The sequence below is a fragment of the Hetaerina americana genome, unplaced genomic scaffold (genome assembly GCF_022747635.1).
Source record: "Hetaerina americana unplaced genomic scaffold, ioHetAmer1.1.p SCAF_4, whole genome shotgun sequence".
NCBI classification, from domain to species: Eukaryota; Metazoa; Arthropoda; class Insecta; order Odonata; family Calopterygidae; genus Hetaerina; species Hetaerina americana.
The window spans coordinates 65,467,590-65,539,678 of record NW_027286985.1 but is presented as its reverse complement, the minus strand read 5'-3'; the positions used below and the strand labels follow the sequence as shown (position 1 = coordinate 65,539,678).

Sequence of the window (72,089 nt, the reverse complement as noted above, 5' to 3'; positions counted from 1 at the left end):
GTTAAGAGGAGGGGTTATGAGAAGGGACATTTCTTGGAGGGGTAACTAGATATTGATTATAAATAAAAACAAGAAAGATGTGATTCGCTGCTGTGAATATCCACAAGTTGTCCTTCTAATTTTAGTATGGCAATTTTTTTATGAAAATTTAGTGATGGCCTGGTACATGTCTTGAACATTGAAGGTCTTTAATATTTTCAATCCCAGCCTCATAAAAATATAAGGCAGCAGTTTTTCTCAAAATGACTACATCTAAATATATTCTCCGGATTCTTAATTATAAGTTCAGATATTATTATTATTATATAATCCACCAGCTAAGGTAGGTTTTTGATGGACATAAATACCAAATTAATATTTTGTGACTCCTAACTAAACAAAAACCAGCAACCTACTCTACATCAGGTCTCTCTTCATCTCTGTATACTTCCTTCATCCTGTCCAACATCCCTATCCTGTTCCAGCCCTTTCCTTGTTTGCCTAACATTCTCCCCAATATTACAGTCTTCAACATCCCACTGATGACAATACGCCCTTCATCCATTTTACCCGCCTTCTTAGCCATACCTAATACTTCCTAATTTGTTTTTCTTTCGGTCAATTTCACCTTCTCCTCTCTTCTCCACACCCACATTTCAAAAGCCGCCAATACACTTCCATTCTCCTGCTTCAGTGACCACGTTTCCGCACCATGCATAACTATGCTTCATATCAAAGTTTTAAGTCTTTTCTTAACATCCTTACTCAACGTACCTGCCATCAACTCTCTCCTCCTGCTGAAAGCCTCTTTTCCTAATGCAATTCTTCTCCTTATATCCCTACTACTTTGACCATGTTGGTCCAAAACCCTTCCAAGTTCAGATATTAATTGTCAAATTAAAGCTTTTGAGTTGGGGTTTTGTGCCTCTTGTATTAATGATATTGTTTTAAGTTCTTTTCACACATATGGTGGGTGGCAGCACTATACTTTTGTTTGGTGTGTTTGAAGGAAACAGACTAGTTTTCAAGTTTGCTCACTAGATAAACCTGCTATTTAAAATTCTGACTTGTCTTCAAGCTTGATTGTTGTGGCACAGGGATATAGAAGGCTCATGGTATTAATAATCAGAAGGCATCTCCCGCAGTTTCTTTGGAATCAGAATAAACTTGAGATGACTGATACAGTAAGATTGATAGCTGCTTAATGCAGATGTATTATATTTTAAAACAACATTTGGAACAATTTGCTCACACATTTGCTGAGCATATTCAGTTTATGCTTAAATTTTTTCTTTGTATAAGATAAGGGACCATTGCAATAAGAATTGTAGTATTTGCCTTCAGGTTGTGAGTAAAAATAGGTTGCAGTTGATTTCATTATGTTGGCAGATCAATAACAATAATCTTGCAAAATAACCAGGGAAAATTGGATTTGATGTCCTACATAAGTTATTGTAGGATGCGGTAGTTCAGGGGTAGAGCATTGGACTACTGACCAGAGGGACCAGGTTCGATTCCCGGGCAAGCCTCTCTGGGCACCATCAGCTGAACCCAAGCAGTGTGATGTTTTAAGTACCAGATCTTCTTGGGAAACCTTAACTGGCACAGGGAAAGGAACTGGACCCCCTACCCTGATACATGAATTTCAAATGCCGCTTGGCTTAGTCCTGGGTGAACTCTGCCATCACTTACCAAACTGACCTTTGGGTTGATTACTGTGTTCATGGTTTTAATAAAAGATATTACCATATAGTAATAAATTGAGAGTTGCCCGGCATATAAACCATCAAAAAAACTCACTAAAGATGCAGGTATATGCTCATTTAGAGATACAGTAAGCATTATGGGCTACATAAAAAATAAACCTCATAATTATGGCATAAAATTGTTCATATTACTAATGCAGGTAATGGGTGTGTCCAAACTAGGAAGTTTATGCAGGAAAATTTTAAGCTATCAGTAATGTATCTGCAGAAGTTCTGAGTGTACTACAAAATATTTACATGAAGATCACTGAATCTATCTGGATAGGTTTTCTTTGATTATGGATCTCTTTCACAAATTATCTATATGAACTACTGATGCAGTGGGAACTGTACATACAAATAATAATTTATCACCACATGTGTTCAGTTCTAAGCCAAAAACGGTGATATTAATTTTATACAACATGGAAATCTCATTTTCGTGTAATGACAGAACAAGAGAGATGTGCTCATTGGAAACACAACACAGCTGACAAAAAGCACATATAGCACTCACACACTAAAGAATGTAAAAGAAAACATAGAACCTGTAGTGCTGGATTACAATTTGCTTGAACCTGGCATCAATTTTAGCAATCAGTGAAGTAATAACCAGTTCAAAACCGGTAAATGAATTGGGAGGACAAACCTTTACTTCCATTTGCTTAGCTTGGATATACTTCATGCTGAACATATAATTTAGTTAACAGTAATGTAACTACAATTATTCCTTTCTTTGTGAACTTGCTCAGAGGGTTTCTCGACAATTCAATTGAGAGTAACAATATTTCCAAGGATTTAGGATGACTGACACAAAGGCACTGGTCACATACCATCCATCTGTGACAAGCATGTAAGTTAAGTATGCTATGTATGTCCCTCAAAATTCAAAAGAGCCAATTTAAATGAAGCAAAAAGAAAACACAAAGTACAAGTATCAAGGAGAATGTAGAATTGCTTTCAAGTTGAGAATCTTGTTTCAAAATTATTATTTCAACTGGTTTTCATTATAACATGATATTTGTATCGAAATATTACTGGGTCAATATTTTATATAATGCAATATTTAACTTTCAAATAAGTCGCGCATGGACACAGAAGCGACGATGGCTGCGAATTGTTAGTTGGGTAGACAAGAGCAAATTCCCTGGGTCCATGCAAATAATTTATTGCATTTGCAAGATGATTTCTCTATACAGAATCCAGCTAATCCGTATCTACAGCTTACAGCGATCCTCACGACTAGTCGATGCGTGTCTCATATTTCCTGGGAAGGGTTTTCTCAAGAATCCCTCGTGGTTCCTCGAGTATGGCGCGGTTGCCGCTTTGGCTCAACCGCTCCCCTCCTTTCCATTAACGCCCTCCCTCCTCCCACTCTCTCAAGGGATCCAGGGGCGATATATAATATGATTTCCATGGTAGCCTTCAATAGCTGCAGCTGCGTGCATAAATTTGACCCTTGGGAAGAAGATACAATTTTATCTACACCACGACCCCTCGGAACATTGTTTAAAAAGTGAAATATTTTCATAAATCTTAAACCACATATCAGCCAGCGCGAAAACTAAAAAGTGAACAAATTAAGGAAAAGGGACGAAAGCTTCAAACCATGCTCTTAAGATATTCTCCTCTCAAGTTTTTTTTCAACTGTCTGATGTCCGAGGTCCGATAACACTTCCCTGACGATCTGATGTCCGCGGTCAGATGACACTTCCCTGAAGAACACCTGAAGTAACTTCTACTGCATTTCAGCTAACTCCATCTATGACTACTATTAGAGCCCGGCCATTCAAAAAGTCCTTAATCCAACACCGGATAATTTATTTATGCCGTATGCTTCTAGCTTTGCGAGTAGTTAACTATGAGGTATTTTGTTGAAGGCTTTCTTAAAAATCTAGAAAAATCGCGTCTATTGGAACATTGCTTTATCCAGAAGTAAGAATATCATGAACAAAAAGAGCGATTTGTTTCTCGCAGGATCTACCTTTTCGGAAACCGTGCTGATTTTTTAGTAATTACTTCGGATTATCGAGGTGTCTCACGATCGAACTGACAACTATATGTTCCATTACCTTGCACGAAATGGATGTGAGGGAAATAGGTCTGTAATTACTCGGTTCCACCTTGTCTCCGTTGTTAAATATTGGTGTATTGTCGGCCATTTTCCTATCTCTGGAACCTGGTGATCTGCCTGCGACTTCTTAATTATTATTTCTGGATACGGCGCTATTTCCGAAGCCAGACGTTTAAATATACGAGCGGGTATTTCATCGGGCCCGGGGGAATTATTGGGCTTAATATTTTTCAGCAAACGTTCTATTCCATTATATGAGATTTCAATTTTGGGCATCGGTTGACCGGCACAATTGGATAAACTATCTGGAGTATTCTGTGAGGTATTGGTGGAAACCGCTTTGAAATAAGGAATTTAATTAGTTAGCCTTTCCCAAACTGCTGTTTACTCTTCCGCCTTATATCACTTTTGAGTGAATTAACAGTTGACTTATTCTTGAAATTCTCTGAAGTATATAACCAAAATGCTTTCGGACTCTTTATCAAAATTTCCGCTAACCTTTTCCTTTTCACTCACCTAACGCTTAACGAAATCCGTTCCTGGCATTCGCCCTCGATATTTAGCAACTGTAAGTGATCTCATTCTTTCTGCCGCTATAAATATCATCTCAATCATTTTTCAACTTGGCGTCGCATATAACCTTTGACTTTGTAATGTCATTCTAACATCCGCGTTGTACCATCTAGGTTCCGTGTTATCCCTTACATATTTACTGGGAATGAACTTGTTGACTGCTGAGCGCGTGATCTCAAAGAAGTGATTCCACGTATCCTCATCATTTCGGTGATTACTATCTTTCTCAAAAATAGCCAATTGATTCCGTAGCAAGCATTTATTAGGGCCATTGTAGTCACCTTCTATAAAAAAGTAAATTTTCCTATTAAACTTCGAATCTCGGACCCAGTGTAGCGAAAACTTGGCATTTACTGCCCTGTGGTCACTAATTCCTTTTTCAGTTTCTATAGATAAGACTTTTTCGAGAATATTTGTTGCCAACAAATCAAGATTATTAGCACCCTTAGTTAGTGAAGTGACAAGTTGATTCAACGAGTTCAACGTAAAAGAATTCAATATCGATTCGCTGATATCTTTGTCTTAACCACCCGTTTCAAAACTATATGTGCTCCATTCAATAAATGGGCCAATGAAATCTCCACCGATTATAATTATGAGTTGGAATAAGAAACGCTTGATTTGCTGATCTCATTCTAGCATTGAATAATTGCCTGTCGACTGGAGGTCTGTAAAACGCGTATACATACGAGGGTCATCCGGAAAGTAGTACCCGTTCGTGCCGCATGAAGTGCTGACGACGCGAGTAGCCGCTGGACGAGGTCAGATAGCTTCAGTGGCTTGTCTGCCTTCTCTGAGCCAAGTTGCGTGACGCTAGCATTGCCTGTGTTGTTTCTGTGATTGTTTACAATGTTTAAAAAAATTGAGAACGCCGCCAGTTGTGAAGTGAGGGCAGTGATTAAATTCCTCAATGCAAGAAACGTTCGCCCATGTGATATTCATCGCCAATTAAAGGAGGTGTATGGAGACAATGTAATGGACGAGTCGTCTGTTCGGCGGTGGTGTCGCAACTTCAACATGGGGAGGGGGAACACACACGACGATGAGCGTTCGGGCAGACCGTCTGTCATTACAGACCAACTGGTGAGCTCAGTTGACGAATTCGTGAGGAACGATCGGCGCGTCACAATTGATGACATCTGTGAGCATTTTCCCAATGTTTCTCGAACAATTGTTCATGAAATTGTTAAACACCATCTGCATTATGCAAAAATTTGTGCAAGATGGGTCCCTCGCGTATCTCAATGAGCTGGCGGCGAAGGACTATGCAGCAGGAATACAGAAACTTGTCACACGTTATGACAAATGCCTTAATTTGCTTGGAGATTATGTTGAGAAGTTGTTTAAAGTATTCTCTTTCAAATAAAATTTTTATGTTTGTTAATATTTACTTTTGTGTCTTTATTTCACGAACGGGTACTACTTTCCGGATGACCCTCGTATATTATTTTGGATCGAGGCCTTTCAACTGAGAACCATACGCTTTCCAAACCATTATCCGGAATTACCTCAGCCCTGCTGACGCAAGAATGTTTTACTGCAATACAGACACCGACTCAGATTCTATTTTTTTGTCATTTCTGCGAATGGAAAAGGATTTTGGGGAGAATTGACCGTCGGCAATATCAGCAGATTACCAGCTTTCTGTCCCAATAACATATCTGCGCCTGTGATTTGAATAAGGTGATTATATTCTGCGGCTATGTTTTTTCAACATCGGCAATTAACTACCAATACAGATATTTTTTTTAGGCATTAAGGTTTTTTGAATTATTAATGAGGATCTTCTCCTTATTAATATGGTATTCGTTATAACATTTTCCGTCCGATGCTACATGATTCATGTTGAATGTATTATTGCTAGCACTAAACCTCACTTCATTATAAGCTAAATAATTTGGCAAAAGAGACTTTCAAGACCCACTAATTGACCTACACGTTTGATAAGGTATGGGATAGCTGTCAGCCATCGTCCAAGAATTATTAGAAATTTAGAATGCTCCTAAAAGGGAAGACTTAATGCCTGTCAATGACAAGTATGAATATCCTATAAATTATTAAAATATTCTTGTTTATGTTTTATCTTCGTTTACAATTTTTAGTTCCGAAAATTCCAAAATCATTGTACATTAATACAATGTACGAAGTCTGTTCAAAATGCACCGCGAAATTTGAATTTCCGCGGGTTACGTATATTTGATTTTCGATTTTTTGTTATGTTGGTACTTACGTCTCTCACGTATGCCGAAAAGTTCGCCATTTAGAATGTTCAGTTAATTGTTCACAGCTGTTTGGCTTGGACGTGTTTTGGCTTGTCTTCGATTTTTGCCTGTTCCAAAAAATGGATCAGAGGTTCTGTGTCGAATTTTGCGTGAAAAAAAGAAATTAAGAGCGCGGAAGCATTCCGAATGTTAACTGTGGCATATGGAGGAGCTACCTGGGACCGAAGCAACGTTTATCGGTGGTACAAAATGTTCTCAGAGGGCCGGGAAGATGTGAACGACGAAGAGCGTGCCGGACGCCCGATTACATCAACAGACGAAAACATCGATGAAGTGAAGAAAATAGTATAGGCCAATCGTCGAATCACCGTTAGAGAAGTTACTGAAGACCTAAACATATCGATTGCCTCGTACCAATAGGTTTTTAACGATGACACAGGGCGCCGCGAAATTCGTGCCAAAATTGCTCAATTTCGACCAAAAACAGCAACGCATTAACATTGCTAATGACTCTGTGTGCGACGACCCAAATTTGCCCTTGGGCGTCATAACTGGCGATGAATCATGACTTCATGGTTACGACGTGGAAACTTAAGCTCAATCATCTCAATGGAAGCTGCAGCACGAGCCAAGACCGAAAAAAGCGCGCTAAGTTCGGTCGAATGTGAAAGTTTTGCTCAGAGTTTTCTTCGATTGCACGGTGCATGAGCTCTTGCCACAGGGTAGAACGGTAAATAAGGAATATTACCCGCAAGTTATGCGCAATTTGCGCGCAGCAATCCGCCACAAGCGCCCGGATTTGCGGAAGAACAAAAGTTGGCTTTTGAACCGTGAAAACACCCCTGCTCACACATCGTTACTTGTGCGCGAATTTTAAGTCAAAAACAACACCCTAATGATGCCGCAGCCACCGTATTCCCTAGACCTGGCCCCCAGTGACTTTTTCTTGTTCCCGAAACTGAAGAGGCCCATGAAAGGACGACGTCACGCTACGATTGACTACATAAAGACTGCATCGAAGGAAGAGCTGAACAAGATCACAAAAAATGATTTTTGAAGTGCTTCGAGGATTGGAAAAATCGTTGGCACAAGTGTATAATATCTTATGGAGATTACTTTGAAGGTGACGAAATACATATTCATGTTTAAATAATTAATTTTTGAAAAAACAACTAAGTCGCGATACTTTCAGAACAGACCTCGTATAGTATCAGTCTATTAGTGAAGGAACAGGAAATTCCAAGAATAGGCATAACCGTAGACAATGCAAAGGATATCATGCGATAACAAATTAGGGTACTTCTGTGTCATGAAGAATTTCTTCCTGCCCAAAGCATTGGAAAGTGTAATGCAGGCAGCGTGTAGCAGGGCACAAATTATGGGAATCTTTTATTGAAGCGACAAATTTTTATGTTCAAACGCAATTTCTAGAAAGCCCGATTTTAAATGGTGAATAATATGATATATCGTCCTTGAGTTGATATCTGCGGATCCACTGAATTTACTGCATATCTTATCAAGAATATGAAAGTCGTCGATAACATTTTCTTAGTAATTCTCGAGTGGACACCATTACCGATCGCCATCTTTGTGTGCTATTTTTTCATACGGTTAGTAAAATATTGTAATCGTATTCTCTATGGGTACGTTCAGGTTGATTGTAACGGATTTTGAATTTTTTCACATTGCTGCTGCTGCCGGGGACTACCGGGGTGAGAAATATTAGCGGCATACGGGCAACCAACCATTGACATAACAGTTATAACCACGGACAACCAACGCGACTACTTGTTAAGAAAATATCGTTATTAATTCCAAAAACAATAGTTATGCAACAAAATAACCATTTTGTATGGAATATTTCCCCATTTCGTAGATTTGTGCACATTTTCTCCTAGTTATTCGGCCAGATGTTTTCGTCTCGGTGCCGTGACTCGCATATGTCTTCCAATTGCTTTAAATTAGACAAAGCAAATTGGACGTATTTATTTGCTACGCATAAAAGTAATACATTTACTTCAGGAAAGTACTACGATATGGTATCCATTAATGCATTCGCCCGCGTGAATTCCGCTCAGAATTTAACAGATTTCACGCATTGTCGACACTGCTTCTGCATTCCTTCCCCCTCTCCGACATCTTCCATTCTCGTTATCAACTTTCTACCCCCTCAGCGAAACAGCGAGGCAACCAGCTAGAGACACGTCTGCTACTCACAGAATATATTTCTCAGAACTACCACGAGGTTCCTCACACTTACCCTAGTCTTATACGCAGTCAATAGTCGCCACAACGTTGCCATACCGCATGACACACTAGCAATGGTACGGCCGTCAAATGGAGTAGCGAAGAACCATGCCAGATCCAGAAGCTGTCTACAAAAAAAATGCCTTCAGATTCCCTCGTATAGTTGTCTCTCCGGTTTTTAGAATAGGAACTTCCTTGCACTTCTCAGGTTAAATCTTTCAGCCGAATTCATCACTCATAACTACTTCGAATTAGTCGATAAAAACTCCTCTTCCCACCTTTCCTTAAACCATGTAAGTAGCTCCGCGGGATTGATGTCAATCCCAACGACCTTATTTGATTTCAATTTCCTAAATGCCCTTCATATCTCGGAATTGAACTCCTCTTCCCACCTTTCCTTAAACCATGTAAGTAGCTCCGCGGGATTGATGTCAATCCCAACGACCTTATTTGATTTCAATTTCCTAAATGCCCTTCATATCTCGGAATTGATTAAGCCTGGAACTTGCTGGAAAGCTATCATAATTTTCTAAATCTAAACCTATCTAACTTTGCAGGCCTAATAACCTTACCGCACAGTTCTATATATTTCAACCATCCCTCTTGGATCTTTTCCGGCTCGAGTAATAGTTTTCCTTACCTTAGACTGCTATCACAGATTTTTCCCTCCTGACTTTCTCACCTACCTATATAGCGCGCCAATTTCACCCCTCCTCTACAAACTTTCCACATCCTCCCACTGCGTCTTCCCCACGCTTCTTTTGCTGAATTTTATAATCGTCTCAATTTATTATTTAACTCTTTAGTCTTCCTTCTACCTAACTCGATGTTTTTTGGACTCCAATTTCCTCCTCTCCTCTATATATTAAATCGTCTCATCCATAATCCATGGTTTCCTTGTCCTCTTCCTATCAACTGTTCCTGTAGTGTCTTTAGCGGCTTTCGATATCCCTTAATTGATATATATTCCCATTTCTCCTAGATAGTACTCAGCTTCCTTCCCTCACTCATGAATTCCTCTACAGCCTCCTGATACTCCCGTGACAATCCAGTTAAAACTTCTGCATTCCATTTCCAAAACCACCTCACCTACCTTATCTTTTTGAATCGGACGCTACACTTCTATGACTACTAAATTGTGAAGGGTCTGAATCCGCTCCCGGGAAACTGAGAATTTATCAGGTTATTCCGAAATCTTCGCCAACCCACAGTATAATCTAAATGATACCTATCTGAGGAACCTGGCATTTTCCATGTATACCTACGCTTTTTGCGATGTCTAAACCAAGTGTTGGTGAAATTTGTTGGCTCCGGCGTAAATTTAGGGAATTTACACGACGTAAAATGAAATAAATAGAATCGCTGATTACGTCCTACGTCGAAACCTTGGTCGTATTTTAATGAAGTGTGAATGCAATTATCAAGTTACTCCTTTCACTTAAATGTGTTGATCATAGTTCACCACTGTCTCTTGCAGAACTCGATCGCTTTCTCTCCGTGGTCATTCTTTATTCTCGAGTTGTAGTCCCCAACCCCGCGATCATCTCTTCCTTCACCATCGCGTTTCGATCCGCAAAAACTATCAAACGCTTCCCTCCAGGAACACCCTCGATTATATCCTCCACCTGATCAAAAACCTTATCGACTTCTTCCTCCCTACGATTACTTGGTGTCATGCGTACCTGAACAATGACTAATTTCGTTGGTTCTGCTTTCACTTCCACTAAGAGTATTTTATCATTCGCTGGCTCTGTTTTTACTATACTTTTTCCCTATTTTTACTAAGTATTATCTGTGTCCACCTCTCGCTGGCTTTCTTCCCCTCCGCTGTATATTGTTCTACAACTATCACTCCAGTAATCGCGGCTCTTCTTTTTGCCAAATTAATTTTGCACCGTGCATTGTAATAGTAGAAAAGACAATTTTACAAATGTGATACAATTCAAGGCTTTTAAAAGTCCCTCAGGTAGCATTACCTCACACTGATAAGCCTCGTTCAAAAGCCATTCTGAAGGGTTTGGCCAGAAGTAACGTACCCGCCTGGAGCAGGAATCTAAAAACAATTACTTTATTTTTTTAAATAAACTTAGGAGAAAGAGAATTTGGTAAGAAATTTCAATTTATTTACTTGTTATTATTATATATTTTTAGTTTACGGTAAGCGCATGTGGAATCCTATCGAACTAGTCGACACTGGCCGACTGGTCGACACAATAAATTTTTGCCTGCGGAAACGCTAAGTCTTTGATTCTTTCTTCGTGCTTAACAAATGGATTTACAAAAAACATCGGCCTCAACCATCTCTCAAATCATGCGGACTCACTTGAAAAATTTCATTTTTGGAGTTTTATTTTATCACAATGGAAAAATTGAGTCAAAATACATTTCAAATAATATTTCATGGCTCTTGAAAAAATACATTGAGTTCGAAGAAATTCCCTGAAAATTCACGATCGCAGCGAATTCCCTGGAGTTTCCGGATTTCCCGGATAACGATGGGCACTATTTATGTGCGTGTTAGTATTTTGTGCTGAAACATCTATAGCCTGTTCCAGCACTGACAGAGTCGTCGGCCAGCTATTCAATTACCAAGTTCAGTCAGTATATTTTTAATTATCTAGTACTTGTTTTCGAAGAACCGCAGCACGTGACATTCGTTATATTCCTTTGAAATAGTGGACAATAAGACTCCTCTTTATCTCTCTTAAGATACACCAGCCTCAATGACTTCATCGTTGAGGGAAGACTCATTAAGGACAGATTATTCGGAGGCACCTTATCTCACTCTATACATTTTCCTCTGGACAGTAGCGCGTATCTTAATATTCTGCATTAAGCTCACTTCGAAACGATAACTCAAGGGAGTCATTTGGGAGCCTTGCGAGGTCGATGCAAACTCGAGGTAACTGGCAAATCGTGATGCTAGCGGTTGCACAAAAAGCCACGTTGAAAATCAAATATCTTTGATGCTGGTTAACGTCCATATTTTTATATAAAAACAAATGATTTATTAATTCAAAAAAAGAGAGGCAATTAAGAGTTTCTTCAATTCAATAATGCATTTCTCCAGTCATATTCACTGGCGTTTTGATGAGAAGTAGGATAGTTAAGATACGAATAAAATATTAGTAAAAACGTGAATATAGAGCGAGGCACTCACATTATGGATTACAAAAATGGTCATCCTCATCCTTAAAAGCCCTGAGAACACCGTAGATTGGCAGTTTTCTGGTGTGGGTATGGATTAGAATGAATAAAACAAGTTGGTCAGTTAGTAAAACTAAATTTTGCATATAGTGTGGAAAAAGAAGAAGTAACTGATGTTTAATTCATAATGATATAACCATGGACTTTAAAATTGTTTTACATTGGTTGTTTATGAGCAAAATTCATTGATATGAACTTGTATTTCATGTTTAGATTTACTATTTTTAAACACCACATTCGAGATGTGAAAAACAAATTGAAACGCTTGTTTGATCAACTTTCGGTGACGATGCAGGAAAAGCTTACGGTCGTGATGACGAAAACTTAAACGGTAACGAATGGCAGCAATAAATGCCCTAGCAAATGTTCCAATAATGAACAAATATTCATTCATTTAAGGGATTACGATGTGTTCAAAAAATCAATAACAAATATATAAATTTTTAATTTATCGTAAAACTTCACATTTCAGTAAAAAATATTCTTTTCTCAGTAATGGGAACTAAAAGTTTGTCAAACGGTTCTAAGTGGCTTGTTTAGTATTTTTCATGGATCTTCCGTGTCATCCCAAAAACAATTGCACTCTTACTGCCTAGGAAAAGAGTGTACCGCGGTTAACAGACTGCTTATTCAGGACAACATCTGGAACTACCATAATTGTACGAGTAACTAATAGGTCAAGAGGAGAATAGTCGGGCATTATCAAGCACAATGTCTCGCCTCCTGCTTTTATGGATTCAAGAGTTTCTAATTCAAATTAAGCTATTATTCAAACGGTTTTCTAGTACGAAATCAGAACTTGCAAATTATTTTTGCATAATTTTCATGTTTATTGAATTAAAAAAATAAAGAGAAAATGGTATCGCTTCATACACTGCACATATAACTACGAGACATTAATTTCTCATATTCGCCCATTGATACATAATAAGAGTCGCGGTAGTCCAGGAGTAGAGCGTTGAACTACTGACCGGAGGATGCGGGTTTGATTCCCAGGCAAACCTCTCAGGGCACTCACAGCTCTACCCAGTGATTTTTTTCCTGGGAAACCATAACCGGCACTTGGTAAGGCACTGACCCTACTATCATGATACGTGAATTGTCACACCTTTAGTACTTAACTCTACCATCACCTACCAACTCGACCTGCGGGTTGATTACTGTTGTTTTGTATGATGATGCAAATGATTGAGTGTTCATCCCACGAGGGTGGCAACTGAGGCTAGTGACCTCTGGACCAATGACCAGGAGAGGTTGAGTGTGTGAGGGTTACGCATTAGTATTCAATCGAGTCAACACATTCCATTTCGGTGTTCCCGATGCATTAGGCGTTCGGGAGGGAATTGCTCTTTTTCCAAAAAATCATCACTGCACTTTTTTAAGTTTAATTCTTATTGCCAAGTGTTGAACCAGCGTTGTATAGCATCAAGGTCATCTGATAAAGTTGCTGTATCCTCAGGATTACGGATATCACGGTAAGCCACTACGACGTCGGCAAATAAACGCCCTTGCCGTAGAGCCAAGTATTATTCCGATAGTAAAATCTTCGCATTTGAAATAAACAGGAAAAACAAAATTATAACCATAGTTTTATTCAATTGGTTTTTAATGAGAGAAGAACACGCGAAGTAGCAAATGATCGTTTAGGCAAATTTCGGCGATCGTAAAAGCAAAACAATCATGGCAAGGCAATGGAAATTTCACATCAGAAAAGGGAAACTATAATATTAATTTCTAATGAATAAATAGACAATTTCCTTCGAGAGATGACGATGCGTTGATACAGTGAAGTTCCACTGCACTTTAAATCATTCGTCTTGACAACACAAATGCAGCTTTTAATTTTACTGTAAGGACACTATGAATAAATCGTATATTTACAAATGGGGTGAGCCAAAAAAATTATAGCATTCGCTAGCTATTTAATTACTAAAATAAGGGGGAAAATATATAATTCGTGGTAAGCTAATCATACATAATTTACTAACGTTGAATTTTGACACCTATATCACATGCGCACTTTTTTCCTCTAGAAGTTCCAATGTCCCACAAAAACATCGTATTACCACTTAAAAAACAACATTCGCGAATACGAGAACGAAGTAGTGTGTACTCGCCTCGGCCACACATACATGCACGTTCTTGAATACTTAAATTGGAACTATATATACAGAGAATAATAGCATGGATTAACATTTGCGGGGGATCGGGATATGTTTCAGTGGTATCCCGAGTCCAACTTGGGGTGCTATGCGAAGAGTACAAAAAAAAATAAGTACGCCGTCCGTCGAATGTTACGCTGAGCGCCTGTAATTAACAAACAGCTTATGCCGACGCAGGATTTTTCTCCACCCCTAACCTCAACAATTCCCCAAACATTCTAACCCTACCAAAATAATCACGTACACCAAACGGCGCAAGTGGGCGTAGCTGTCGGTCGTCTTCACTAATAACTATGATAGTGCTAAGTAGTAACTCATTTTGTGATGAAGTCACGCAGCCGTGAGGTCAGGGAGGGTTCTGGTCCGCACACGGCGAGAAAATTCAAGTTGTGTCACGGCGACTCAAGTTGTGGTACGTCCCCCCTAGGTTTCCAAATTTAAGGGTTACAATCGAAAGCGATATTGTACTTGGCCAAAGAGCTACGAAATACAAAATGGTTCCAAGGCCGAAATCGCCGTTTCAATAAGGTGTTAGGAAAGGTATGTTATATCTCCAATGACACTTCATTCGTGGCTTACTTCGAAAGTGCGTGTTTTCCGTCCAAAATGTTCTCCAATATATCCTCCACTCTCGAATTTCTTCGGTTTTTATTATTTTCTATTGATACAGAAACTCTAACATTCTTATGTTTCGCGACAATATGGCTTCATGATATCTCTCTCTTCGTTGTCTTTCCTTAAGAGTTAAGAAAGACTTCACTCTAGAGGCCGGGAGATCCAAGATATCTTATTTTGAGGATAATTTCGCGAAAATAACTTCAGAAAAGGCCTACGGAAACGTATGAAGACCGTGTGAACGACATATCAGGGATGCTGAAACCTAATAAGCGAAAATTCGGATTAGGAGATTGATTATGGGTACGCTTGCCCTACGATAGACAAACCACCTTGAACGGGCATGCTCTACAGCAGGATTCTTCTTCTTGGGCAGAAAAAATTACCACTATTTTCAGAAAATTAGAGGAAGTAGAAAACAAACAGCTAAAATACTGCTTCTTGAATTATGGTATATATGAGTGGGATCGATTACAAGACAAATTATTGAAAACATTTCCATAAAAATATAACAGTCATAAGATTTTTGAAAAATACCCGAATTTACCTCCTGGCTGAATTCAAGCCATCGAGTGCGTCCACCGGACAGTGAATGTTAATTGGATTATGATAGCTAAGATATATTTGCGAGTTTACTCGGTTAACTGGCAGATGTGGGCAATGAGCTGAGGTACTCCTACCAGTGCAGAGAAGACTATTATCAGGTCAGATGGCCTAAAAATACTCTTGAGCCAGAAGTGTTGCGCATTGGCTAATGGCTGCCGTCAAAAAAGTGTCATCCCTCATTAAAAGGAGTGCCATTGGAGACCCAGCAGTAGATAAAAATTAAGAAAAATGTTTTTGATGTTGCACGCCTAGGGTTGAATCACCCCCTAACTCACACTCTGGCGGTGGCTTTCAGTGTACCATGCAGATATAGATAACAGAAATAAATGGTACTCACCAACCAAACCAGCCTTGTCGCCAAGATCTGATAAGCTCACAGGCACCTCCGCCGGCAACACTTGCACCGGCCAGTCTGATACTGCTACCGTCAGTGTCCGTCGCATCTGTAATCGCATGATTCGGAAGAAGGGATGGCCTGTGGGGGAACGTATAAGAGAGGAAGGGGAAGGAGGGCGCATGATTCCCCTCCGTTCGACCAACTTGATATCTTCGCTGGGTTGGAGCGACACCCCTGGTCACCACTCCCAACCACCACGGGCGGATCAAGTAGGGGGCGATTCAACACCAGGGAAACAAGTGGTGTCAGAAATTTTACTTCAGCTCGACCTTCAACCTTCCGTTCGGATATCGACTTTAGTGAAAATAATGCCTAAAATTCTCCAAGTATATCCTTCCTTACATAGACAGAATTTCTAAAATATGGTTTAATTTTCTTTCATTAGTTTTATCTTTCAATTACGGTGAATATATTCTAAGCGATCCGTATTCTTCTATAGCTTATTCTTATTTTTATATCTTCTTCTTCTTATTTTTTTGGAAGCATTTGGTGGAGAGTTTCATTAAGATGAGAGAAAATAGTGCAGGAAATATTGAACTATAAAAATTATTTTCTTGTACCATTTACAAACTAAATTATATTTATGCGGTAACCGTTAATGACATTTACTCCGGATTGGCGAGTTATGAAAAACGGGCTGGGAGATCGCCAAACAGAAAAAACTCAGAAATATGCAAATCGAAAAGTATTAACATAAAACATTTTATAAATCTGTAAATTGGGACACGTTCATCGCGGACGCACGTTGAGCACACTATTTATTATCATAGCTTAAGAACCCCATGGAAAAATTTCAGACAAATTTTTAACCAGCCAACCAATATATTGATATGGCTTTTTGTTGGAATTAAGTAGGTACACAATAATGCTAGCCTTCACTTTCTATAAGGATGACTTTAAACTATGACTGAGCTTATCTGCCTTTCTCTGGCATTAATTCAATTACTCCTGGAATATGTATTGCTACTTGGTTAACTTTTTTCGATAGCATTGACAATTTTTAAAGGTTAGAACTAATATTGGAACGGCGACGGCCTAACCACGAAAAACCCCTGCCACGCACAATTGTTTGCTATATAATGCGAAGAGTTCCCTTCCAATACCACTTTACCCTCGGAAGTACGGATTTCTCTCTGAATGGCCGCGACGTTGGCCAATGGGCTAATTTTCTTTCAACCACTTCCTTATAGGAATATTTTCAGCTTCGTGACTGCGACTCAATTATAGCAAACGCAACCTACAACAACACTTTTGTACGCCATCGTTTAAAAAGTCTTCAACCCAACATATCGTATTTTTATTTATCCCATAGGCTGTGTTGACTTGCTATGAGAGACTGTCGAAATCTTATTTAAAGTAAATAAAAACTATGCCATTTACGACATTAGAGTATTTTCTCAGGAACCTGATTTATCATGGATAAAGGGCGTAAGTTGAGTCACACAGGATGCATCCCTGAGGACACTATGCGGTTTTTTCATCAGCAAATCTGACAATAGAGATCCTTCATTATTGAACTGACAAATGTACGTACCATGGTCTTGAATTATATTGATGTGAGGGAGCTCCACATTATTTTTACAGTGAAATAGTTGTAGTATACCATTTAGATTATTAGCAATATCTTTTATTTTCAGAGGTAGTTGTTATACTTTAAGTTTATCTTCTGCAGAGAAAATGTACAATAGATAGACATTTTCATAATACTTTAATTGCATTTACAATGGAAAAATATGAGCAGGGTCTAATTTCAAATTAAGGTGGATCTGCATGACTACATGAATTTGCCAACTATTTTCGTACACTTCCTCAATAATACAATTAATATATTTTTTCAGCTAAATATCACATTTCAGCATGCAAAAATTACATTACACTATTGATATGGTAGAACATGATTGCTACTAATCCATTATCCCTGCGTTAAAAGGATTTAACCTGACTTCAGCCCTACTTCTGGTTTATTTCATTTCTTTGGAATAAATTGGCAACATCAGATGATAAATATTAAAATCATAGTTATCAAACAGAAGGTTGGTTTGAAAGGTGAAGGTACAGTTCACCTAGTGCTAACTTACGTCCAATGACACAAGAAAATCACAAATTGGAGTAGGGGGGCCAGTTCCTTACCCTACCCATCTATGGTTTCCCAGGAAGATCTGGCACCCAAAAAATCACACAGCTCGGGGGAAGCTGAGAGTGCCCAGAGGTATCTACTATATATCCTAGATTAAAACATGTGCCTTCATGTCAGCAGCCCACCACTATACCTATTGGACTACTACATTCCCCATAAATATTAAGCTAATAATAACATTTCCAAGAAGAATTAAACTACCTAATCCCACTACTTTCTTATACTACTAATAAGGAAATATTTTTTAAGTGTTATCAATTTTTAGTGACATTATTCACATCAAATTGGAAACAACTTTTAATCGAAGAAGACTGAAGATGGAAAAGAGAAGGCATATATCAAGAGGAGGCCAAAAACTGAACAAAAGACATTATGAAAGGCCTAAAACCTGAAGGAAAATATGAAAAGGAAGCCAAAGTTTAATGAGAGAAGGTAGACATGAACAGGCATCTGAAGACCAAAAAGAAAAGCTATTTATGAAAAGGAGGCTGCAGACTGAAGAGAGAAGAAACATATGGAATGGACAAAGACAGAAGAGTGAAGATATACATATTTATGTAAGTATATATGAAGAGGATGCCTTAGACTGAATGGAGAAGGAATTTAAGAAGAGGAGAGAAGGCTTTTATGACAAATACACCAATGAATGGAGAAGGAAGGCATTTGTGAAGAGGCTGCATACTTAATATTGAAGGAATATATATAAGGCCAGAGACAAAAGGGAGAAGGAAAATGTGGACCGGAAGTCATAGATTGAAGAGAGATAACTTTTATGAAGAAATAAGCCATATTTCATAATAAAACCTTTTACTGAAGAGAGAAATGCTTTATCAAGAATATGCTGAAGATCAAAGAGAGAAGTCATTTATGAGGAACCCAAATACTGAAAAGAGAAGGCATATATGAAGAGGACAAATACTGAAGATTGGTGGAATATATGAGAGTATGCCACACCTTCAAATTTTAATGTTTAACTTAACCTTTCTCCTCGAAAGCATCATAACCTTTTTTTTCTTTCAATTGATCTCTTCATCTCATACAGGGTGCGGCAACATAACTTCCTTTTTTAAATGGGTTTTGCATTTTAAAAAAGGAATTTATGTTGCCACATCCTGTACCTATCACACTGATTTTCTATCATTGATCACATTACTGCTATGGCATCACGTGAACCTCTTCTCTTCCTCGAACGAAACTGACCATCATCTAAGAAATTACTCGTATTTCCCCTCCTCTCCATCCTCTTATTGCTGATCCTGAGATCCACTTTAGCCTAGTGTGAAATTAAACTTATTGTTTTATAGTCCTCATGTATTACTGTCTTTCCCTTTTTTGAGGAACTAGCACTCATCTGACAATATCTTCCAGAAAAATTCCTCCCTCATTAATACCAAGAATCAGTCCTTAAAAAACTTCCTCCTAAATTTTTCAAGACCCTCCATTAGTTCTGTGGGTATTTTATACATCTCCACAGCCTAATTTATTTTCAACTCCCTCAATGCCCTTTCTTTCTTGCCATCAGGAACACCGGGAACTAATCTATCCTCATTTGTGCCATAATCTCATTCTATGTCTAACTGTATAAATTATTTATGCTATATAAAATATACTAACTAAATAAAAAAATTCTCATTCTATTAATAACTCAATATCCTTACCATATAGCTCCTCTCTATATTCATTCCATTGCTCATGACTTCTTCCTCGTTCAATTCATAATATCTCAGTGTTATCTTTGATATGTTATGCAGATATTTCCTTCTTACATCCCGATTGTGCTTTAATCTTCCAGTAAAGTGCACCCATTTCACCCAATGGCCCTCATTATGTGAGAAGCAAAAACTAGAGTAAGTCATAATAATATTCAAGCAGTGAAAGCAATTCTTTATGTCATTGGTATAAAAAAAAAGGAAAATTGTTAAGATTCATCCACGATTGAACTCAAATGTAACAAGTGATTAAGATCAGCAGTTCCTACATCAAAACTACTTTTGACTCTTGTACCCACAAATTAATATACTGTGATAGGAATGCCACTCATAAATATTGCATTCTGTATAAAATTGCAGAACATGTATGGGAAGTAAGACAATGCAAAGAAATGGAGTGAGAAATGGAATGTTAGGAGTTTTAAGACTATGTGTAAAGCAACCACTGGGTAAAGGACCAGGTAGTAAAATTGAGAATGCCTGTGTGCCATACTGGTGTGTAAGTGATGTGGACAGAGTGAGAAGTTGGCCAGTGACAGTGGGTGATGTTTGATGGTGAGTGATTTTTGGCAGGGCGTGATGGTGGCCTGAATGATTTTGATTTGCATGAGATGTTGGACAGTGTTTGATTTAGGACAGGATGTGATGCTGAGCCATGTGTGATGGTATTACTTTGTACTTTCCTTGATTACCCATGCAGCAGCATAGTTTTGGTTTTCTTATAACTGTTTAAATGATTGATATGTTTCATATTTGTTCTGTGTTAAATCAATTGCGATTCTAGGTACTTGAGTGCCACCTGGCAATGTCTGTATACAAATATATTTTAATAATAAATAATAACATTCCCACCAACATCATCTCCCATTCATCACTTGAAATTTCCTTTAAATATAAATTAGAGAGAATTGGTAATGAAGTACCACTCTCTCTAATGCCCCTGCACTGGCAATCGCAATTATCTTTCACTTACCATTACTTTAGTGGACTAATTCCAGCAGATGATTTAATAAGATGCCGATCTAATCAGCTTAATTCAATATTCTACAATACTTATATTACTCTTTCCCCCTCTACTCTGTCAAGAACCTTCCCTAAAACCACTAAGGAACACATTGACATCTAGACTATATGTGGTAAATCTTTTTAAAAATAGTCATGACTAAAATCAAATGAGGAGAGTTTCACTTAGCAGAATTTCCCAATTATCAAAAGAATTAATATTTACCTATGTTATCCACAATTTATTTGTTCTGCACTATTGGTATCAAGTACTGACCTGTATATTGAAATGAGTTTCTTCAATGATATTTTTCGAACTGCATAATCCCTTCATCTCCACACCCAAACTTATCAAGAATTTTAACTTGCTCTCCGAATTTTCGCTGATATTTTTTTTTTACATGGAGGCCAAGTAGGTATGTTCACTTGGGTGGTGTGCAGCAAAAGTTATGAACCCATATTTTTAACATGCCCTTGTATTTCTCATTCTTTGGATAAGTTGAATATTTGTAAAACTCCAAATTGCCAAACTCTTTCCCCTGGAGTTCTACAGTATATCCCAGAAAAGTCTTCCATTTATTTTGTAAATAGTAAACCTTCAAGAGTCCTATTTATTCCATTCATTTATCATGATTTAGACTTGCCACCAGTGTACTTGAAAGCTGAAATAGTTGTAATTTATATCAATAACTAATTAAATACAAATCCTCGATAATAAGACTGGCTTAGCGGTTAAACAAAGCAAAAAAGGAGAAGATAAAACAAAATTAGAGAATTCAATGTACTAACTGCCTGATAGTATAATGCACGAGGCTGGTGATGCATGATCGCAGAGTCTTAAGAATAATCTAATTTCATTTGGGTCTTTTTCACTAGTGTTTCTGCAAGTCTTTGAAAAGAAGACGTCTTCATTAACTTTACTGCAAGCCAAGGATTTGAATATGGCCCCGTCATGTGACGTCATAGAAATCATAAAATCACATGACCTAGCCCGTCTGTCCGAAAAAGCTGAGGATCGTCACCCAAACCGTTGTAGCTGTTAAAGTTGGTCTTAGTATTTTTGTTATCGGAGTGCCAAACCTATCAAAATTTGTCATGAATATTCACTAGTAAAATAGAAAATATATATAACATGAACTTATATATTTAAATCTAAGAGAGAACATGACTGAAGAGAATAAAAACCCTGGACCAAGTAAAGGGCCAATACTTCATGTTATCGTTGTTGGCTTTCATCATAAAAAAGGATGCCAAGTAAGAAAATCTAAATGTATAGGCATAATTACGTAAAAGTGTTTTCGCTATCATGTATTTCAATGATAAATTTGTGTAGTTTTTAGTTCATGTCATCGTTAAAGACTATGAAGTTTTGTGGGCAGCTAACATCTGTTTTTACGTAATGAGAATTTTTCACTTTTTTGCTGTATAGGTAGAGTATTCGTATCCACCTTTAATGCCAGGTGGATCGTATGATTCGAATGAGTGCCCACCTGGCTGGAAATATCTTCCTACTTTGGCTTTACCGGATGGTTCCCATAATTATAAACAGGATACTGTTTATTTTCATCTTCCGAGCTTAACCGACCCAAAACAAACAGTGTATGGTATATCATGTTTCCGACAAATTTCAGTTGAGGTGAGTAAAACAAAACATTGTAGTCTTGAAGAATGTATAGTTGTTATATTTGGCAGTATAAATTACCAGATATGGTAACATAGAATTTGCTTATATTATAAACTCATACTCATATTTAAAAAATATTCTATCACTGCTTAACATTTGTTACATTTAATGTATACTACGGGTTCCATTTCCGGAATGGAACTTCTGGACATTATGAGGTTTTTTTCTATCTTTCAGAAAGTCACTAACCGAACTGCTGACATTACTCGTGGAACAGTACAGAAATCAGTTTGCGTGCTCAGTACATTGCCGCTTTATGGCCACATACAAGTGAAAATGGTTTTGATTACTTATGCATATTTTGAAGAAGGGGATTTCAGTAAAGTATCATTACTCCAAGATACTTTTACGAATTTAAATGACTGTCTTAATGAAACAATGCTGGATACGTCTCAGATATTTGTCGGTGAGTGATACCAGTGCATCCTGTGCCCCCAAAAGCTTAGGTATTCTTTTAAAATTCACCAAATTAAAAAAAAACTATCAACACTGGAAATATTTGTGTAACAACTTTTAGTAATTAATCACTGTTGACATTTTCTTGATCGCGAATAACGTCTGTGTAAAAACACATTCAAATGATACTAGTACATAATTCATAGTATGGACAGGCTTCGCTGCGGTGTGGACTTAAAATATGTCAGGCAATTTTCATCCAAACCCTCTCCTCCATACATCTGAGTTTCGCTTGTGTTCTTCAAAATTTGTTCATGAAATTGCTCTGGCAGAGGAAAGATTTTGTATTGTTATTAGTCCAGAAAAAACCTCAACCCCCTTTAATACCACCTTGGAATTGATGCGTCAATGGAATTTAAATATTTTTTATAGAAAGGAAGAATCAAGTGGATACTTAAATAATAATGTTCTGACAAAAACATAAGACTCAATGCATCTGGTGGGTAATATTCTCATTTTAATCTATAAGGGTATGGATATTATATTTTGATGTAATTTGATGGAGATTATAGAGATAATAATTTTACTTACGCTAGTTTTTCAAGTCAGAGAAAATATTTTGTTTTTCTCTTCAAAACCCCAAATATTGGATGATGGTGTACTAATACTGCATTTATAACTGCAGTAATATTGTGTGAAACACTAGTGTTTCACATCATCCCCCTCGGAAGTCCAGTAATTGCCATTCCAGTCTCTCTTCTAAAGGCAGCCTCTATTTTACCAAAACTGTATTTAAGATTTCTGATGGGTTTTTGGTATCATTATGTAATACCTCTTTGTTTAGGATAGTTTCAGATGACATCTTTTGTTGTCCATATGTAAGGTGGTCACCATAACCCTCAAAGAAGACAATAGTTCAACATGAAAGGTAAATCAGTCAGTTTACCTCAAACAAACTCATAAATGTATTATGATATGGTTTGAAAAATGACAAATGATCACGAACAGGAAGAATGCAAAGGTTGTCTGAAACGTTTCTGACCCCAACATGAAGATGGCAGTACTCTTCAACAAAAGTTGGGGAAAGTGTTTGCAGATGCATTGAAAGATATTCATCAAAATTTCAACCATTTTGGACACTCATTGTCATTTGACAATGGTTTGAGTGAGTCAATGTGGTAATGGAAAAAATTTAATATCGAGCTGTCATTAAATATTTGTTTCTGAAGGCATTACACCTGTGCAAATCAAAGACAAGTTAAACATAATGTAAAGGGACTCTGCAGCATCAGTTACGACAGTTAAAATTTGGGCCACTGAATTAAAACGTGGTCATTCCAGCTTTACTGATGATGAGGATTTGGGATGGATAAAACCTGTGGCAACCACCAATAACATCGAAAAAGTTCACCTAATGGTAATGGATAACCATCGAATTAAGGTTAGAGAGATAGCAGAGGCTATGGGCATATCAACAGAATGCATTTGTAGTGTATTAACTGAAGAATAGGACATGCATAAGCCATCCACGTGTTGGGTGCAGTGTTTGCTCATTTTGGACCAAAAATGCATTTAAATGAACATTTCCAAGGTTCTGTTTAGGCAAAGTAATTCAAATTTTTTGCATTGATTCAAAACTGTAGGTGAAACTTGGATCCACCCTAAACTCCTGGTATGAAAGGACAGTCCAAACCGTGGACTGCTGGGGTGAATCTGGTCCGAAAAAGGTGTAGATGGTTCTATCAACTGGGAAGGTGATGCCAACTGTTTTTTTGGAATAGTCTCAGGATGGTGTTCATTGATTATCTTCAAAATCTAGTGACAATCTTCGAAAAGGTAAAACAATAACAGGAAAACTTCATGCCTCATTTTTTGACATGCTGAAGGAAGAAATTGCAACGAAACGAACCTCATTGGAAAAAGAAGAAAGTGCCTATCCGTCAGGACAAAGCACCTTCTTATACACTTCAGCAATTGATATGACAAAAATTCACGAATTGGACTTAAAAATGGTTGAACAATCTCAGTGTTCACCAGATCTGCCGCTAAGTGACTTTTTTCATGTGTCCTAACCTCAAATTTTTGCTAGGAGGGGAAGGTTATTTTTTGGACAAGAAGGTTACCGCATACATAAACACCTATTTTGTGGAGAAAGACATGGACTACTATTTGGAAGGGTTAAAAAAGTTAGAGAAAAAGTGTATCAACTTAAAAGGAGAGACTATTGAAAAACACATTTGAAGAAAAGATTGTCACATTTATTTGTTAGACTGGAAACTTTTCAGACTACCCTCGTTAAGTGACTTGTGCCGGAGAAAGAAGCTGTAAAATGGATGTCAGCTTAGAGGAGGGGAGGGTATGTGGCTGGTATGGATGACTCTTGAAGGGATGTGAGAGAGAGATTTCTGTGGATTGTAGGGCTGGAAACTAATTCATTAGGCCTGTAAAATGGATGGCAGCTGAGAGGAGGAGAGAGTGTGTGGCTGGTATGGATGACTTGAAGGGATGTGAGAGAAAGATTTCTGTGGAGATAAGGGCTGGAGACTAATTCATTAGGTCCCAAGGTTAGAAGAAAATTTTGTTTTGATAGTTTCCAATTCCTACATTTTCTCACTTGAAATCTTTTTGTTCTGCATAAAATGGCAGGGTTCAGAGACGCAGATGCATTGTAGTCATCCTGGACATTCTGATTCACCCCATACATTGGCTGAAATAATGATACTTGCTCTTTGAAATTAATGTTAATTGTCAGCAGTTCTCGATGATAAACAAAGGGTTGAGCCGAGAAGGTTTAAGGGCTACTAGGTCACCTTTTTCCTCCCCTTCTCCTCCAGTCATTATGTACTTGTAATAAATTGTGGTAAATTAGTTATTGCCGCATTGAGCAATGAAAATGGACTTATTGAATAAATACAATGACTGTTGGCATTCTGGTCCTTTGCTTAGACATTGATAATTTATGTGTCACTCTTGGAATATTTTTTCAGATTACTTTTTTTGCCGTCATTGTATCTCTAAATTTCATTTCCAATAGCTAAAATTGCCTTATTCCAAGTAATTTTTCACAGAAAGCTCTTCTTCCTCCCAACATGGTCTTACCAAATGATTAAATAAAGTAAAGTACATCTCTGGCATCTAGCTAAGAACATTAATACTCAGGTTTGCTTTGTCCCAGGGGCAAATAAGGCATTTATTATCTTATTATTCTGCCTGAGGTAGATTGTTTAACTAATTCATGAATACCTTAAATCTTGTTTTATAAACACGAAGCAATTTCGCTAATGAAAATGTAAAATTTCTGTAGTTGAATATGGAATAACTTCCAGCCCTTTGTGGTTTGTGGTGTTCCGTAGTTTTCTCCTGAAGACGAACTCATTCTCCCCCTTTTGTAAGAAATATCTGTATAAAAAATTCATTTTCCTAACGTGATGCATCAGTGAACAATGATTTCAAATGTTGTAATGTAGAATACCTTACGCAATCACCTGAAACTGGAATTAGTATAATTATCATGATACACTACATTCCACTTATTGCCTATTGCTATCATTTAGACCTCAGCTATTTTATAATGAACTGTTAAACCTCTGAATTACTAGAAGAAACTGTCGTGAACATTAGGATGATGATCCCTACTTGTGGTGGAGTCTTGTGTAAAAATTGACTGAATAATTTTCATATTTCACCTAATTTTTAAGCTGACCAGTTTTATTGATTATCAAGTGATGTGGTGATAACATCTCCATCGTTCAACATTGAATTTAAATCTGTAGAATATTTAATTCCAGAATATGCACATTTCAGTATATATATTTAATTATAAACCAGAGCGTACCTGTATGAATCAATTAGGATTAGGTCAATCAATGAGGTCTGGTATAATGAAAGGGCCTGTAGGCATATAATTTTAATATACCTGTTTTATAATCCAAGCCTGTGGAATAACAAGGTGTATTTATCTGAGGGTGTCAGTGATCAAGTATTTCTAGTCATTATTCAGATGCTCTTCCTACTGTGACATGATGTATGAACATACAGTTGAGGATTCAATTAAATTACACAAAAGTTCAATCATCTATCGTTTTTTATATATTGTTGCTAAAAGGAAAATGATTTTAGGATATCAGTATTTTGTATTTTTCACATTCATGAAAACTGTGTATTTTACTCATGAAAATAGTTCATCATTTCCTTCTCATTATATATTTCATCCCTATAACTAGGCCTTCAAGGGTGGATCTAAAGATATTGCTGTAAAAATGTTATAACTAATTAAATCTTTGCATCTTTAATTGATTGGTTTCTCAATTGATTCATTTGAGTTTAAGTCAAGGGTCAAATTTTAAATTTCATTTTCCCATGAGTCCTCAAAGACAGTTGAATTAGCATTTGGTTATTGTTCTCACAAGTTAACCTAGTCAAAGATCTAATTTCTATGTTGGTATGGTTTCATTCAATGCTGGCTTATGCTTATGACTGCCATAACTCAATAAATTTCTTTGCCACGGTAAATAATGTATATTTTTTAGTGAGTTAAATAACATAGTCTTTGCTAAATATTATCACTAAGGACTTATTTGCCCTAAAAAGTATATTGTTTTGATAAACCTAGATTTTGACAAGTAGCTAATAATATGAAATTGTTTTTTGAATTCCAAACAAATAAATTTACATATATCCTAATGACTGTATTCTCAATTTGTGAGTAAAATTGATTGCTTGACTATCAAATGTTGATATTCCTTATTACCCAATGATAGATGCTTTTTGGTTAATGAACACTCTGGAAAAATACAGCACGTAACAGCTTACAGGCAATAAATACATTTGGTTTTATTTTATTTATGCAATTAATAACATATTTGTCTGTCAGCTTTTTAGTTTAGGCCATGAATTTACATCACATTCAGTTAAATCTTATTTATCTGATGCAGGATCAAAATGCTACCTTTGTATTTGTTTCAATTGCAATACGTATTTTATTGTTGTGCTGTTTTTCTTGTTTTCCATCCCTAAGATAGCTCCAAATATTTACCCCATGTGTAAGTCATATTGCTGATCTCATTTAAGGAATAATCCAATCAGTTTCTCCAAAAATTCATTGTTGATTACATTGGTCTTACACAGCAAATTTTATGGATACTTATTTAACACACTGCAGTCTATAATCCAGTTTCCATGTGGGGGTAAAGTTAAATAGGTACTACAACCTGTGAAATGAGCAAATCCAAGATACTATTATTTCCTGGGTGATGCTTGCAGTTTCCTGGAAAATTTTGTTGCTCAAAAAATGACATGGGTTGGATAGAGCTTGATTTTTGGGAATATCATCTGGAGCCCTCTTGGGACATTTCAAGCACCAGCCAAAAGATAAACCCATCTGCATAACTTGATTTTTATGCATTTTCCCTTTGGTTGAGTATTATATTTAAAATTGTAAGAAAAATTATTTTAAATTAAAATGGGTCATGGTAGTCCAGGTGTAAAGCGCTGGAACTACTGACCGGAGAGCCCACGTTCAATTCCCAGAAAAGCCTCTCTGCAGAACACCCTCAACACTACCCAAGCTGTGTGATTTTTCAGGTACCAGATCCCATGGGAATCAATTACTAGCATAGGGAAGACACAATTTCACATGCTATAGGCTTATTACTGGGTGAACTCTACCATCACCTACCAAGCCGACCTTCGGGTCTATTTCTGTATTTATTTTTTTTATTATATATTAAGTGCTATTGTAACTTATTAGAGCATTTGCCCTCTGTCCTTGAGTGAACAGGCTCTAAACCTGGGTGATGCCTTTGGACAACCCCATCAGAAATCCAAGTGTAGTGATTTTATGCATGATAAATTTTCCATGGGGAACTGCAGGGAAGGAACCCTAATTTTATGAACTTCACGTGCCCTCAGGCTTAGTTAGCTGTGAGCTCTACCCTCACTCATCTAAATCAATCTTCAAATCTAGTGGTTGTGAATAACCTGGTTTTGATGTTCCTTCATCAACGTCAGTTTGCAATATTTTGTCCATAGATCAAGGGTTTCACAACAGAAGTCTATGTGCACAAAGTGTGTTTTTTAGTAATTTGGTTTAAACGATTCAGTTATTTTACTATAATAGTTCGTTCTCAATAGTGAAATCCTCACAATTCTTTTGAATGTTGATTTTTAACTAGGCTATTTAGTTTAAATATTATTTTTATGATGTAGTTCAACTTCAGCAAAATGATGGATATATCCTTGTGGCACAAAACCCTTAAAATATTATTCTCTAACACATCTCCTTTTCTCTCCTAAACATTTTATGATTAGTCTCCTACCCTTCAACCCTTTAGCATTCACTTACTAATGGATTTGTAAATAAGTCTATGAGTTTTAATGCTTGAATGGCTAATGGGTAAATGAACTTCAGAATCAGGTCATAAGAAAACTTTTCTAGTAAAAAAGTAATGGGAAGTTTTTCTTTCATATTACAGCATTCTACCTCCTATTTTTCACTTGAATCATTTTTGTGTGTCATGCATATGATTAAAAATAATTTTTCTATTGTTCAGATAATAATTATGTAAGTGATGTACAGGTCAAAGTTCTATTTTACTTTCCTTAGATGCATCACATTCATTTTTAAGCAAAGTTCACGTACATAAGTCATTGAGTTGTAGTTCTCTAAAGGGTTATGTGAATATCGTAAGTGACTTTATACTAGTTCAATATTTATTCATTATAATAATGGCATCTTACCAGTGATAATTTTCAAAAACATTACATATTACTATTTTGAGCCCTGTGTTTTGTGTCTAGAATAGTTTGGGTTGCTCATATTTTTCAAATTATGTTTGTTATTTCTTTCAAGGTATATCACCCAAAGATCTCATTCTACAATTTAAGCATAAAGCATTGCTAATGTTTAAGCTAATGCTTTTAGAAAGAAAAGTACTCTTCTTCAAATCTCCAGTTAAAGAGCTGTGCTCAACAATTCTGGCACTTTTATCTCTGCATCCTGGGATGATTGAAAAGGGTCTTCAAGAGTCTGCATGTGTGAAGTAAGTGTCATTTGAGCATAAAATTTGACTGGGCTAAAACAAAACAATGTGCGTTTAATCATTCTGAGAGTTTTAACTGAGCTGAGTACTATACTGAGTGTTTATTCAAGTAACAGTTTGGATATTATTAATTGTTTTAGTCAGACATTTGTGGAATTGTCCCACGATAAATAATTTCAAAATAAAACTTTTTAAATCCACATGAAAAATAAACTTAAATGCGACTTTAATAATGAAGTTTATTTTTCATATGTATTTACAAAGTTTTATTTTGACGTTATTCATCAACAGTCTGGAGGCATCTTTCCTTTTAAGCTGAATGAAAGCCTACCATTGATTTAAAGTTCCCGCAGTATTAAATTTCTAATTACACTATGCTTTGAAAAGCTTTTGATTTTTTCAGTCTGCAAATACTGGTCTACCATGTTGGACTGTTTGAGAAGATTGATTTAAACAGTCTCTTAACCCAGTGATAGTTATACATGCACACAATGTTCATGCTATATATCTATACTATTTACACAATACATACATCTACATCAATACCCTGCGAGCTACCAAAAAGGTATGTGGCAGGGGGTGCAGCACCAGGAGGGAATGGTAAGGGATGAGGGGCTAAGGGTTTTTCAAATGGATGGGGAAAGGTAAGGGGAACCTGCAAAAAAAATATATAAATATACTAGTATAACCCTGCGCAGTTGCTACCTTATAGGTTAATACTTATTATGTCGAGCCGACTCCTGGGGGATTTCGATTACAAGCATTCTGGTCTCTTATTGTTCTTGGAAAAACATACATGTGCTATATCTCGACTTTAATGATAGATTAAATTACAAAATAATTACAATGAGTTGTTTGTAAAAATTTTAGTTCATAGCTTTTTTACCACTAATTGCAAGTACATGTGTAGCAGTACTGTGATGTATTCTTTTTCTGATTTTCATGGAAAATATAGAGGCACTTGGTGGTCTCATGAAAATTCACCACTTCAAAAGTTGCAGAAAGAAAGGGCTACATAATTGGGCCTATAGTATTATACCCATGAAAATTCATCTCCATGAACCATTTCTATTAAATACACAGAAAAATGATCCATTTCTGGAATTAAATCAGGTCCTCAGTATGGAAAGGCAGCACATTATTCATTACTCCCACCTATTCTTTTTAAGTTTAGTAAGGTACAGGCACAAAGTAATAACTGAAATACAAAAATTAACTCCTTGTGAAGCTGGTTGTTAACACCGTTACTTTCAGCATCAGGAGTGGTAAATATGATAAGTCACTCAAAAAAGGCGAATTAGCTTGTGTAATGAAGAATTGGAGTCGATGAGAGAAACAAGTTTTGCGACAGCAAACAATTGGTTTAAAGCCTACCTAAAAACAGAAAGCAGGTAGTGAAGGTCATAGGTACCTACTTCAACAATATACGAAGCAGTTACTTATCCACTGCCAAAACAGTAAACTTCGCTGCGCCACATGGAAGTATGCTAGGTCCAATAGTGTTCTTAATTTACATAAATGATTTACGGACTTAAAGAGTGGTGAAATAATTCTTTTTGCAAACAACATGAATGTAATAAGAACAACTCATTGTTAGAGTATAAAGTTAATAATTCCCTATCACTCTTAGGAGACTGGTTCTCAAAAAATGAGCTTACATTGAATTTAAAAAAAACAAATTATATACAATTTAAGAAAAAAAGAAACCCCTGAAATGGATCTTCACATAAAGATAATCTTCTGAAGAACGGTAGCTGTACCAACTTTTTAGGTTTGATAATTGACAAAAGTTAAACTGGAATGACCATATTAGGCATTAAAGCAGTAAACTTTTCAGAATTTCTTATGCCCTAAGAAACCTAGGAAAAGTTGTAGATCAAGCAGTTTTAAAAGCCTACTTAGGTAATTTCCAATCTCAAGTGTATTGTGGAATTATCTCTTGGGGGTCTGCTATGGGTGTTGACAAATTATTCATCATCCAAAAAAGAGTTGTTAGATTTATGACCAAAATTCCAAAAAGAGAGTCATGTAGACCTCATTTTATAAATCTTGAAATCTTACATGTAATATGTTTGTACATGTATCATGGGTGTATCATCTTCGTGAAAATGTGTCTTCATTTAGAAAAAATGAGAGTATCCATTGTTTTATCACAAAACAAAGAAAGGAGGTGCATATAATGCAGCATTCCACTTCTTTGTTTCAAAAAGGACCCCTTAATGCTGGCATTAAAATTTATAATTATCTACCAGCAGGCATAAAAGAAACCAACTCATATCAGACATTTAAATCTAGGTTGAAATCTATTTTAATCAAGAGTTGTTTTTTTTGACCTAAATGAATATTTTTTGTCAAGATATGACAAGCGGTAATTTTACTGTAGCCATTTCTCAATATGTATTTGTACATTTTTTGTTTTTGTATGACATGTCTTATGTTTTAATATTGTCAAATATGGAGATGAAATACATTTCTCAATATGTATTTCTACATTTTTTGTTTTTGTATGGCATGTCTTATATTTTAATATTGTCAAATGTGGAGATGAAATAATATATTTTCTATTCTGTGGATGAATTCACCCTGTAATGATTGCTTGTGTTTTGAGATATATTTTCTTGGAATGTCCTTTATTTGTATGTTTCAGCAAATCGCTGGACATTCAACCCCGACAGTGAATTAAACTCAAATGTTAACTACTAATTACCAAGATTTAAAAATAATTTATTTGTCTAAAATAGCAGCAAAAAAGGAATGTTAACATATTTTAAATATCAAATTCTTATAACCAATATCAGGCAAGTGGCCAGAAGTGAAGCCCAGAAGAATATCAATCCTATGAATAACATTGTATCACCTAAAGACTAAATCAATCATTTTATCCCTACTATTTTTAATATCCTTGGTCATGTAAATACAGCTGGTGTGTATTCTGAGGATTGTATCAAAATCATAAAGTAAGTCACTCTGCTTTTCAGTGGAACTAGTATCACCAAATAATACTGTAAAAGCTATCTGGATGTTTAAAAGCACAATTAGTGGATGCACGTATGGATTCTTTAATAATTAACTGAAGGGAACCATTGAATATATTGCATATCCATTGACTGTTATTACAAAGGAAGATCTCAGATTTGGTGAATATCTTAAGGAATTGTACAGTTATTCTAATGCACAAGAAAGGTGGCATCAATAATTTGGCAAGTTATCAACCAGTATCATTGGTACCCGTGCTATCTTAAACCATAAAGACTTTAATGAAATCACAATCAAGCAATTAAAATCAACTCCAGTAAACTCTTACTTATCCATGTACAAATTATCCATCCCTCTTCCCAGCATCTTGAAATTTTAATAAAATTTCTATCTTGAAGATAAATATAGTGCTTTGAAACTTTGATATACTTTTTGAAAAATACAAGTTTGAAATACATCAACTTTCCAAAAGTTTGTAACTTCTCGAAATCCAAAGTTGGCAATAGTATTCAGTGTTTTAATTTAAACATTTTTGTAACCATCATTACTTAGCCTTTTTTGTTTCCCTCATGAATGCACATAGGTTTAATGTCTTTTTTTTAAAATGAATTTTTTTACTCAAACTTAACAATGTCTGTCGTGGATTGTACATACCATCTAATGACAAATAAATACAATATTATTGAATGGTCAAAGATTTATTGTGCATATGATTTATTGGAATAATTAATTATTATCGTTTCAGGCCGTCACGACCCATGTCTCCAATTCCGGATTTCGCTACTGATGTGGAAGATAAGAAAGATATTGAGAAAGTGGAGTTAACAAGGTATTATTTGCCCCATAAATGTAATGCTGTATAAAAGTAAATTGTTGCCCCCTCCTCACAGGTCACTTGCAAGTTATAACTCCTGTAAATGAATCAATTTTACTTTCCGTAATAGAGCTCCTCTCTTTTAGATCTTGTGTACTGCAGGCAACACAAGTCATTCAATTGTTGTATCAAAGTTAATTTTATGGTCACAGGATGACACTGCATTGTTAATTTCTGGCTTAATTCAGTGTAACCTCCAAAGTCATGTACAATGGGTATCCCATGTTGTGGGTTGGTTGATTCTATGAAAATTGAGAAAAAATAGGAAATATGGGAAAGAAAAATATGTACATAATATATAAAACAACCATGGACACAGTATTCAACCCAAAGGTCGGTTTGGTAGGTGATGGTAGAGTTCACCCAGTAATAAGCCCTGTATGGCGTGTGAAATTCACATATCAAGGTAGGAGACCAGTTGCTCTCCCTGTGCTGGTAACGGTTTCCCAGGAATATCTGGTACCTAAAAAATCTCAGCTCAGTGGAGCTGCAGGTGCCCAGAGAAGCTTGCCTGAATGAGACCTTATAATAAATGTGTACTTGTTTTTACACAGCTGTTTTGTTATAGTTGCTAGTTTTCTTTAGTTGATTTGGTTACTAATCAATATACTAGCTTTAAAGAACTGTGAAAGATGCCATTATAGTAACTTTAATGCAGTCATCTGATAATGCACATTAAAATGCAGCAATTCCAAAGTGTGAAGATTACTCGCCTTGACTGGGATGTGGAGTGTAAAGGGTGCTTTGGTAGCTATTTTTGCTAGAGCTTTAAGCCGGATATCAAGGGATCTGGGTTTGAACCCTGGTCGAGAAGGACGAGTTTTATTTTTTGAAATTGTTGTATCTTGATGCAGTTACTTTAATTTTACTGAACATCATGGTTCTGAAAACATATATTGTGATGTCTTTCAGCAATAGTATATATTGAAATCAAGTCTGTTCTTCATTGTGGAAATATATTTCCAATATATCACTCGCAGTGAAATATTAGTCATTTAAAATGATAAATGTGAATTGTGTGTTATCAGATATCTTTGATGCATTACCCAGAATGAAATGGCTTGGTTAAATATTTCCTCAATTTTCTTTCTCCAGAACCTCAAATACCACCCTATCTTCTACAGCTAATGAAAGGAGTGAGGATAATGATGCTAAACCTCTCGGTATTAATGCTGTTTTAGACAATAAAGAATCAGTTTCTGAAGCCAAGGAATGCACAACGTTAGAATTATCATCAGCAAAAGCCCAGGGAAGTATGAATATGAATCAAGAGAAAAATAAAGACATCATTCAAGAGTCTGCAGAAGGTGCATCATCAAATAAGGTACCTAGTATAAGTTTCTGCATGTGAAATTACTTTAGTGAAATACCATAACAAGTTATGCATGACATGTGCCATATTTCCTGCCCCATTCGAGGTTTGTTTGAAAAGTATCTGGGAAAGTTTTGGGAACGTAATTTATTTCAGATATTGCTACAATACCTGAAAATTCTTCAAAGTAAATCCCTTGAGTGCCAGTACACTTTTCTCAGTGGCTTTTCCAAGACCCGAAGCTCCCTGGTAGGTGGATTTCAGAAGGTCTTTAAGGGTATGCATGAAAGTTTCTTTGATAGGAGTAGATAAAGGCGAGGAAACCAACAGCTGAGATCATTTGCACCCTTAGGTATGGATGGGAAAGGAGGAAGGGTGGAGAGAAACCTGCCAACTGCATTAGCCTACTCTTATTGAAAGGCACCAAGGGGTCTGCAGTCTGACGTCCCATTGGATGGAAGGCATTTTCACTCAAAGTGCTCTTCACAATGCACCTCAAATATGGATCAGGATACCACTGAAAAAAATCTGTCGCCAGGATTTGAAACCTGCTGTCTCCAGCATTTGACTCTCTCTGGGTGGAAAGCCAGTATGCTAGCCACTGCACCAGTATCCCAATCTCCCAGAAACTTCTTTAACGGCACTTAAAGGTCCCATAGTGGTGTCTTTTGATGGAGGATTTTACTTTTGGAAATAGGAAATAGTCTGCTGGTGCCAAGTTGGGACTGACTGTAAGAGGGTTGTGGAATCGTCACAATGCCATTGCAGAAGGTTTTCAGAAGCAAACACTTGACTGTGCTTTTGGTCATCCATCAAGACCTTCAGGATTAGTTTAGCACAGATCTTTTGCATTGCCAGATTTTTAGTGATAATAGCGTGTACTGTCATCTTAATATTGCCAATTGGATCTGCAATCATGCTCACCCGTAATCGATGGTCTGAGTTCAGTTATTCATGCGCATGTTGTCGTCGGTTCTTGACGTCGATGGCCATCCAGCATGGGGCTCTTCCTCGACACTCTCTCAGCCATCTCTGAAGAGCTTATGCCCTTTAAACAGTGGAGTTTGTGACATGCTTTCATCCTTGAACCCTTGGCAAATCATACCCAATATCTCTGTACCCAATTTTCCCAGTCCAACACAAAATTTGATGGCTTACCACTGTTCAATCATTCACTCTATTTTGCAAGTCACAGTGGTGCACAAGTATCTCACATGTGGTGCTGCTGCAAAATTAATGCACATTGTGCTAACAGGGAAGTTGTCCTTTGCTAATGCATACCTGCGTTGTATCTTTCCCAATAAACATGGAATGTACAGGCATTAAACCTTAAGAGTATCAAAGCCATGGAAAATGGTTGCTTTTAATGCACAATTTGATAAATCAAAATAATGACAGAAACGAAGCTTATAATGAAAACGGATGATGATAAGTATTTGTCTTAAATTCTAACCCGAAAAATCAGGCCCTGTTTATACCCCAGTGTCCATCTTATGGCCCCAGAAGTACAGTAATTTGAACTTAAATTTCCTGTCTCAATTTATTACATAAATGTTCCATTATCATAGGTCATTTGCCAATAACTTGTAAGCCTTACGGTCCCTGATCATACATCTAATGTTCTGCCTCCTTGAGTGTGATGGGCCTACCAATTTAAATAGGGCAAGGTAAAAATTGTACCTTTACTGTGGAATTTTTGAAAAGTGAGATATCAGGGTGGGGTTCATATTTATTGTGAATTCTTATACTCAGGGTAGAATTGCTTTGCAACAGAAAATACTGGCTGAAACATAATTTCTCATTCCTCTTGAAAGAGTTCCATGCGGTACTTCACTCTCTCTATCTTTTTACGTCATGCTGTGGATATTAACTTATTGGCATCCTTCTTAAAAGAAAAGTTGCAATATGCATCAAAATCCAACCAGACTGAAAATTTAACTTTTGAGTGTCCATTTCACTTAGAATTTGCCTCCTTAATGTTAATTTAAAACAATTTAGGTAAGGAAATATTCATTGTGTGCATTTTTTGCTGTAGGTGACCATTTTCAGTGAGAAAGTATGCTAGGTAAAGTGGTGTTAATATCTAGAAGAAGTCTAAGGCTGAGCAAGACTCCAGTTAACCATGTGCTCTAATAATGAAAAGACTTGGTTATTCCACAAATATTTTGAGCCAAACAGCCCTGGTTTTGACTTGCTTCAGGTCATTTTGGCATTTAGCATCGAAACCTGTGTCATTTAAAAAAACGTTTGTGGAATAATCAAGTATTTTCATTGCCAGTATGAATTGATTCCTGCAAGTCACATCTTTTACTGACAATTTCTCAGCTGATCAGTTTAAAGCTGAGTGTAATGTGACTCTTTGCACCCAAAGGTTTAGCCTCAAACCTTATTTCCCACTTTTTGTCCAAAGGAATCTTTCTATTAAGTAGCCATGATAAAATCATTTAATGCCTATCCCATATCAGCATTTTGAGCCAATGAAAAACATTGTTCCTATTGTCCCTACTCGTCTATCAAACCAGTCTGATGGTTGGTTTAATCAGTAAATTTGGAAGTCACCTAGTATTAGCCTATCAGTTTGTGAAATTCACACATCAAAGTATTAAAGGGGGCCAGTTCCTTCAGCTGTGTCGCCTATGGTTTCCCAGTAAGATCTGGTACCTGAAAATTCACACGGCTTGCTTAAATGGGTGAAGATGAGGGTGTGCAGAGGCGTGCATGGGGTCGAACCAGGCCCCTCCAGTCAGTAGCTGAGATTTTTTCCACCAGACTGCTATGTCCCGTTTCCTAATATAACTCTTAGTTTTAAGTAAAAGTAATAAGCTGCAATCAAGTGTTTGAGAAAATAAGAATTACTTAATTCTGTTTTTACTCCTTGCCAGACAACTCAGTGCCCCACTTCTTTGTAATGAAAATTTCAATGATATCATCTTTAAAGATCAGTATGACACCAAGTTTGTCTAGAAGTGAATTTTCATTACTCAGTAACACATGTGATGATAGACATTATTGGCTTTGGTCATAATGAAGCTAATGTATTTTCATAGACAAAAGAACAAATAATCAGCTGGAGAAGTTGAGATGGGAATGATAAAAAGTAATTCTGCACAATTGTGTTTCATGGAATTTATCACACTTCCAGGAATACAAATATTGGTTGCATTTAAAGGCATGACTTTTCTCTGTATTGTCATCAGAATAGCCCATCAAAATTTCATTTACTTGCATTATGTCAAAGAAGCATTTCTACCTTTATTATAAGCATTTTAGAGGCTCTTTATTTTAACTTAAAACCTCTTTCTTGTATTTTCATTAAACATGTATGTGGTTTTTCTCTATCCTACCCCGAGACTGTGATCACACTCATTCAATTTCCTTACACTGGTTGATGGAGAAATTTCGTTCTTCTAAAAATATTTATGCAGTTTTATGTCATTTATTTTCTAACTGCAGAATATATTGTCCAGCATATTTCCTGCATCATTGAAGAAAGAATCAGAATGATGGGTTGATTCCTAGAATATTGAGATAAAAAATTAAAATCAAAGGCCTCTAGAAAAAACTGATAAAAACTTAAGTTGAAATAAAAGCTTCATGGTCCAATTCAGTGATTTATTTGAGAAAGTTTATCAAGTAAGTCACTAACCTTGTTTTTGTTCTATTTTGTTGAAGAAAGTACTGTAAACCTCTTCTTTACTTAGTTTTTCATAGAATTAATATATAATGTGAACTCGGGGATCACTGTGAAGGAATGCACATATATCTATCACGTGTAGTACTACTGAAAAAATTATTGTCTACAAATATGTATTTCAGATGTTGCAAGATGAGAATGAAAGCATAATAAACTCAGATTGACTTAGCATTCTTGTAAACACTTGAAGTTCAACTTCAAACTTGACTCAAAACATAGCTTAGGGCTTCGAGACTACTTGAACCTTGGCTGGAAATAGGAACTGATGAAATTTGGCGTGGGTTTAGCGATGGCAATTTGTAAGATGTCACCATAACCTATTTACATAATGTAAAAAAGGCCCTGCAATGCTAAAATTTCAAAGTGTAAAAATGATTTACTTTAACCAGTATCCGAACCCAAATCCCTTGATCAGGGGGCATTACTGGGACAATCTACTATTGAGGCATATCAAGGAATCCAGGTTTGAATCCCAGTTAAGGCAAATGATTTTGAAGTCTTGAAATTGTTGCATTGTAATGATTGTTAGCAAATGAATCTGTTGAAAGTTACTGTTGAGGCATCTCTGGCAGTTTCCTTGACTTTTAAAAATGGCCTGTGTTCTCAGTGAAAATTGTTTTATTTATAGGCCATGAATGGATCCACACCAATAGATATTGATGTTGGTCTTGATGCTACTGAAATGTCCTCAGAGGAAGTCCATGACTCACAAAGTGATATGCCCATCCCTGGTACCTTGACCACACAGGCATTAAACATAGTCCCAAATTTGAAGGGCCGTATTACCGGGGCAATCAACTATTGGGCAGCAGGACGCGATAAGTCTCCAAGTCCTGAAAAGGTGGAAAATCCTGTGGAAGAAAGAGAAGTTCTTGGCTTGGCAAGGTCAAATTCCCAGGAGAAAGCAGTGGAAGGGAACAGCGAAATTGCTCCATTGCAGCCTAGCCTGCCAGTCGTTGCACAACTCACTACTGAGGAGTGTGGATGCCCCTTGGCCCTCTTCACTCAGGTACCATTTGATTCATGCTATTAATTCATTCCTTTTTCTGCAATGTCCATTTGTCAACATTCAGATTTTTATGTTTTTCTTGAGTTTTTGTCGATAAATATCAACTTTGAGGTAAATATGGCAATGTATGTATGTGTATTTGGCATATATTGATAATTCCATACTATTAACTATTGGGTGCACTTCTAAATTGTTTTCTCCGTATTCATATTATGTTTTTCATGCCTAAATAGGTAAAAAATTGATTTTTGAAATTATGGATTGAGTAATATCCCTGATTTCACTCTTCGAAAAGTACCAAAATTCTCATGATTGTTGCTAATTTCAATATTCACTTTTGATAGCCCTGTAAACCCATCCATTTGTCAACACAAACGAGTTTCATAACTTCATTTAATATTTGTAATTAATTTGATGATGCTTAAAAGTTACTGTTGCGGCATCTCCCACAGTTTCTTTGGAATTTGTAATTTGATGATATAAAAATATTGGGTATTTGTCCAAGTGAAAATGTTCAGCTGTGCTGTTTTTCTTCATTCCTGTCATTTATTGTGACATAAACAGTATTCATAGACTAAGAAAATGGTGCCAAATTCAAATGTGCACAAAAAATCTGTTTTGCCATTGTATCTTGCATTGCATCCATCACAAGTTCATAATAAATTGTAACATAGTTATCCAACCAACTCTTTAGTTACTCAACCCAGTCTTTTAGCATTAGGTTGGTACACCATATTTTTTTTACTGATGACTTCTTTGCTGTGTCAAGACATTCAATCTTCTATATAATTGAAACATCTCTTTGAACTATTGAAAATCGTTCTCAAGAACAGAAATTTCTTTTATAAGAGGACACATGAGTAGCTTTGTTGGTTAAAGTGCTTGGGTGGAAATCAAGGGATCTATGCTCAAGTCCCAGGCAAGGTGAATGAGTGTTGTTGTGTAAAATTCCTGAATTTTAAATGCACATAAGAGAATGACTTTCTTAAACATCTGTCTAGGCATCTGCTGCAGTTTTTTTTTTTGCTTTTTACCAGAGGAATGCTTCATATTTTCCTGTAATTATTTGCTATATATTCAACAATGATTGCTACCAAGTTGATTTTATATTTTTTATCCATGTTATTCCAGGGTTATTTGTGCCATCCATATCTTTCTCTACCCTATCTTGATCTCCTAAGTGATGTTAAAGTTCGCGGATATGTTATCGGGGCAACTAATGTTCTCTTCAAGCAGAAGAAACAAGTTGCTGATGTAATTATTGAGGTTAGTACATAAGTAATTCTTCATAATTTAAAATAATATAAAAAAGGATTAAGAAGTTGAAAGTGTTTTTTTTATGCTATCAATGTGTTATAGTACTATATATAAAGCCAATAAATAGTATTATTGTATGATAAATGTATGCAATTAATTATTTCAGATTACAGTTTTGGGATATAAGTTACAGTTATTAGATCTCATTTTGTTTTTATAACTTTTATATGATGTAAACAAGTCAAAATATTAACTACACAGTGTGTAATGTAATGATCAATGAAAATGGACCAAATGTGTACTGCAGGAATATTTAATTGGAAGTTAAAGACATTCTTGGTTCACTTTATTTAGAAAACACCTGTTTCACCTTAAGAACTTGGTGGGACCTTCAAATAGTGATAATGTTTTGATTAATATACCTTTCTGTTTTTTTTAACCCATTTCATATGCTAAAACTGCAGGCAGTTTACAGAGCAAATTGAGTCCAGGGAATGATTGCAATAATTAGCTAATTATAATGTTTGGTGGCATCAATTCTATTGTGTATATATTAACCGATGTTTTAGATTTTTAAAATAATTTTTCTTCATAATTGTGTTATATGATAAGTTTTTTACTAATTATTTCTTTGTTTAATTATTCTTATTATTTAAAATTTTTGAAAGGTAAGGAAAAGAGTTTTCAGAGGATAGAGGTTAAAATGGGCATTCTTTTCTTCTTTCTTTCGTCTTTTCTGGGATTTCCATCGTAAAAAGCAGCCAATTACCTTCCTCTTACCATTTGAACTGACTATTTATTAGGATTCTGTTTATTATTCAACTTTAAGAAAGTTCCCTATCACTATTTCTCACCTAAAATACTGTAAATGATTGTTTGAATGTTCATCGTTAAGTACATTAACAATATAGTAATAATGGAAAGCTTCAATTATGAGTTGCTTATTATGTAAGAAACATCTGTGATCCAGAATCATTGAGTAATATTTGTCTTTTTTATTTCCTTATTGAATGAGAGTTGTTTGATAAAATGTTATAATAAAATTTTTATTTGTATACTTAATCATCAACAATTTAATTTTTTGTTACATTGTTAGCTTAATGTGTGATGCATATGTGGCTCAAGCTTAATTGATTTGAAGGATACTTTCAGCGACAGCCATTGAAAGTTATTACATAATTTACTGATGCTTGCTTCTGATGGTGGTAAGCACTTTGCAAAGGTTCTCCTCATTTTTGTTCCACAAAGGGAATAGCATATGGCTAGTTGTGGACTATAGGAAAAATGTCTCTTTTTGATTTTCACATTGATTTTCATATGATATTAATTCAGCAGCCTTTGTAATATGTAGCCATACATTATCATGGTGCATCATCGAGGCTATTGCTTTGAAATGTGGCCTCTTGTGATTGATATGGCTGCGGAAATTATCCAGTATATTCTATTTACTGTTCTGTGTGCAACATGCTGATACAACGTTCCCGTAAGACCAAAAAGTAATTTACCCATAACATTCCCAGTAGAAGACACCAGACACTGGCTTTTATTGATATTGGTAATGCTAGAACACTCCCTTCTTTTGTGATTAATTCATCTATGGTTTCAAATCAACTAACATATAATTACTAACTACCTACTCGAACTACTACTAACTAATCTCTGACTAACTCCAAATGACTTATTTCAGATTGATGATATGAGGATTGAGACCCAGGATTTGGAACTACGCAGGCAGCTGCATTTAACTACACAAGACTTACGTTTTGCTGATTACATCGTGCGGCAAGTATCTGAGGAGAAGAAAGGTGTTTTCTTAGATAGCGTTGCCTGGGAAGGAGGGGATGAGTGGATTCGCGCACAGTTCCGCCTTTATTTAGTGTGTCTCCTTAGAACATCATTACTGGAAGGTAATTGAATTCTGTATTTTTTTTGTCTAAGTTAAGCTTAAAGGCAAGTGTCATTAGTTTTAAGAAACATTTTTTTTCATTGGAGTTAGTCCTTTACACAATCAGACAGTCAAAAGTGTAATTATTTAGGTATGGGTAGGGAAGATCATTTACTAAGGTTTGCAAATAGTATGTAACTTAGCATTTTGCATAATACTCTTGAATTCTTACCTCTTCCTTTTTATTTCTTACCGGGATTGGGAGTTTTCTCTCGTATGATGCCACTGAAATTATCACATGTGTTCCACCAGCTGCCTGGATGTATATTGTGGTGCATAACTATCTAATTATTAATATAAATTATGATTATTCAGTTGCAATTGGCCTTGTAAAGTAGTCATTATTATTGGACTAATCTTACATTACCTATCATTCGGTAACTTGCATCAGTGTTTGTTTAATGTCGACACGTTTCTATTGATAAGGAGTGACTCAAATTTTTATTTATTAATATAGAGTATTTATTAATCATGCCCTCCTTTGTTTTTGTGGGGAAAAAAGTCTGTTCTGTAGGAAAATATAAAATGAGGGAAATCATAATTTCCAAAAACTAGAAGCATGTCATCTTGTATTATGATCTAAGAGGCTGATGCTAATATTTTCCTGTTCTGTAGAATCTCATTGTTTTGATCACGCTGATGAGGTGCATTCAAGCTTTGTCAGATATTTCTTAGGCCTGGGAGTAAATAAAAGAGATATGGTTGCGCTTAAAATATGCAAGCACTCCTAATGCATTCTTGGCATAGATGACTGTACCATACAGTGCACTAGGGTTATATGGCTGCTGCTGTAGTGAAAAGTGGTACGTTATGGTAGAGTTCACCCAGTACCCGATGGCATGTGAAGTTCATGGCCAGTGCCTATCTCTGCTTCAGTTATGGTTTCCCAGGAAGATCTAGTACCGGAAAAATCACACAGCTTGGGAAGAGCTTAGGGTGCCCAGAGAGGTTTGCCCAAGAATCGAAACTGCACCCTGCGGGCAGTACTCCAATGTTCTGCCCCTGGAGTACCGCAACTATTGAAAAACATTGTAATTCTCAAAATGACATTTTCCATTGTGCAAGAACAGCATGATCATCTTTTTTATCCACTCATATGCTTTAACGTCCCATCGGCAGCCATTCTTCGCATTGGTTGTGAAAAATTTGTATGTCTACAGGAAGATTATGTTGGGAAGTAACCGAAGTTTCAACTTCCAGGTGTAATTAGTTTGTCAGAAAAAAAATAAGGCCTTCGAAATAGAATGCTTTTCATAATTCAAAATATTATGTAATTCAAAACTAGGAAAAGTCCCTAGCCAAAAATGTAGGACTTCGCATGCTTTTTAGGGTGAATAAATTGAAATACATGTTCCATGAAATTTGAAGCCACGATCTAGTTGTTTGATTCTGACAATTTCAAAATGCCTTCTCATAACATTATGCAGTTAAATATTGAATAGTTTCATTTATACATTATGAAGAAATCATATTTCTATTCATCATTTATTGTAACAGCACCACTGCTCTCAAAACTTCTTTTGTGATAGGCAGTGGAAAATAATAATAGATACGAGATGTGTTCAAAAAGTAAGGTGACTTTTCAAATTTCACGGGCAACATACATATGATTTTCAATTTTTTTGTTTTGTTGTGTTGGTACAAATGTCCCAAACATTTGTTTACAGTTTCAACAATATATCATATTTAGTTTGTTATTGACAGATACAAATGTTAGATGTGTTTGGTGATGGTGATGAATCATGGGTATATGGTGATGACGTCAAAACCAAAGCCCAATCGTCCCTAGGAAAACCAAGACCGAAAAAAGCATGCTAAGTTCGATCAAATGTCAAGGTTTTGCTCACTGTTTTCTTCAATTACCATGGCATAGTGCTTCTGGAGTTTTTACCGCAAGGTGAATAAGGAGTATTAAGTTAAAGTTATGTGCCGTTTGCTAGAAGCAATGTGAAAAAAACATCAGAAATTGTGGAGAAACAATTCATGGCTTTTGTGTCACGATAATGCACCCGTTCACTCATTGTTGCTTGTGAGAGATTTTTTGACCAAAAACAACACCACAATCATGCCTCAGCCACCATATTGACTGGATTTGGCCCCCTGCGACTTTTTCCTGTTCCCAAAGCAGAAGAAGCCTATGAAAGGATGGAGATTTGCAACAATTGAGGACATAAGAAAAGTGCTTATCAGATTTGCTTCAAGGATTGGGAAAAGCATTGGCACAAGTGTATTATATCTGGGGGGGGATTACATTGTAGGGAACAACTTGAATATTGAAAAACAAATATTTTTTCATAAAAATATAAAGCCTCCTCATAATTACCAATTATTTCTAAAGTATACAGATGGTTGTATATGTTAGCTATGTAACATAATAAGTAATTACCACTTTCTTGATTGGTTGACAATCAAAATAATTTTGAGCATAATTTATTATGTGTTTTTTTCTCCCTTGAATTCTAGATGGGTGTAAGGAACATGAATATTTCAACTCTAGTTTCATGGCAGCTTGGAAAACGACACATAGCTACAAGCTGTGGGAAAGTGGTATGCACAATGCTATACTGAAAATGCCTCCAGGTCACCCTTTCTCAGGGCAGCTGTCTGTTTCGGATATGAAACTTCGGTTGTCTCAGTAAGTTACCATTATTATGTTAATAAATTTTATTCTGTGACATACCAGCCAATTCTATTGGGTATGTGATTTCTTTCACATTCCTTTCCACATGCATAGATCGAACTAAACCTCTCACAGAAGTCTTTCTGTCCTCCTCTCTCAACCTGATGGCACTTACCTTTGCTCTGGATCGAAAACCTTTCTAATGAAAGCCACTTGGGGTGCTTATGTACAGGATGCCAAAATTAGTATTCATGCATAGTTGATCCGTTTGTAAAATGAGCATTAATTGAAGTGATAGTGGTTTAGCTTTAATGAACTACTTCCCATGATTTTTAGGGATCAAAAGCTGACATTTTTTATACCTCATTAAATCGACATTTATATGGCTAAATAAGTAATCTGTAATTCATTTAAGCCAAATTTTAGTGGAAATTAAGGAATCAACACAACGCAAAAACTTGTTCATACCACTTTCAGCTGTCTGTTTTCGATGTGAGACTTTGGTTGTATCAGTAAGTTACCATTGTTTTATCAATAAATTTTATTCTGTGACGTATATTGATGTAATAAATTGATGAACTTTTTAGTCAGGTTAAGGTATAAATTGGTGCTATTTGAGCTTTTTTAAACCAAATCTGTATTAGACTGCCAACAGGAGGCATGAACAATCTGTGAATAGTGGAATCGTAGGCTTTAATACGAAATAATTCCAAATCGGTTTATAAATTGTTCAAACTGTTCTAATTTATGCCCTCCGTAGTCAATATTTTAAAGTTATCCCTTTATTTCCTGGTTTGAGTGAAACCTAATTTTTAACTTCTAGGTTCCCAAAAAAATTGAATCAAAGTATCTGGGTTTGGAATCAACAAACTTAAAAAAAACCTTTTGATGCTCTAATCACAATGTGTTAGCTATACATAAAAACTTTGGGTAGATTGATCTGTCAAGTTTTTAGCTTAACATTTACTTTGTGTTGGAATGGTGCACTTGCTGTTAGATTATTTTGTAAGAAAATCTCGAAAATCAATGCTGTAGCAGGTGAATCCATTGGGGCTGGTTCAGTTAAACCCAGCTTTATGTTACACTCACTTGAGAAAGTAGCCCGGTCATTCTTAAGGGATAATATATTATATTATCCCTTATTATAAAGAATTTCAAATTTTAATCAAAGCCACTTGTGGGTTGACAAAAGAGGACAATATTGAGCCAAGTGAAATAAGAAAATAATGGTACTACAAAAGTGAACAACTATATATAGGTTATCAGTTTTTGTTTTATTGAAACCAATGTTGAACTATTGAGTTTAATAAATATCTTGATATCACACTGAAAGTAGCATCACTGTGCAGCAAGCTCATTATCCATGCTTGAGCAGTATAAAGCTAAATCATTCTGATATAAGTGATTGCTTCGTGATGACTCCTGCAGTTTCATTATACAATATTTTTAAAGTTTTAATTCCTTAAATCGTCACTGTATTTCGATAGATAAAAGAAGGCATTTTAGAAGATGGAACAGTAATCCTCATTGTGTTCTTTGGAATCTTAAATTAAAACAGAATAAAATCCTGAGGTCCACAATCTTTTTTTTTGGTGGGACTATTGAATAAGGAGCATTTTCACTCTTTAGGAAAAATTATTGGATTGCTAATTTAATAAAAAAGTGATTATCTTCTTGCATTTGGATAAATTTATAGAGAGGTGGTTTTCATCAAACCACTAGGCAATAATGAAATTTTGTCTGAAGTTAATAACAGTCCTTGGTCGATTTTCCTAAATAACTTAATAAATCAATTTAAACAAAGATAAATATGTACTCAGGTTTTAATGTAATTTATTAAGATATTAAGTGATAAATATGATGTGGCTACCAGTAGGAACATCTGAGGTTATTCTCAATTCATTCATTTAAATTCGATTTTTTTTTTAAGGTAATCTACCGGTTAAGGTAGGTTTTTGGATGGAAACAACTACCAAATGAATATTTTATTACTCCTGACAAAACACAAAATCCATCATCCTACTCTATATCAGTTCCCTCTTCATCTCTGAGTACTTTCTTCCTCCCTTCATCCCGTCCAACATCCCTATCCTGTTCCTTCCCTTTCCTCGTTTGCCTAACATTCTCATCTCAATCACAGTCATCAACATCCTACTGCCAGCCAATACCCCCTTCATCCACTTTTCCTGCCGCCATAGGATTTCTCCCAACAAACCCCTCTCTTCGCCCACCATACCAAGTACTTCCTCGTTTGTTTTCTTCTCGGTCCATTTTACCTTCTCCATTCTTCGCCACACCCACATTTCAAAAGCCTCCAATCTACGTCTATCCTCCTGTTTCAATGACCACGTTTCCGCGCCGTACATAGCTACGCTCCATATCAAAGTTTTTACGAGTCTTTTCTTAACGTCCTTACTCAACGTCCCTGTCATCAACTCCCTCCTCCCTGTGAAAGCCTCTTTGCCTAGTGCAATTCTTCTCCTTACGTCCCTACTACTTTGACCTTGTTGGTCCAAAACACTGCCGAGATACGTAAACAGTTCTACCTGCTCTAGTTCTTGCCCTCCTATTTTAATGTTAAGCTTGGCCTTTTTCTTTGTACAAAATCACATAACCTTTGTTTTATTAATATTGATTCTCATCCCATACCTGTCGCACTGAATTTCCAATTCACTCAGCAATGCCTGCAGCCCCTTGGCTGACTGACAAACTAAAGCTTGGTCATCAGCAAACCTAACTGATTTCACGAATTTCCCACCCACTTTCATTCCTACCTCGAGTTCTTCCCATGCCTCTTTGATCATTTCCTCTGCATACAGGTTGAACAGCAACGGTGATAATGGGCAACCCTGCCTTACACCCCTTCCTAACACTGCCCATCCTGACTCCCCGTTTCCCACTCGTACTTGAGCAGTCTGAGACATGTACATGTTGCGGATTAGCCTCCTTTCCCTCCAATCTATTCCTATCTTCTGCAATATACTCATTAGTTTTTCCCAATTCACTCTATCAAACGCTTTTTCGAAATCTACGAAACAGGCAAATACCTCCTGGTTGTGTTCTATATTCCTCTCGATTAATAATCTCATTACTGCAATGGCATCACGCGTACCTCTCCCCTTCCTAAACCCAAACTGATCATCCCCTAAGTAATCATTTGCCCTACTCTCTATCCTTTTGTTTATGATCCTGAGAACAACTTTAGCTGTGTGGGATATCAAACTAATTGTCCTATAGTCCTCACATGACGTGGCCTTTACCTTTTTCGGAATAGGAACTAAAACTGATCTCACAAAGTCTTCCGGCCAGATTCCCTCCTCATAAATACTACGGATCAGCCCATATAGCCTCTTCCTCCCATTTTTTCCTAAGCATTTTAAAAGTTCCACGGGAATGTTATCTACCCCCACGGCCTTATTTAGTTTCATCTCCCTTAATGCCCTTTCTATCTCATTGTCTAGTATGCCTGGACCTAAGCTGTCTTCCTCTACGTCATTTTCTTTTTCAATGTCTAACTTTGTTGGTCTGAGTTCTTTACTATACAGTTCTTCTATATACTCCTTCCATCTCTCTTGGATCTTTCCTGCGTCAACTATTACCTTACCCGCCTTATCTCTAACTGTTAGCATAGCTCTTCCTTTCTTACTTCCCGATAACGATTTAACTTTGCTGTAGAGCGCACCGATTTCACCCTTCCTCTGCAGACTTTCCATATCCTCGCACTGCGTCTTCCACCATGTTTCTTTTGCTTTATTTGTTGCCCACCTCAATTTATTGTTCAATTCTTTGTACTTCATTTTGCCTAATTCTGTATTTATATTCTTCCTTTTTTGCCGCTCATCCATCTTTGTAATCATCTCATCCGTGATCCATGGTTTCCTAGTCCTCTTAGCGTTAACGGTTCCAATAGTGTCTTTTGCGGCTTTAGACAACCCTTTCTTGATCATTTCCCATTTTTCTTCGATAGTACTAAGCCCTTTACCATCCTCCATGATTTTCTTTTCTTTTTGTATTCCTTCCTTTTCAACCCATTTAATACTTCTACATTCCATTTTCTAACTCGCCGCCCCTGCCTTATCTTTTTGAAACGTACGCTACATTTCATAACAACTAAATTGTGGTCTGAGTCCGCATCCGCTCCCGGGAAGCAGTGGGAATTTATCACACTGTTCCTAAACCTGTGTCTAACCAGGATATAATCTAGCTGATATCTTCCTGAGTCACCTGGCATTTTCCATGTATACCTGCGTCTTTTGTGGTGTCTAAACCAAGTGTTGGTGATGACTAACCCCTGTCTCCTGCAGAACTCAACTGCTTTCTCCCCGCGGTCATTCCTCGTGCCTAAACCGTAGTCCCCCACCTCATCACCATCTCTTTCTTCGCCTACCGTCGCATTCCAATCCCCCATCACTATCAAATGTTTCCCTGCAGGAACACACGCGATCGTGTCCTCTAACTGATCTTATATCCTATCGACCTCTTCTTCCTTATTGTTGCCCGGTGGCATGTATACCTGAATAATAACTAAGTTCGTCGGTTCTGCTTTTATCTCCACTAGTAGTATTCTATCCGTTACCTGCTCTATGTTGACTACGCTTCTTCCTACCTCTTCATTTAATACTATGGCAACCCCTCGTTGACTCTCTTCCCCACCTATATTATATTAGTATATTATTCTATACTTATCACTCCAGTAATCCCCGCTATCTTTCCATCTCACCTCGCATAGACCTAAAATATCTATATTTCCCCTTTCCATCTCTCGCTTAACATTCTCCAATTTCCCTGTCCTCATCATTGTCCTAACATTCCACGTTCCTATTCTAACTAATTTGGTCTTCTTCTCCTGCATCTTCTGTCCTGCTGCCGCTGGTTTTCCCTTGCAAGGGTTTCGTGGGATGACGACCGCGGAAGCCTTGCCTCCCCCGCTGCCGGGCACGACACACGGCCGATTGGGCCGAGCCCCATGGTTGCCAGGACTCAAAATATATCTATTGTTCATCATATTTTTCTTGGGAATGATAATTGAGGTGGTTTCCCGTTGCCTTCCTTAATAGTGTTTTTAATGTGACACCATCACTTACTGGCCGCCCCACTGGGGTCAGACGCCATTGCAGCCGCCTCACTGAGGAACAGACGCTGCGTGGACTACCTTTCGTCTGGCTCCTAACCTTCGACCTATCTGGCATGGGTGACCCTACCAGGAGCAATTTTTATTACTCCCGCCAGCACAGCTCTAGGGGTCATCGGAACGCACAAGCCCTTCCACCACGTCAAGGTTGTAGTCCGGGGAGGGTTTGAATTCGATATTACAATGTTTTTAAAAGTGTGTTGCTGTTATATGGACACTAACAGTTACCACAGTAATGAGCCCTGGAGGTTGATTTGATAAGGGTGGATAGTGTTATAATAAAAATTTGGCTATGTTTGGGCGAGAATGAGACTGGCAGTCCTTTCTTCCAAATAACCCATCATCAAATACATTCAATGAAGAAATAATTACATTTGAGTTCTGAATAATATAAAAAAGAGCTATATTATGACAATCGTTTTAAAATGAATATGTATGAGTACAAAGAGTGTTGACAGATGTACAAAATCGCAGGTTTTCATCTTATACTGAACCTAACAGTATATGAAATTCACAAATTAGGGTAGGTTTCTTTCATTGTGCCACCTGTTGTTTCCCAGGAAGATGAAATACCTGAAAAAATTCTATCTTGAGTGAAGTACTGTAACAATGAAATGCATATGAAAGTTAATATCTCACACTGGTTTTGTTTTTCTTATCCAGTACTTCAAACCTCTGTGATTCCATCTTAGGCAGTTTTCACTCTGTTTTTTTTTATGGATTCTCAAGCTTAGATTATTTTGTATGAATTAAAACAATGATGGAAAGTAACCTTAAATGGCAAGCCACTACTGCTAATATTTTGAGATGTACCATGCAATAGTGCCTGTTCTGATGATGGTTATGATGTAGCTCTGCTTACACCCTGTGCTTTCTCTCAATTACAGCACAATGCAGAGCACAGAAGGAGGCAGGAAGCTAAACCAGGCCATGACAAGCACAGGGCGAGCAGTTGCTCATACAGGAAGAGCGATGGGTGAGTATGGATTGACACTTTCCTTGTTGTGATTGTTTAAGCTGATTGAAGAGGTGCACCATTAAATATGTTTATTTAAAATATTAGCAACCTATTTCTAAAGTACGAGGGTCATCCGGAAAGTAGTACCCGTTCGTGAAATAAAGACACAAAAGTAAATATTAACAAACATAAAAAATTTTATTTGAAAGAGGATACTTTAAACTACTTCTCAACATAATCTCCAAGCAAATTAAGGCATTTGTCATAACGTGTGACAAGTTTCTGTATTCCTGCTGCATAGTCCTTCGCCGCCAGCTCATTGAGATACGCGAGGGACCCATCTTGCACAAATTTTTGCATAATGCAGATGGTGTTTAACAATTTCATGAACAATTGTTCGAGAAACATTGGGAAAATGCTCACAGATGTCATCAATTGTGACGCGCCGATCGTTCCTCACGAATTCGTCAACTGAGCTCACCAGTTGGTCTGTAATGACAGACGGTCTCTCCGAACGCTCATCGTCGTGTGTGTTCCCCCTCCCCATGTTGAAGTTGCGACACCACCGCCGAACAGACGACTCGTCCATTACATTGTCTCCATACACCTCCTTTAATTGGCGATGAATATCACATGGGCGAACGTTTCTTGCATTGAGGAATTTAATCACTGCCCTCACTTCACAACTGGCGGCGTTCTCAATTTTTTTAAACATTGTAAACAATCACAGAAACAACACAGGCAATGCTAGCGTCACGCAACTTGGCTCAGAGAAGGCAGACAAGCCACTGAAGCTATCTGACCTCGTCCAGCGGCTACTCGCGTCGTCAGCACTTCATGCGGCACGAACGGGTACTACTTTCCGGATGACCCTCGTATTATCCTAACACTTTGTGTAACAGTATTTTCATTCTCAAAGCAATCATTACATTGACTGTAACAATAAATTTCAACTGTTCTAGATATCCATGGATTTCAAAGTGTAAATGCCATTTGCCTTGACCTGAATTAGAGCTTGGATCCCTTGATATCTGGCCTAGTAACACTCAGCCAGTTAAGCTTCCAAGGTGTCCTCTAATACTGTGAATTTTTAGGAGTTTTAAACTAACAAGTTATTGTGACCGATTAATGTGCACACATTGATGCTAGTCAAGTGCAGTGCACTACAACCCATGACGTTAAAGCCAACATTTAAGCACAAAGGCAAATCCCAATCAAGGCAAACGACTTCAGCACTCTGGAATTATTTCATTTTGGTACCTGTCAGCAGGTGACTCTCTGTTGAAGTAACTGTTGTGGCATTTCTCTGGCTGTTAATTGAATTTGTTCTTGAAATAATAAATTCTCTCACCTTATGCTTCAGGCAAATTTCCAATTTTTGTACCCTGAATGTACACAAATGTTGAGTTTTCATATTTCTATGGTCCGGTATTTTCTCCATGTGATTGAATGTAGTAAAAATTTAAAAATATGTTAACGATCATGTTATGTCTCTTCAGTTCTTTTCTGGTTGTGATACTTGCAGATCACGTTTTGCAAAAATTTACCCAGGATAAGTCTAGCATTCATTGCTGACAAACATTTCAGTGAAAGCAAAACTGATGTTCTTGGAAAGTGGTGGAAATATTGCAGCACTTTCTGAAAATATAGTGTCCAGAAGTACCAAAAGAAGTGTGTAAATGAAAAATCATTATTCCAACCCATAGTATTTTTCCATCTTAACATTTCTCTTGCATTTCTTCTGAGCACATTTTAATATAAATGTTTAAGTTACATGTTTCTATCCAATCAGTTGATATTTATGACTTATCAATTACTCTAGTGCTGTGCCTTCCAGAAAAATTATTTCAGATTGTAAGAGGATGCCGTAGTAGCTTAACTGGCTGAAGTACTCCGGTAGATACTGAGGGATTAAGGTTCGAATCCTGGTCCAGGCAAATGATTCTTACACTTCAAAATTGTTGTATTATAAACTCACATTTTAAAACTCCTCAGTCAACTATTACACCCTGAGGCCTACTAATCCTTTGTTAGTTCAAGAATTTGTTCAATTATTTAATGTAAGATTGGATGTAACCTGTGACATGTAACCTGTGACAACAACTCAAAAGATGTCGCTGGGATTTAGTGCTCAAATGGAAATCATTAATTATGTGGAAAAGTTAAGATGGTTGAGGGGCAATTAAGCATTCCATGATGCTAAATAACAAAAGTAATTAGTTCAATAGTTTCAGCCTCAACTTTGTGGAGGTTCATTTTAATAAATGAAAAAGAAATCCACCACTTTATTACAGGTACGACTAGTTTCGACACTACAGCGTCATCCTCAGGTACCTGAGGATGACGCCGTAGCATCGAAACTAGTCGTACCTGTAATAAAGTGGTGGATTAGAACAAAGTGTTTCTTTTTCATTTATTAACAAAAGTAATTTTGAGTCAGAAAAGTTGATCACAACAAGGTCATTCTTTGAGATGACACAACTTTGTGTTGAGATGACTCATTCATCATGTGGTAATTGCAACACATTACAACACTCACACAACACAGGATTCATTACAGAAAGGTCTTTTTACATATAAAACCCAACCCCTGCCACTGGAACCTGAGATTTGATTTCATTATATAAGGATTTTGCTGTATGAACTACTTCTTCCTCAGCTTTTCCTCACCTCATGTAAATTTACAGAATGTGATCACCCTCCTCCACTTCACTCTTACCTTTTGCATCCCCTGACACAGTTCCCTTCTCAATGAGGCCTTCCTTCAATGGTTCTTATCCTCAGTCTCTCTCTCTTCCTTTCTCCCTGCATTTCCATTGCCCTTCTCCCTATTGGCAGTAGTATGTGTAGTTTTCCTCCCATCTCATATCACACATACACCATTTCGGCCTCCCCTCTTGTGTTTTCTTTGATCGTTGCCCTAGTTGTTCTTCTGCTTTTACTTTTTCAAATTCTGCCTCGTCTTGTTGCTTCACACATCTACCTTAATATCCTCATTACTATTAAATCCGATTTCCTCCCTCACTTTCTTTGCCTCTTATGACTCTGCTCTGTACATAATGCTGTTATGATGACTGCCTAATAACTATGGTAACCACAGTAATCAAAATGAAGTTTGTTTTGATAGGCAAGAGTAAAGATAGAGAACTATTATGAAGTCGTATACAGGGAAGGGGAGTTGGTTCTTTTCTCTTTGCATTCCCAGAAAATTAGATGCGATATGATAGAACCAAGGTGAAGCTGGGGGTGCCTAGAGGTATCACTCCGGGTCAAACTTGGGCCCTCCAGTCGGTAGCCTGGTATGCTACTCACTGGACTACCATACACTAAGTAAATACCGCTAGACCTAATTAATGAACTACCATTCTGAGAAAAAACCTCAGAACATTTACATTCTAATTCTACTACCTATTATCTCAATGTTTCAGGCGGTGCTATTTCACAAGCCAAGGGAGCACTGTCCAGTTGGTGGACTACACTAACAGCAGCACAAAGTCCTGAATCTCAAACCCCTGGGGAGAACCCTGGGCAGAGTGATTCAAGTGAGTGTGTTGACACGGTTGGCAATAATGAAGAAGAAAAGATTGGCGAAGAATCTTCCCACTCAGATTCAGAATTGGATGATATGAAGGTCAGACAAAGAAATGTATGCAACGCAAAAGTTTCAGGGGGTAAGGCCGACCCAGCGAGGCATTCTTGTCTTCCTGAGCTCTCAAAGGATAACTTTCATGAAAAGAAAGCTCAAGAGTCTCAGGATACTAAGTGTCAGCTGTCTATGGAATCTCCATCAGTAACAGTGGGTCATGATGAAAAGGGCAATGTGGTGAGATAGAAGAGAAAGGGGAAGGGTGGGAGGAGTTAATACCATTCCGGTAATTCTTATTTGCATATAACATGTATATGTACATATGTGATTGAATAGAATTAATAATTATTTGAATATGATTTGATGATAAATCTCATCAAAGCTGACTCATTATTTATCATCAAGTCATATGAATTTCTGAATGGGATGCCATCTCTTTAAAGAAATTTATTCCTCATGTAGTTTTTGTGCCTTTGGCATAAAGCATACTAATGAGAATAGAATAAGCCAAAGAGTATTAATAGAATCCTCACAATACTGGTATTATTGGTTATATCGGGATGCATTTACATCAGTTGTGAAAAATATCTGCTCTCTTATTACAGCATATTTTAAGTTTGTTATTTTGATGCAGACATTTATTAATGATAAATAATTATGTCAATAGTAAAGAGTCTATGTGATTATTTCATTACAAATGATAAGTAAATATTTGTTTAATGCTGGGGGATTCATTTGAGCCCTGTATTTTCCCAGTCTCATGATTTAGTGGTTCATTGACTGTAGCATTAATTTAAAATTAGATACACATATTTTATTTAAACTTCATTTTGTATAAAATATTTTTATGAGAGGTGTTGAATAATAACATTATTGTGATCGTTCACTTTTAGCTTCAAGTTAATGAGTTCTTTATGCAGGCAGTGTGGCTAATTATGTTCTTTTAACATTTTTTGGAAAAAATTGGCCCTAAAAAACATGTTAGATATTTCTTGTGTGATAAATTACATGATACACTCACCTGTGATGTTTCTATCATCAGTGATGCCAAATTATTAATAACTCTTATTACATATTAATTACATATTAAATTATGTACAAGATGCTACGTGCTAGTAGTTGGAAATTATAGCATTTTTATATTTTCAAGTTTTTATGACAATATTTTTTCATTCTTGTGGCTTTATAATTGTAGTGCAGTTATGTGATGTATGACATACTTTGTGGTGTTGAGAATATTTTGTTTTGAGGTGACGAAAATGCAGCTAGTCAGTATATTTATTTTGTTAAAGGTGGTGTTTATTGTTCCTCTCCCAGAAATTTGTTAATCACTTGCTTTGATTACTTTGTTAGTTACTTTTGATTGCTTTTTGAATATTCACTTGTTGAATTATGTTCCGTAGTTAGTTAATTTAAAAATCTGCAGAAATCAGTGAGAATCATTGGGTAGCCTTTTAGTGTTTTGATACCTACACAGCAAAGGAACTTGCCGTTTGACCCATTCCAGAATGTGTGCTAGAAAGAATGGTTTGCTTAGTGTGTGACATGGAAAATAGATATAGGTGTAAATTTGGGAGTCCACATGAAGTGGTGGAAGCGTTAATGGAAATCAATGTGATTTATTTATTGGGTATAAATAATTTATGAAGCATTTTAGTCAAGTTTCAAACAAGCTTAGTGTAATTTAGCAATGATGAAAAGTATTTCATCTGCCTGGTGTTGGCATGATTAAGTCTGCATAAGAGTCGCAGTTGTTAGTGACTGTTAATTCTTTATTGCGAGCCACCACTACTGTAAGCCATGCTTTTGTCTTGATATGCCTTTATAATTTTCAATTATGAGAATTTAATTAATGAAAAAATAGACAATTATTGGTTTAGTATAACTATTGTTGTGCATAAAAATTTTGTTGCACTTTGACCATTCCAATGGCCATGTAAAAGTAGCATTTGAGCCTAAATAATTTATGTTTACCCTTGCAGATTAAAACTCAATTTCATTGCTAAAAGTCTGACAAATTTGCCTTTCAAGTGGTAGTCAGACAACATTTAATAAATGTTTCCACAATTGTCAAAAATTCATAATTTTAAGTGATTTGAAATTCATAAATACATTAGAGTATATGTTAATGCAGGTTGGAGTACTTATTTCTCTGTGTATTGGCTTAGTATTAATATTTGTTATCATTCAAAAAAATCATGTTTTGCCCTGTTTTAATAGGAACCTTACATCTTGTTTTATTAAGCCATCAGTTATGGGTTTGCCACTGAGGTGTTCAATGTCGCAGGTCTTAAGCATCTTAATTGTCTCAATAAAGCCATTGTTATGAATATGCCATCTTTTTTTGTCTTATTTTTCACCTCCCTTGTTGCTTAAAACGACTCATAATCTTCTTTTAGCTAATACTCTCATAATACGACTCATAATCTTCCCAATTAGCTAAGTACATTTGAGTTTTTGCGGGCTGAGTAATGTGATGAAAAATTGTGATATAAAAGCTTTCATTTTAGGATTGGGCTTCCACCAGCATTTCTTCTCCTCTACTAAAGGCTTAGAATGTAAAATGGTGTTTTTGGCAAACTGTTGAATATTTATATCATTATTGCTTTGTAATGGGAAGGGGAGATATACTCTGGAGCCTTCTTGGTTGTTTTTGAGCATTCAGGTGTCACTGACTCAGGTTGGTAATATTTTGGAATTCTTTTTTCTCGCAGTTGCTTAACTAATTTAAATCACATGCATGCAAGGAGTGGCCAGTTGTCCATGGCTTCAAATTTTCATCCAATTCAGGAAGTTACATCTCAAAGCCTGGGTCTTGTTTGCTGTTATTTCATGTTGCCTTGTAAAATATTTATAGTCCAAAAATTTGAGAAGTGCAGAATATCACAAATAATACCTGCATTTGTGTTGAATGTGTGTTGTACGTTAAGTCTCTTGAAAGGCATATGTGAGAAAAAACTGCTCCGACAAAAATCACAAATTCCATTGAGTGAATTCTGGAACCTTGAATAGCTATTGGAATTCAAACTCTTTTTGGATATGTATTGTGATAGAGTTTCATACATTAGCCATGTATCAATCAACTGAAGAGCAACCCAAGAGTTAGGTGGATGGAGAAGTAGGTATTGTCAATGGGTAATGATTGTGAAGTGGGGAGAGACGAGGATTGGGATGAGGGAAAGGGATGAGTAAAAAGGAAAATGGGAACTCATGGTGCTTGTTCGCTCACTTGGTAATCTCTTGACAACGATTGCCTGTGAGGCTGCTCTGAATTGCGCAATGAAAATCTGATGAAATAAAGGTATTATCAACTCTCAGCAGTACTCAACAAATACGAGGTCTATCAAGAAAGTACCAGCCATGCAATATTTTGAGAAACATAGCCTACCTGGAACAATGAGGAATTATTCTCCTTGAGAGCTTACATACTTATCCTAGTGCCTCTTCCATTTTTAAAAAGAATCTGCAATGTCTTTTTTTGGAATGGTCATTAGCTGCCTCATCCCATTCTCCTTTGTGTCAACCAATTGTTGGGAAGACCAGGCTTTTGTTGCCGAGTCACAACTGTAGACCCATGACTCATCTCCAGTTATGACCTATGTTAGAGAACCTGGTGTTTGCAGCTTGGAGCAAGTCCCCTGCAACAGCAGCGTGAACTTCTTGATGTTGACGAGAAAAAAGAGAATGTGACGAAGCAGCTGATGTCCATTTTGAAAAAGAACTTAGCTGATTGTTTTGAAAAGTGGAATAGATGCTGGGATAAGTGTTTTAGGTCTCAAGGGGAGTACTTTGAAAGAGACTAAGGCCTATTTGTTCTAAATAGGCTGTTTTTCTCAAAATATTGCATGGCTGGATCCTTTCCATACATTCCTCATATTTTATTATAAAGCAGGAGGGAGTGAAACATGCATATTAAATGGGAGATGAAAGAGTCCAATTGAGCAAGGAATATTTTACTGTCCATAAATGTACTGTCATTATGTATATAAACTATTAGGCTTGCTGTGGTAAGATTGACTATTGCCTCTAAGTAAATATAATACTATTTTCTTTGTGGTGGAGGGAGTGAGTTATCAAATACTCATGGAAACTTCAGTCAAGCACAGTAAAGGGGCCAGGCAGAAAACATTTTTGGTGAAAAGGTTGTATGGATTATTCATCTGACAATTAGCAGGTGAACCAGGAATAATGTGGAAATTGTTTACTCTTAGAGGCCGGCATAAGTACTCTACATCAGGTGGGCTATGTCAAACAGCATTACAGAACTGAGATGTGACCTTTTAACAGGTAAAAACAAATATAGTTATTTAATGTCCTGATGCATGCTCTGGGTTTTTGCTAATTTAAGTGCCCCTCATTTGAAAAGTAGATAATAAAACTTGCAAAACTAACATATTTACCTAAAATGTAAGTATATAACTTCCTATTAAGTAAGTAAGTATATATACTATAAATCATGTTACCAAAAGCATCTGTATTCATGATTGAACTCTTTAAATGTGAAGGAATAGTTGTGCATTCATGTTTAAATATTATATTCTCCTCCTCCACTGCATGCCCTTGTGACGGCTTGTAAGTTATAATATACATGTAGATACGAGGCATATTCATAAAGTAAGGGTCATTTGCTTATATTTAAATATTGGTGCTTCAAAACACATATTGATGAATTAATTATTTTCTTTTATTGAGTCTTTTAACAAAAACTTTGCTTCAAGTCATTGAAAATATGACAGAATCTTGCTGGTTTAACATGATTTATTTTTTGCGTGGCAATTACAAATAAGTGTCATTATATTTTGGGTTGCTATGTAAAATGTATGTGAAAAGGAATGAAAACCATGACCATCTCGGAGGATTGACTCTGTTATTTGCTGAATGGTCATCTTCTTTAAGGATATTTTGATCCTTTGTCAGTTAGGAGTACATTTTAGAGCTGGATGTTTTTCATTTCCATTAAAAAACACAAAAAAATGAGTGGTTGCTGTGGAAAATTTTGGACAAAGAGCAAACGAGCAAAGGGATGGGTTAAAATAGTTTGAGCTCATATTATATTTGGTCAGTCACTCAGGTTTATGCTTGTTCAATGAGCGAAGTCTCTCCGAGAAGGTGAAGGTGACTTACTTCTCCCCTCTCTTGCATCCTATAATGAAACAAAGTCACTGCAAGGTAATTTGTTCGACCATGTATTCATACTCAGAATCTACAGTAAAATATTAAACATGTTTAGCATAGCACACATGCCCATCTTTTCCCCTTTGAAATGCTTTCAGTACACCACTACCTCCATCTCTACCGGATGTAACTCAGTATTAGTATCAATCATTTATTGTTTTCGTTAAATATATTTGTTCTAGTAAAAGTTTGGCCATTTTTCTAATGACATCTTGTATTTTTTGTACTGTTTTAATTCTCATCAGGAGGGCCAGATCCTTTCCCTGTACCTTTCATTTGGTATCCCAGAAAGACCTGGCCACTGAAAAATCCCACAGGTAAGTGATGGAATCAAATCTTGGCCCTCCAGTCAGTTGCTCCGCACTCCACCCACTGTATTACTGTGACCCCTCATTCCATACCATAACCAAAACCACCCAGGTCAACTGTCGGCTGGATGGGTAAGGATAGTTTTCACCTGGTGCTAAACTCTACCGTGTGTGAAGTTCACGCATTCAGAGTAGGTTTGCCAGATTGGGAAGGTAAACTTGAAAAATGGTGACATATTTCGACACTGCTTACATCGCAGTTTCGTGGATATCAAGGCACGCATTTAGTATGATTTCGAGAACCAAGGGAAGGGACCCGGGAAATAATGAGACTGTCCGGAGTGAGTGTATCAAGGACCAGAACTCAGGAAATTTGTAGCCCTGATCGAGAAGGGTCAAGCCATGGTGGGCCGATTTGCGAATTGAGCAGAGGGCGTGGAGAGGGTAGGCGAATATCCTTGATGGTTGCGGTACTTGTCCCTCGTAAGTTGACACGACTGAGCTGTAGCCTGCTTCTCCTAGGTCTAAAGATTTTCTCATTTCACTAATTTGTAGGTAAGGATGTCAGAAAAATTCCTACGTAATGTATTTTATGATTTTACTCTTCTAAGCGGGTATTTAAAATTGCTCGGTGCTTATTGCAGTGTGGAATAAATTGATAATCCACAACATTGAAGTTGCAGATAAGTCAAGAACTATTCATAGTGTCTTCTTATAAGTGTTTTATCTGATTTCTAAAATGTCACGCTGTTATGTGTAATGATTCTAGCTTTGATTAGTTTAGTTTTAAAAAAATCATTCCACCTTATGCTTCACGCCAGCGATTACGGGCTCTCTTGTGCCTCGGAGTTAATCAGTTCTCTGTCTGTAGACGATACTGTGTCCCAATTTTATAAGGAGCCGTCCATAATTTGATTGGAAGTTTTAACATTACGACTTTTGCAATCTGTATCATTATTATCTCGCTGGTGTCCTCATGCTTAAATTGCGAGTGACTATTAATCTTATTCGTTGAGGAAGGGCAGTGCGTGTCGCTCCGTGTCTCTGCAAGTAAGATAAGGGGCTTCGGAGGTCCAGGGCGAAAAGACGCGACACTTCCTTTTCTTTCTGATTCTACCTAATCGGTGGGGTATACTTTCTTGGGAAATGTCCGAATTTTTAGAGGCCAGGAAAACATGATCGCTCTAGGATTGGCTGCATTAATTTTGATGGTAAAGTGAGCTTCTGAAAGCTGAAACATCATAGCCTCATAAAAATTCCATTGGAATAACCAATAGATTAACTGCACATACTTAACACCTACCTTCATTCCGTCAGAGATGCCTAAACTATTCGTCCCTCCACTTCCCTTGACCAGCATTCTCCCCTCTACTACAGTCTTCAGCATCTAATTGTCTCCCATTATCTCCCACATTCACTTCCCTGATTTAATCGAATATTTCCCAGCAACTTAGTCACCTCCCCTACCATTCCTAACGCTTCGCATGTTTTCTCTTCGGTCAATTTTATCATTCCCATTCTTTTGCGTAAACATGCATTGAAAACCTTCAATCTACGCTTATCCTCAAGCCTCCAAGGCCAAGTTTCGGACCCATTCAAAACTAGGCTCCTTATCATAGTTTCACTAATCTCGCCTTACCTTAGACCACTTTCATAAAATAAATGCCGTATACGGAGGAATAAAAACCTGGTTATACCGCAGCATCGAACGGTCATCTACAATAAATCATTTACTATTACTGCTTGCCGCGAGTGGAATAAACTAAACTCAGTCCAGCCTTGAGGGAAGTTCCTTCGAATGCATCATTTAAAAGCATCTTACGTAAGACTATAAATCACAGCAGAATTGCAAGTAAAAACACTTCTGGTGATGGGTTATAGTTAATTTTTTAAATTATCATTTAATCGCACTGTAGTCATAAGTTTTCTTTCATATTTTTCTTTAATAATTTTTACATCTGAATTATTTATCATTAATTTTATTTTAATTAATTTTTCTCCACAACTATATGTGTATATCAGTTCTACTTTTGTTTCCTCTCTTATTTTCCATGCATTGATTTATTTTTATTTATTATTATTTTTTATTTAATTTAGTAAATTACAACATTAGAAATATCTATCTGCAGGTTTTTCATATTCCCCTTCATGTGTGGGTGTTTTCCTGCTGTTGGTTTTTTCTTCAAGGAGAAAAGCCTTATTCTTTACGTTTTTCCCTTTATTTTGTATATCTTTCTACGCCCTCTGTATTTATGCATTCTCATTGTAAATAGATTTTCATTACATAGTCCTTTTTTATATTATTTAGCACTCAAATGTAGTTATATTTTCATTGAATGTATTTTACAATGGGATAGATGGAAGAAGGGACTGCCACAGTCTCAATCTCGCTCGAATTAGCCGAATTATTATCATTACCTTCCTTGTCACTAACTACCCCCATCTTTGCATTGCTCAATTACCTAATGCAAAGCAAAAGTGTAATTTACGATCTTGTTTTTTTTCAGTAAATATTTCCATTCGTCGATGGGTCTTTAGCATATCATATTGATCGTAAATAAATTGAATTTCAAAGCGCAGTTATCAATAGGAATTCTGTATCTACAATCTGCCAACATTTTTTCCCATATTCCGATGCATTTTATTCTGTCGATTTTGATTCACAACCTCTTTACGGTTTTAGCGATTGCAGCTTCAGGAAGTAAACTGAGTGTCCTAATGGCAATTAAACAGAGTCATACTGATTAATGGAGGAATACGGAAGTTGTTTTTAGGGTGTACTCAGCTCAAATTTCTTGAAAATGGTCTATCGGACCAAAAAATTGATTTTTTTTTATTTCATGTGACTCTCCTTTCCTGTTTTCTATTATACTGCTTGATTTCTACTACTACTTTCTTTCAAGCGATTTTTGGGTGAAAAATATTATTTTGGGAAGCGTCATGAGGACACAATGACTTTAGCGGTGGTGGCCGTACCTTTTGTAGTTACTCCCATAGCATCGTCTATTGACATCGCTTTTCCAGTCACGTACTCGAATCAGACGGGCTAATATGTAAGGGATTCTGGGAGACTCGTGCGAACTCTTCCTGCAGCAAGGAGCTCATCTGGCAACTAATTTAGAGTAGGGAAGCCAATTATTTTTCCCAGATGACACCTGTGGGTTTCCAAAAAGTTCTGGCTTTCCGAAAACCATATATATATATATATATATATATATATATATATATATATATATATATATATATATATATATATATATATATATACAGTATGGGCTAGGCCAGAAGTGTTGAAAGGCATTTCAACTCGAAAACGGTACCCTCTGGTCAGTCGTCGATCGCTCTACACGACTACACACAAAAAAATCGTTCGAGATGGCGATATCAATGACCATAACCCTCGATCTTGAAGCAAGTCGAATTGTTTGAAAAGGTTGGAAACACCCGCTCCGCATATGCAGTCCGATTGTCTGATAATAACGAACTTATCGCTCAATGCTTTGGAACCCTGAGTGCATGACGCTACGAAATCAGCTTAGGATATACGTACTTACGGTCTACTCCTCCTTCAAGTTAGAAATCCTATGGTACCAGTGTTGAAACATTATCTTCGGAGCCACAGGAAAAGAAAAGCGACATGAGACTCAATGTGTGTTGAATTGAACGACAAAAGGGGTGGCAGGAACGAAATAAAAAATCCTTGACCCCCACAAAATGTCGCTGGCCCGCCCGGTTGGTCTGGAAGTCAAGTATTCGGGACGCCGAACACTGCAATTAAGTCGACAAATCAGTTAACCGTTGTTGAAAAAAATAATCCTCCATAAGCGCACGGGTCTTTTCGGAGAAAATTCATCCCTCCCCTCCCTTTCATAACACCCCTCGTTTGTGATCACTCCGTTTTCTGAATTGTTTTCTCCCGGCCGCACTTTAAGTATCACGCGACTTGTAGCACTTCACGAGTTAAAGTTGCACTGATATAGTCTGTGTCCATGGAAAACCTACCTTAACCGTTAGAATACCAATGATATGAAAACAATATTTTGTTATTTTACAGAAAGTTATTGTATTGCAGGCCCGCTGTGATCATTAATTTCTAGGTTTATTAATGAGACATTTTATTGTTTATTTTAACAATAGGCATGTAGCAAGAAGCTTTCAAAAATAATATTTGGTGGTAACGGTTGGAGTTTATACAAAGGATAACCGATATTCTCACCTATCAATTCAGATTTCGGAAGGACTTCTCGAGCCAGGTATCTATCATTTCCCTTTCTGAACTTTTATCAGGATACAGATTCCGTTTATTTTGTCTAAGCAGTCCGAGAATTTGTTTTTAATCATTTGTAAATATTTCTCAAAGCAACCGACGTTAATTTCCTTATGCTTTTGAATCACAGTAAAAGGTATCATTCGATGACCGCAGCCGAGAGCTATCGTTAGAAATATTATAAAGATGTGACCTCGAGCATTTTCTGTTATCTTCTAGAGCGTTTTGAGGTTAAATTTAACTCGCACAGAAGAACTGACTCGGCCGAAAAGGCTCGACCAGAGCTTGTTTCTTCACTGAGAAACCCATATTTTTAATCGGAGCATATACTCGAATGCTATAAATGGGTGTGGAGAAGAATGGGACAAATGTAATGGGCATAAAGGACAACAAAAGAAGAAGTAGGCATGGTAGGGGATGAGTTTGGGGGGTTTGTTGGAGAAATCTGAAAAAGGTAGAACGAGTGGGTGCTGGAGACTCCCAAGAAGTAATGGAATGTTGCAGACCGTAATAGAGTAAAGAATGTTTGACATGCGAGGTTGAGAGAGAAAGAGATTTGTTGACATTTTGGATGGGATAAAGGGAGGTAGAAGGCATGCAGAGCTAAAAAAACGAGTTTTTGCAATAATTAGTGTGGAGTTTAAGGTTATTTAGTGCCTTCTTATTGGGGGCTTATAAGAGTAACAGTGTGTAATGCCTGCGTCCATCTCCGCGAAAACCTTCCCTGACCCAGTGATTACTACTTACAGCATTAAAAATGCTCAAATCCGCCTATTGAAATCTGTCGTACTTATGACATGTAGCTATTTTTTTAAATATAGCGGTCTTCGTGGAGCCCTCAACGTGTACGGTTGATTGTTAAATACCTTTTATAATTTCAAAATGTATCCTATTTTACTGTGAAGAAATTTTTAGCAGGCCATGAAGCTGCCTGTGATAAGGAAGGATTAAAAGTCGACAGAGAGAAAGCAAATTGAATTTGATTGCAATATTATGTAGTCTTATATTTTTAAATTCCTGCTTACTTGCTGACTGTCGAAATATGTTGATTCCTTTGTTTCGTTTAGCGAAAATGTATGGACTGTCCTAAGAGTAGAGGTTTCTCAATTCATGAGGAAACTTTTCAATCAGGTGCCCTACTTTTGAACTAAAATTATTCTCTGTAGATTCCAACATTAAATAAACTGGAAACTAAAATAATCAAACCGATATTTATAGTCATTGAATCTAAGAGCAAAGTTTGTTTTCGTTGCCATAACACTTATTCAGGGCGGCTTCCAACTTAATTTCCTCACAGGGGCAAATGTTTCACTATCGCCCGAATCACAAGTGGCATGTGTAATCCATCTCATCCGTGTCCTCGAGGAGGCCAAAGTGGTAAGGGAACGGGGAGAGTTGCCGGGTGATTCCCTTTTCACTTTCATCGCCACCCGAATGAGTTCCCTCTTGTGTAGAGGGAGATGGAGGAAATCCATCTCCTTCCTCCCTTTACAGCTCTCACCGAGTCAAGTATTTAAATGACCCTGCACCCACCCTGCCGAAATCAATTTATCTACCAGAGATAATAATGGATTTAAAATCAATTATGTTGAGAATTAGTTTTTCTTACGGCTGGGTATCTTCCAAACGTTCTTTGGGTCGAATGGTTTTTCTTGGGATAACCATATTTTTTTTAGTAACAATAATTGCGTTGAATTAGAAATTTTCACAGTGTCATCAGAAATACGTAACCCACAGTGCAACAGGTTTTTAATTGATTTATAAAACAAATTATCGCAAGCCTGTGCAAATATGATAAATCAAAGTATAAATGCCTTCCCTTCTAGCTAATTTACATTTCGATTGTTTGGCCATTTAATATAGTGTTTTTTGTTAAATAGCAGACCTTCAAAGTGAATTTGCAACTGTTTTTAAGAAAACATGTCACAAAATTATATTTCTTTCGTCCCGTGCAGTCACGTAGATAACTCAGTACAGTACTCTAAAGTCACAAAAATGCAGTAAAATTTTTACGGCAGAACTTTAATTATATTTCTCTTGTTGGTACCAATGTTGGACTTGTCATAAGAACAATGATATAATGATTAAAGGATAACCATGATCAAGAATCAAATTTTGTCCGAGTTTGCATTGGAGGAGGAGTCAAATGAGACTGAAATCTTAAATAATGGCAAAAGATTTTCTGCACCCGGTATGCGCTCCATGAAGACAATTTACAGAAGCTGATATCCTTGAATCCTCCTACAAATGTGAATACACTGAACACCGAGCGGGATGTCCGAAGTTCGTTTTTTTTTCGTCTCTTACTAGCAGCAAATCCTTTTTGAGCACGCGACTCTTCCGTTTTTAACCCTCTCCCCAGTTTCCACAGTCCACCCCCCTCCGAGGCTTTTTGCGAGTGTACATGTGTACGCGCCTGCGCTTCATGGAATATCCAACATCCCCGACTCCGAACTCTCTCATTTAGTTGTCGTTTGAGAAAGAGCAGGGAATAACATTTAACGACTGAATATTCTCTTCGGAACTACAACTACTCAATCTTCAAACCCTGCGGATAGCCACGGAGACGTGCTGCAGGGGGAGCCAGGACACCACACGCTGTAATAAGTGGCTAATTATGGAATTGAAACGACTTTGCTGACGTTTTTGTTGGCGGGTAATGCCACATTGCTTTCATAAGTAAATGAAATACTACCTTAGCTAATCCCAATGAGGCGAAAAAAAGTATGGTTTCGATAGAAATACAGTTATGTACAGGAGCAAAACGCAGTGGAGGAGCAAAATTGGCTTTTTTTGGACGAAAACCATTTGGATGTTGATTCACTTTCTCATCTTATTGATCAACGAAGATCACATATTTGTCGAGGCGCCCAGGTAAGCTATTTTGAAGCGCGCATCCACCCGGAGAATGTACGTTGCAAAACTGAAGTCAACATCCATCCCGTTTTCACTCGAGCATTAATTCTTACGTACGATATTTCACTTATTTATACAGGGATCTTATACTTACAAATCTCGTAAATATTAAACCAGGATTTTACGATTTATCATCACACTGACTAACTCTTTCTGGGTCTGGCGTGTAAAACGTAACTTATAGGGCGTTAATATGCGAGAAATAAGAGATTTTTTCACACACTGGAAAAAACAAGAAATATTTGATGGTCTCTCCAAATGTCTCAACGACTTTTGAAAACAATTAGTTTCACAGATAAAACATAATTATTGGTACGCATTTTGAAGACTTCAATTACTAGGTTAAATCTGAAGACTAAATAAAACAATTGGCGGAAGAAATTCCGATTGGAAGTGATATGCAAACGGTCGTAATAGAATGGTAGCTAAGCCTGGAACAGGGAAGAAGAATAGTTTAGTTACATGACGAGCTGGCAGGAAGCATGAAGAACTGAAGATTAATTTGATATAGCGCATCCAAAGGGAAGTTTACACGAAATGTATGGGACCTTTCCAAACTTACTTTAATAAGCAAATTAAAATGATGATGTCTTGTTTATTTGCAAAAATATATCAGCTCATGTTTATAGTTATATTTCTTTAACTATTTAATTTTCAAATTTCTAAACCACTGTGGGCTCATGGAACCTTGATACAGCACTCCACAGGGTTTCTAATGTAATGTAACTAATGTAAACGTATCCCACCCTGCTTATCATGACGGGCCAATATTATTTGTTTTAAATTTGATTCTAGAATAAAAATTTACGCTTCTCAAAGAGAGAAATCGTGGCTGCGCTCCTTGGATGGAAGGTTGCTTAGAGCTTAGACGAAAATATGCGCGCAAGTTACTCGGGCGTATTCGGTTGAGTAGATTCCACAGTCCACACCCTTTTTGCCCCCCTCCCGAAATGAACTCTTGGAAGCGAACATTTTCCAGTTGATAATACAAAGTAATTATCCATTACTAAAAAAGAAAGAAAGACTCGTACTTTTCCACAGATTTGTGGAAATCTGTGGAAAAATTTTTGAAAATCTGCGGAAAAGTACGAGTCTTTCTTTCTTTTTTAGTAATGGATATTAAATACTTCCACGAAGTGAAGCCTGAAACAACAGAATATATTCACAAAGTAATTAGTTCATTTTCTAATCCATTAGGTTTTTAGTTAAAGGAGAGCGCGGATTATTCATACTCACATTTCACTTCATAGTTGAAGAGATGCTATTAATTTTCCACACTTTATGATTAGTTAAATAATTTAAGATAAAATTCAGCGGGTGGCGACATTAATTTTTTTTAATTTTTCAAAATAGCGCTCCTTCCGTTAATATGCGCTCCTTCCGTTAATTTGAGTTCTGCTTTTGCTTTTCAAGATAACCTTGCGCGGCTATATTTGTTTTCGGGTGTCCACTAAATTGTTGTTATCGAGGAGACAAGGGAAATAAATCTTAATAAATGATGTTCACGTATAGAGAACCTCCACTTTTTGCTGTACCCCTTCGGAAAAATGGTTTTAACTTTGCTCTTTTTGATGAGATTGTTTTTCTTTTCTGTGGGTGTTTACCATCAATATTTTCCAGTTGTAGATTGATATCCAGCAAGTATGAAAACATTTATTTAATTATCGCGTGTAAAATTAATAATAATTGGTCAAGGAGCGCAACAACTGAACGGAAACAAATCAGTCATTCCTTTTCTTTATTTCCATTGTTCAAGCCAACCTCCCGCGCGAAAGTAACGCATAGTTACTCGGGTCAAATTTCAAGGCTCGGTACTCATGATCAGTTCCTGATGGCATTTTGATGTACCCTACCTCGACAATTACACGCGGGACCTGCCGAAAATAGCCGAAGGTGTCATGACACATGACGTCACGGTCACCTATCACTGCAAAACAACACAAGTTAAAGTTGTAAGATAGTGGGAAGCATGGCCGCGCATTCGTGTAACTGGTTGCAGCCAATGGAAAATTTACGTTAAGATTTCCTTAAAGCGGGTGTATACCAGGATTAATATTTGACTAGTGGAATACTTTCTTGCCAGGGTAATTCGTGATAATCACCTATTGAGAAGTGACCAAGCAAGAAGAGGATGTCGGCAACTGGCGGATGGACGCCATCTTCAATCTGAGTTTTTTTTGCTATTCTCTGTGGACGATCAGACCCTGAAGTCGGATTCTCATGTACATAAACGTAGGATATTCAGGATTTTATCTCCCATGGTAAGAAGAGTTAATCTTTTACTATTTGGTTAGAATCAATCTTAGCTATTAGCATGCTTCTGATGGGGAATAATTCATTCAAAAATGAGAGAATGACCGCGCCATGACGATGGTATGTCTAGTATGTAATAGCACAATATCAGTGAGGTGGTCAGTGTTCGTAAAATTTTAGGGCGGAATTCATAGCTTAGAAGTATTTGCTGTATTCGTTTTTTGCTTTTTTTCGAATGATGTTGGCCTTCCCTGTGTAAGGCCTAACTTATTATTCGGACTTGGAGTTGTTTTGTTTGGAGTTGAATTAATTGTTTTTGAGGTTCGTGTGCATGTATTATTCTTTAAATAAATGGAAATACTTCCATAAACTATTCATCTACTTGTGTTTACCATTACTCCGCTTTCATTATTGTTTTGGAGTAATGAAAGCTGATTTAATAATGCGAACTCAATTGACACTTCGTAATGAGTATTACTCGAATATTGTTCACCCCTCCTGTAATGTGGGGTTTTCGCCATTTCTAGATTATGGTTAAGAGAAGAGGAAGCATAGGTTTTGTTTAAAACTTTAAAGATGTTCCCAGATTTAAATACTTTTCGGCTTTAGAAATGTCGGGAGAAATTACTTGCATATAATATTTCATTCTAGTTTTTCGGTAGTAGTTTTTGGCCAATCTGTTACTTTTTAAGCCCATTATTTGAGGTGCTGGGTGATAAACACGGTTATCTTTCTGTATTAATTAATATTCGAATTCACTTCGCGGACATTTCTATTGAAGTTATTTCGAGGACGCATGTAAATGAAAAAAAATGATAATGTATTGCTTGGTAACTTGATAAATTAGAATTCTTTCTTTCTAAAAGTATTAGCAAGAAAAGAGTACACTGTGTGAAACAACTCCACTGTTTAGTCTACATGTTTCAAGTTTTAATTTTAGTAACTAGTTCTCATGTGTTTTTAGGTAGCTGGGTATACTACCCTTGCAATTCTTTTTGCAGCAAGTTAAGTTAGACTTTTTGTCGGCAATACTTTAAGTATAGGTTGTTCCCATTCGAAATTCAGAGTGCCTCAATTGCATTGTAGTATTTTATGTTGATAATGTCCCTACTCTAGTAAGTTAATGCTTTTGAGGCTTTATTATATTTGGCTGGGAAGTCGTGGTTTGCCAAACGATTTACAATTGGCTCTTCACATTTTCAGAAAACAAACAGTCGATTTTAAAGGAACTCATCTAACAGTAGGGCGATAGATAACAGTTATTTGCTTGGTTATTTATTTCAAAAGGGTCTATCTAGTAATAGAAACCTGTTACACGTTCGGAGTGCAAGTTGATCGTAACATGGAGTTCACTTTCTTTCTTACACTACTGCTAAATCTCCACTTACACATCAATATATTTACGCCAACGTACCAACAAAATGGAATCGTGAAAGCATTCATAATGAAAAGTGAAAAATAGCAGAATATGAATTAGTTTCAGTTTTATGATGTCCAAGATCGAACATTTTATTTTTACATATGTATTTATGACGATAAACTCTGTTGAGAGATTCAATTATATTAACTGTAAGTAGGGCGTAAAGCAAATATTTAGTATTTTGAAATCCACAGATGTACTTGATTGTAAATGTTTGACTCCACCACTATTATGGTGTGTAATGCCATCACAATTAATAAACAATTCGCCCAACTAAGATTAATTTTTGTAGTTTACTAGGGGGTTAATCATTTTTTTTCAATTAAATGGTGGTTCTCACTTGTATGAGTAGTCATTTTGTTTATTTCAAGTTCTTTATGAAAATTGTAACCATAGTGCATGGTGCATGCATGTTTCATGCATATATGCATGAAACCGATACCTAAATTTTGTTGTTGTTTTAGAGATGTGTTTGTTATATTGTGTTTTGAAGTGATTTTTTTTGTCGAATAAATAATTCATGTTGGGTTTTTCGTGTGTTTTGAAAAAAATCCAATTTCTGTTTATTACTGCTCAAGAGCATAGTTCACGGT

General features: G+C 36.7%; 2 protein-coding genes across 2 annotated transcripts in view; both read left to right on the top strand.

Moving 5' to 3' along the window:
* Nucleotides 1-21,710: 21,710 nt before the first annotated feature.
* Nucleotides 21,711-57,487, top strand: LOC139692181 (late secretory pathway protein AVL9 homolog). Its single transcript, XM_071590246.1, has 12 exons — nucleotides 21,711-21,929; nucleotides 22,105-22,311; nucleotides 22,537-22,765; nucleotides 29,606-29,795; nucleotides 33,517-33,600; nucleotides 34,741-34,969; nucleotides 39,280-39,660; nucleotides 40,792-40,926; nucleotides 42,605-42,824; nucleotides 45,326-45,497; nucleotides 51,501-51,589; nucleotides 55,000-57,487. The coding sequence occupies exons 1-12, from the start codon at nucleotides 21,840-21,842 to the stop codon at nucleotides 55,401-55,403; spliced, it is 2,430 nt and encodes an 809-aa protein (XP_071446347.1). The 5' UTR covers nucleotides 21,711-21,839; the 3' UTR covers nucleotides 55,404-57,487.
* A 12,339-nt stretch (nucleotides 57,488-69,826) lies between these two features.
* Tlk (Tousled-like kinase) overlaps nucleotides 69,827-72,089 on the top strand; it is a 304,040-nt gene continuing 301,777 nt past the window's right edge. Inside the window, exon 1 of the mRNA XM_071590894.1 lies at nucleotides 69,827-70,084. The gene's annotated coding sequence lies outside the window, so the exon portion shown is untranslated. The remainder of the gene's footprint in view (nucleotides 70,085-72,089) is intronic.

Coding starts and splice junctions, on each gene's coding strand:
- LOC139692181 (XM_071590246.1), top strand. CDS start 21,840: ATGACTGAAGAGAATAAAAACCCTGGACCAAGTAAAGGGCCAATACTT. Junction 22,312..22,536: donor TCCGACAAATTTCAGTTGAG/GTGAGTAAAACA, acceptor TCTATCTTTCAG/AAAGTCACTAACCGAACTGC. Junction 22,766..29,605: donor TACGTCTCAGATATTTGTCG/GTGAGTGATACC, acceptor ATTTCTTTCAAG/GTATATCACCCAAAGATCTC.